Source organism: Gadus macrocephalus, chromosome 6, assembly GCF_031168955.1.
Source record: "Gadus macrocephalus chromosome 6, ASM3116895v1".
Lineage (NCBI taxonomy): Eukaryota > Metazoa > Chordata > Actinopteri > Gadiformes > Gadidae > Gadus > Gadus macrocephalus.
The window spans coordinates 22,042,379-22,100,897 of record NC_082387.1 but is presented as its reverse complement, the minus strand read 5'-3'; the positions used below and the strand labels follow the sequence as shown (position 1 = coordinate 22,100,897).

Sequence of the window (58,519 nt, the reverse complement as noted above, 5' to 3'; positions counted from 1 at the left end):
AACAGGCCAGAAGGTTTCACAAGGTGTTAGAAGAGGAGCCTCCTGTGAGATGATGCCTCATCCGCTCTGCCAATCGGCTCAGGGAAACTACTCTCATCCTTTGCCAAAGGTGGACGTAGTGCAGCTACTCATCTGGTCACACTGTTTTATTCATTGAGTACAGGAGCAGGATAAACTATCACACCATCTCCAGGGTGGACACATGTAGCTCTGAGTGTGTGTGTGTGTGTGTGTGTGTGTGTGTGTGTGTGTGTGTGTGTGTGTGTGTGCGTGGTGTGCGTGCGTGCGTGCGTGCGTGCGTGCGTGCGTGCGTGCGTGCGTGCGTGCGTGCGTGCGTGCGTGCGTGCGTGCGTGTGTACGTGTGTGTGTGTGTGTGTGTGTGTGTGAGGACCGATGGAGGAACCAAAGGATATCCACTTAGGAAAACAAAACTCTTCTAAAAAAGAGAAGAACCAAAATTAGCCTGGCTAGCAACGGCCAACAAAACACTCACAGGCGTCATCCACTACTTACCTAGTGTCTCTAGACACAGGTTTTCTACTTGTGTGAGGTGTACAACACACAGGGCAGGTAGCACACCGTCCAACAGAAACACATATGGGGAACAGCTACGGGAACAGCTAACTGTTACGAAGACCCCAGACCAACCTCCACTGTCCCCGAACCGTGTGGACCCCCAGTCCTGGAATGGGCTGTAACCAGACTTCAAAGAGGGTCATAGGTCGTCTTTAACCAATCCTGATGATTGCACAGCCTCAGCACAGAGGAGTTCCCTCCCTCACCGTCTCACAGCTTGTAGCAGGACTCCCCATCGCCATCATCAGCACAGCTCTGGTGTGTTTGCTCATCTTCTGAGGTCTCTCTGGCGGGGGATGGCGCGACGATGCACGAGCAGGGTTAACGGCGTGGCCGGCGACTGCAGGGGTGGGTGACTTAGAATGCAAACCCTCCCTACAGGAGACCTATGACCTCTTCACCTCTCTGAGAGGCGGGGAGGACATCAACCATCACTGTATGTCACACAGTACTGACCTGCTCATGAAAAGGGTCATGTATATGTTATTATTACTGAGAATTATATGTATTCAGCTACTCAACTATAACTATATTTAGTAATTAAAAATAGAAACGCTGAATGGATTAGTAATGCTATTTATCTATCCCAAAGCAGAGAGGATTGTGATTGAAGTTTTTTCACACAATCACTCATTATATCTCTCTCTCTCTCTCTCTCTCTCTCTCTCTCTCTCTCTCTCTCTCTCTCTCCTCTCTCTCTCTCTCTCTCTCTCTCTCTCTCTCTCTCTCTCTCTCTCTCTCTCCTCTCTCTCTCTCTCTCTCTCTCTCCTCTCTCTCTCTCTCTCCTCTCCTCTCTCCTCTCTCTCTCTCTCTCCAGTGTGCCCATATGTTTTCCACCAGGTATCCTCCATGCAGCATGGCGGTGCTACCACTAGTTAGCGTGTCTGTGGTGTGTGAGCCTTTGTTAACACAGCCTCTCCTCCTCTCTGTGGCGGCGGGCCTGTGATCAGGGATTCAGCTGGCCTCTGCGGTGGCTCCTGGAGGCTCTCAGATGGAACCAACAGCTTGCCAACACTGCCTCGGCCAAACAAAAGCTCTCTATAGTGGCTTACCGCACCTAGTGCTGCTTCAGCTTCAGAGTTGAAAATGTGTGTGTGCGTGTGTGCGTATGTGTATTGGTATGGTTGTATTGATATGTGTGTGTGTGTGTGTGTGTGTGTGTGTGTGTGTGTGTGTGTGTGTGTGTGTGTGTGTGTGTGTGTGTGCATGCGTGCCTGTGTGTCTGAATGTGTGTGTGTGTGTGTGTGTGTGTGTGTGTGCATGCGTGCCTGTGTGTCTGAATGTGTGTGTGTGTGTGTGTGTGTGTGGGGAGGCTTTCAAAGGCTGCACGAGCGATCGTTTAATTTGTGATGAAATTGAGAGCACCTGTGTGACATCTGGAGCGGCCCAAGCTGAGCGCCATATGTGGCGGCATCCCCCCCCCGACGCAACAATGGAGGCGGAACATCAGAACAATCACCTGCGGGGGTAATTAGCGGGAAGGTTAAAGGGTCACGGCTCATAACTCGGGCTCGGTGTGCGCTTTGTTTGCTTTGCCTCAACCTCTGTTTCCCTTGGCCGAGCTGAAGGGAAGCCCGCAACAATACAACACAGCCATGAGAACCCCGTGAAGGCTGTGGTTCTGGAGCCCACTGTTCACGCTAATGAGCGGGTTGCAGTGCAACGGAGGGCGGGATGAACAGCTGAGCGGCCTCAGGCGCCTAGCCTGGGGAACTCTGGTCGATAGCTCACTTTTAGTTGGTTTTGCAATCTCGGGCAGGGTGGTGGTGGTACTGCCGGGGTGGTGGAGGAGGTGGTGGAGGTGGTGGCTGGTGGGGGTGTCGTTGTTGGGTGGGGTGATGATGGTGGTGGGGGTGTTGGAGGTGGTGGTGCAGGGGGGATTGTTTCAAGATGGCCGTCGTGTGGTTGTGTACTGTATGTATCTGGCGGGGGAGAGCGGTGAGAACGGTTCCTGAGGGAGCGCTCACAGGAAACACCTTGTGCTTTATTATCTTTCCTGCTGCTATCGCCGGCAGCCGCTGTCGCTCTCTCTCTCTCCGTCTCCCCTCCACACTGACCTCCGTGGCCTGCTGCATGCACGCCATCCCAGCTAGGACCAGCTTTCCCAGGGGCTCCCACCCCCCGCCTCAACCCCCGCATGCTCCCCCAGTCATGATACTACGGCATTCAGTCATAGTCCCCCCCCCCCCCCCTTCCCCATCATGCATGTCTAACAGCCACTTCATTCCAAACCCCTCCTTAAAAAGATGAATTCAATTTAAAGTTGAATTTTACTTAACTTTAAGTTCATCATGAACTCAAACACTTATAAACCTAAAGTTTCGGTAACACTTTATAATAAGGTGCCATAATAAATAGCAAACTAGTCATTACCTAACCCTTTGTTAATATTGGTTAATTGTTACTAAAATATATATGGGGTACAAGTAATTTTTTTTTTTCACTGACTACAGAGTGTCGCTGGTTAGGGTTAGGGTTAGGGTCGTGTGTTAGGGTTAGGGCTGTGTGTTAAAGTTAGGGCTGTGTGTTAGGGTTAGGTTTAGGGTTAGGGTCGTGTGTAAGGGTTGGGTTAGGGTTATGCAAACAACTAATATTTGATTAATGATAGGGTTAGCTGAAAACTATAAACTTCTGCCAAATAGATATTTTAGTAACAATTAACAAATATTGAAAAAGGGTAAGGTAATGACTAGTTTGCCATTTATTATGGCACCTCATTATAAAGTGTTACCAAAGTTTCAGATGAACTTCACTCCCAGGCCCGATGGCACTTGGGCAGTACGCCAGACTTTGCTCGAGTCCCAGGGACAACAGTGCACAGGCAATCAGGACCATGTCAGCAGATTAATGAAGCCTCGGAGTCGTAGATGAGCAAAGGCTCATGAACACAACCTCGAGATCAAACTCCAGATGTGAGCCGATAACGTTGCATCGATGCAGCGGCCACAACTCAAGTCCAGCAGAGCAAAGGCGGTTTGTTCCTTTCTTAGGTGTAAGGGTCCCCATTTGGACAATCTTCACTCGTTCCTGAACCTTAACTTTCTCTGCCTGCCCGCCCTGTCACACTTGTGTTATCTTTGTTCAATATAATCTTTCATCCCTCAACGGGTCAGCCCCGTGCATGAATTGAGGATTAGGAGTTTAAAGGCGTCCTTGGACTGAACCCCTCTGCAGGGCTTTTAAACCCCCAGCGAGGCGGCGTCTGAGCGAGTAGGCATTACGGCACCTCATCAACAACCGTGAGGCCTGAGAGTGGTAATCCAACTTAAACCACAACTTTATGGACGCACATTCAGGGACAATCGTTCTTTCTACCAACGGGTCTACAAGTCTGGTGGGTAACTCTGTGTTACCCCACCCAACACACACACACACACACACACACACACACACACACACACACACACACACACACACACACACACACACACACACACACACACACACACACACACACACACACACGCCTGGGTCTTCCCGGTCCTGCAGACATAACAGCCTCTGTGGGGATATATGAGCTAGCAGCTTGGCTCTCACTGTACACTGCCAGTGAGACGCTGACTGGCTGCCACTCTGTCACCATGGGAAACTGGCTTTGCAGTGGTCAGGTTTTTCTCTCTCCCCCTCCCCGGCGTTCAAGGACGTCGCGGATGAAGAAGGAGGAGCAAAAGCATCGGCATTTTATATTTTTTTTTGCTTGTGGTCGATCTTTAGCGTCCTCTGGTAACCATGACGACGGCCTGGAGGTGAATCAACACATCCTCTGGTGCACTTCCTTATGCTCCCCCCTTGCCATAGATCCCATCCCTGCACTTAACGACACTATAGCAGTACATGGAATAGAATAGAATGCGTTATTTTCCCCCATAGCTTTAAATCTTCGTTGGCCAATCAATTGAGTTAATGAAATTGTGTGAAAAACAAACCATTTTACCTCAAAACAAGGCAAACCGTACCTTATAAAATAACAATTGTATTTTAAGAATAATTGTATATTAAACTTTTGAAGACAGAAAACATAGGCTGGATAGAGACTGTTGACTATGATTTAAACCTTCCTACCTACAGCTGAATCATTGAGAGCCATAGTTTTTCTGGTTGCGTTTTAGCTCCCTAATATACAAAAGTAAAACTCGGCCAACACTAGCCTCCAGCTGATTTGGGTTCGGAAACTGACATATATTGGGCCGGATGAACGCCTTTAAATCATTGTTATCGTGCTTTCATCATCTGCCACCGGAAATCAGTTTGCGTGTACAAAACCTACATTTCTCAAGGTGGGATAATTGCATGTAACCCTGGACTCTTGACATAACATTATCTGCAAATACTTCCCCAGTGGGGGGCTTCCACGGCAGTCCCCCCCCGATCGCTGGCGCAGCTCGACTGTTCATCCGTCAAACAGCATTTCTGTCTCTCCTCGGAGCCGGCCAGCATTAACGTTGAAATAAATCAGCTGCTGACTCCTCATCGGTGAAAATGAACTGTGCAGAACTATGGTTTGGTTTGCATTCACACGTTGCACATGAACAACATGCATTGCGTATACGCGTGTCATATAAAAGAGTGTTTTGGGGGCTTCAATGACAGCTCCTCACCCCACCCTGGGACCAGTGTGTGTGTGCAGTGCCTCACTCTGTGAGGAGAGCAACACATGAGTCCAGGGAGCAGTCGCTGACAGATGGGTCATCAAAGGTTCTTTACTGCCATCGTGTCTCACACACACACACGCACAGAAAAAACACTCACTAGTAAAACAATGGCAGGAAAGAGCTGCTGGTCTCCAGGAGATGAGCCACAGACGAACATCTTGAAGCAGGACTCATCAGCCTGGTGCTTGGGAGGGGGGGGGGGGGGGGGGGGGGGGGGAGGAGCTTCCTGTTTTGACCTCCCAGTGGCAAGTGGCTTCGCGTGCCAACATGGGATCAGGGTCCGAGACATCTTATGGGGACATGCTTTGTTCACGTCTTATTCCTAAAGTCGTGGGCAATCTGTTGATTTAAGTTTGGAGGCGTCCCATAATGAGCCGGTGGTGAATGGAGAACCCGAGCACAGAAGAAGGCCCTACTTTGGGACAAAATAGTTAGCGAGGAGGTTTCCAACGCGGACGACATCCTCCCCATATGGCCGGGGAGGGGGTGGTGCTGGTGACGGTGCTGGTGGAGGTGGAGGGGGGTCTGGCACCGATACTAATCTGCTGCTTGTGTTTATAAAATAAACAGGACCCAACACCAACCCCCCGCCAGCCTCCCGGGGTCTCTCCCGAATCCTCTCACCCCCTGTGTCTCCCATAATGCATCTGGTTGACCTAGGACCTGGACAGCTTGAACTCTGCCTCCTGCATGCTGCAACACGGATATGAAAGGCAGAATGCGCAGGTCACCCAACGTGTTTTCTGCCCAACAAGAGGAAGACAAAACTACAAACATATCCGAGTGGAGCCGACATGCAAGACAGACAGCGGACAGGGGAAGCCCCGAACCCAAGCCCCCGGGGACAGAGGTGGTAAACATTGGCTTGCACAGATAGACAAAACAAAAAGGAGGCGTCTGGCGGCGTGACAATGAGGCTGCAGCCGTGAAACACGTCTCCACTGATTGCGGAATTGGTGCCCTATGCCAATAAAGAGTGATGGTAGACACTGTGCTATCCATCCAAATTCAGTCCCACCACGAGTCAAACTGGACTTAACTCAGCCCTCCCCAACCCCCACCCTGACTCAGTGGGAGCACCCTGAGCCCCCCAGTCCCACTGATTGGGGGCCTGAGACGAGATAAGCCTGTGGTCTGCCTCCGTCAACACAACAGGCTGGCCAGGGCGAGTAGGGTTACAGACAGGCCCTCCCTCTGGGACCCGGGTGGGAGTGGGCCTGGGCTGGCCTGGGCCAGACACAGGCTGCTGCTAATCTGCCCCCGGCCCGCCTGTTGCTGCTGATGCCCACCATCTGTGTCTGTAACTCATCACCTACCAGCCAGGAGCTCTCCGTGATCACCACACACACGCACACGGACAAACACACGAAAGCACACACAAACAATATAACAAACTCCCCCACACACACACACACACACACACACACACACACACACACACACACACACAAACACACACAAACAATAGCACAAATAGACGCTTACACAAACAATAGCACCAACTCTCTCACACACACGCACACGCAAACACAGAAAATAGCTACACCTTTCACGTACACACACACACACACACACACACACACACACACACACACACACACACACACACACACACACACACACACACACACACACACACACACACACACACACACACACACACACACACAAAAACAAAAGCACAGACTCTCACACACACACACACAGGCAGGTAGACACCCCTGAGAGAGCCATTTAGCGGCTGGATCTCTACACAGGCCTTTTGGTTACTGATCATCAGCGGAACACACAGGCCTGAGCAGGGGAGGCCGCGGGATGGGATAAGCCCTTAAGAAGAGGGGCTCAGGAGGGTGGCAGGCCAGCTGTGAATCATTCGCAGTCGGTGATTTAGGGGAGTTACTGCCGTCGTCATTGGTCTTCTCTCTTGTTGTTGTAAGGGCAGTAAACGTCGAGGGGCTCCGACAGAACCGTGATTCAAGCCAACAGATGAGCTGACGGAACCCCGGCCTCGAGTTCACCTGCAGGGAGTGGAGAGCAGCGGTACACGAGGAGGAGGGTTGGGAATGCGGTGCGCGCCTCACGCTTCAGTCACCTAGACGAGACTCTGCGGCTACAATCGCGCTCAGCCTCCAGCAGCGCTCGACCGGAGAGATGTAGCGGGGTTCAGAGGTCAGGAAGAAGGGGAGGGACGGAGGATAGGGAGGGCACCCCCACCGTCAAAGATTTGCCGGGACAGCTTTAGCAAAGACAACAGTCTTGAAGAGGCCGCAGGTGTGCAGAGTAGCCCCCCCCCCACCCCCCCCACAACCTCTTCAGGGTGACAAGTCCAGTAGGCCTAGCCCCGAGCAGGTGACTGACTTCTATTATTTACAACCTCACACACTCTGGGCTTTTAACCTGCATGCCCAGATCTCACCTGATAGAAGAACCTGGAAAGTCTAGCTGCCGTTTCAGAGGACATCAACCGGCTGTTTCTAGAAGCCCGAAATTATTCAATGAAAATACTTTTTGGTTTTTCTCTTTAAGAACTGGATTTCCCTCCTTGGGGTCACTGGATGGAGATCTAAAAAGTTAAATGTACCTGGGAACTGTATTCCAGTGAACCATTGTTATTGATAGTTACATTTCCTCACTCACCAAGTATGGCCACTACAGGATACAAACTGAATAAAAGCCAAAGAAATGGTCCAACTCAGGCCTGAACACATTAGGAGCCCTAATGCAAGTCTGTTTGGAATAGAGTTGATGTAACCATCTATCAGAGTCCACTTACGAAACTTTGTTTAGCAAGACAGCGCTACCTTATTCTTCTCAAGAGCGACTTTAATGGGCCGGAGAATGGACCGTGACAAGGTGTTGAAATATAGATTAAATGCATAACATAGATGTATTAATTCTGCATTTAGGAAAGGAAACTATTCATCATGGCGCCAAGATAAGAGATAACAAAACATAGCGCATGATGGAGTTTTGTTAAACATTTGAAGAGGAGTGCTCCGTGTTTCAGAGAGAAACTCTGGGATAATTGTATTTTCCACGCTGGCTTTGGCCCAGGATCACGGAAACTCATGTCTTCACTCACAGCGGTGAATAACCCTTTCATCCCCTTGTCCTCCTCACTCACGCTCCGTCAGACCTTTGGAATTAGATACTCACTGGGATACCTTTATACCTTAACATGCTGTTACGGTATAACTGTGTGTCTGTTTGTGTGTGTGTATGTGTGTGTGTGTGTGTGTGTGTGTGCCTGCATGTGTACGCGCGCCTGCATGTGCGTACGTGCTAGTGTGTGTGTGCGCGCGCACACACACACACAAACACACTGATTTGCCCTGGCCGACACCAACGCACCACCACCATCCCTACAATCAGAACTACCAGCACCAGCACCATCACCATCCCTACAATCAGAACTACCAGCACCAGCACCACCACCATCCCTACCATTCAAACCACCACAACTGCCACCATCACCGCCACCTCAGCGAGGGCACCAGCCCGGGTTGCTGATCCCACGACGGGGATCACAAGTCACTCTTTGACATCCCTCGCCTGCCTGCTCCCCAGGGAGGTGGAGGAGAGGGAGGTGGAGGAGGCGCCGGTGGGGCTGGGGGGAGGACGACGTGCTCCTTTTCCTTTTTTAAAAGCTCCCATATTTCCGTTGATGGGCGAGATAAATCAGATCATTTCTGGGAGCCGGGACGAGAGCACAGAGGAGGCCTTCTTGGTCGTCCCCCTTTGAGATGTAAATGCCCGGTGGCCCTGAAAGGGGAGCAGGTGTCCGCTGGGCCGAGAGGGGAAAGCGTGACGGTGCATGAATTCCACAGGGAGTCGGTCAGTTAACTGTTGCGGGCCTGCATGCGGGCGTCCATTTAACCTGCATCACACTACCTATTTACCTACTGCTGTGGTCACAGTACCTCGAGGTAGGTAGTACTATGTAATGAGTGTATGTGGGCGACCATACCACCATCAGTACATCACACTACCTATTAAACTTCTGAGGTACTTCTGAACAAGGAAGAATGTCCACAAGCACATCTGTGTGTGTGATTGCATAATGAAAGTAAGTACACATATAATATTCCACATCAGTCATGCACCGCCTCCGATGTTGTAGCCTAAATAGATGGCCTATTCACTCGCATAAATTCTACATAAGGATAATCTAAATGACAAGTCAACAATTAAATGATCCTTATGGATGAAGAAGCTTCTCTGCGATCTCTTGATCTAAATCCCCCAATTGGTACTTTTACAATTGCGACCTATGCCTCGGGCTGGACTGACCCTGGACCCGGCCTACAGCTTTACGATCCAGAGGAGCTACTAGGCTTATTCACGTTCACACGGCTAGTAATTTCCCCGTCAAGGGGAAATTACGACGCCCGAGGCTCAATGTTGGTTCCAGTCCAATTATCTCAGAGCTAATGGTGGTGGGCGGTAGCATTTGACACCAAATTAAGAGGACCAAGGTAAACTGTTGTTAGTCCAGTTGGCTTCAGGGAGCTACACGTTACCTCCGGAGAGATGAGCTCATAGTGAGGAACGACCACTCTTTGTGAAGGAGAGGTCAAACATTAGTCTCGTAAAGGCCTGGTTTAAGTGATAGGAATGACCCTCTTTCGCCACCTGCTGAGGAAATATTGCTACTGCATAACAAAGTAAGACTCACTGAGCTCTGAAACAAATGTAGTCATTTTTAATAACAGTCTTATAACATTAGCTGTAACACAGGGATAGGCTGAAGTAAATAGAAAGAAACATCATATTTTAGACAAAACTTTAATTGTAAAATCCAAATAGTGAACAGCTTTTATTTATCATGTTAAGCCTACTGTTAGCTGCAAATGGCAAAGAAATAACCAATCTCCCAAGAGTACAAAAAAATGGCACTAAGTTAATACCAAAATGTCCCGATGTCCCAAAATAATTTCATTAAAATCACTTATAAATGCTTCCCTTGATGCGAGTGATGGTCAGAATATCATAATGGCAAAAAAACAAATCTTTAATATCTACACATAGACAATTAAATTAAACAAATATATTGGCGAAACAAAACAAAAGAAGCAGACAATGTGGAGGGCTAAATCTCTCTAGTCCTTCTGTTAAACATTCAGAACGTATTGCTTAATGTAGGTTACCTGGGGAGACAAAGAGTGGAATGACTCAGGATTACATCTGCAGCCACTCGGGTGCTTGTAAAAAATAATGACTTCATCTGAATCTTAACAAGGAGAGATCAGTAACTTTGTTCACCCAATTATTGATTGTGTCAACTGTCCATCTGGACCGTGATAATGGATCCTCCAATCAGAGACTGTCCCTCTCGACCATGATAAGGGATCCTCCAATCAGAGACTGTCCCTCTCGACCGTGATAATGGATCCTCCAATCAGAGGCTGTCCCTCTCAACCGTGATAAGGGATCCTCCAATCAGCGAGACCGTCCGTGATAATGGATCCTCCCATCAGAGACCGTCCATCATGGCTGTGATAATGGATCCTCCCATCAGAGAGACTGTCCATCATGACCTTGATAATGGATCCTCCCATCAAAGAGACTGTCCATCATGACCGTGATAATGGATCCTCCCAACTGGGCTCCTCGACTCCCAGACAAACGAGTGCAATTCTCTCCAACAAGAGCGGCAACGGTTCCCCTCCCCACTAAATAAAAACTAATAGTATTCCCTTTCCTCTGCTGCTCACAGGTACTGGTAGTGAATCATCTAAAAGTGACAGTGACTCCATTTGCTTTGGGATTTCTAGCGTTTAGTAAGAACGAACAAACATGACCCCCCCCCCCCACCGCAGAAGGACTCGGGTCCACCTGGAGGTGTGTGAAGGACCAGGAGGGGCAGTGGTGTTGGGGGGGCTGACCTGCCCAGACATTACAGGAATTACATGCACAGATATATATGGATACATAACGCAGATTTGCATTTGGAAAAAAAGTGATTAGCCCTCGGGAAGGCCGGAATGTGTGGAACAGTGAGGAATGTTTGATGGATCAGGTCTATCATGACATAGTGCTGGTGTGTAGTGTCTGCTAGTGCCTTGCTCAAGGTAAGATTCCTTGGCCGTTCTGCTCATCTGATGAAACCCGATAAGGATGGCCGAGACACTTCGCCCGTTTACAAACCTCCCAAAGCCCGGCCTGGAAGCCCAACGGATGTCTTAAGTTTACTTTTGTGTCAAATAAATATGGTTCAAAGTGAAACAACACACAACGCAATCCGGCAGGTTACAAAACACCTCAGAGTGAGCTTGTTGTTTGAGCTATAATAAAGGGCTAGCTTCATACCAATGTCCTGAAACCAAAGTATACATGTGATTTAATCGACAGTAACATTTTGTAACATTTGAAGAAAAATACTATTGGAACAAACGTTTGTTTTGAATTGTGTGCCCAGCATTGAAACAGTAAAACCCAAGACTGCCCTCTGGTGATTACAGGAGGAAATGTTCAACAAGCTTGTAACAGAAGAGGACATCGCCAGTGTCTGATTGAACTCGACAGCATGGATTGTCACCATAAATGTATAGCATAAAGATCAGACTGTATGGGGAGCTTTCATCGGCCTCCCCTGAAACTGAAATGCGCCGATGACGGCCTTGCATACAAATCGCTTAGAGTCGCACATTAAAAACAAAAAGGAAATGATTAGAGGTAACAGGACCAGATTGACCAGGGGAGCTATGACCACATGGACATCGATTCTTTGACACTATAGCATAAGCTGCTTAATGTAGGTATGAGACACAACATTGGGTACAAACAATGTGGTGTCGTCATCGAGCAAGCGTGATTAAAAAGAAAAATGATTACCTCCCATTCATCAACACGCGTCGTGGAGTCGGCTGCGGTAACGTTTGGCGACTGCGCTGTCGCCCCTGTGCTGGTGCGGGTGTTAGAAAAGGGAAGGATGCTGGTTCCCCGTCGGGGCCGTAGAGGGCGCTACAGGTAGGTGTCCTGCTCCGTGCTGCTCAGGCTGTGGGTGGACCTCTGGAGGAGGGATTCTTTGGCAGCGAGCGGGGGTTCTATTGGGGGTGTCTGCTGCGGCTGGGCAGGGTCAGGCCCCGGCGTGGGCAACGGTTCTGCTGTAGGGGGGAGCGGGGGCTCCGGCTGGGCTAGGGGGAGGGGCTGGGAGGGGAGGGGCAGAGTGGGGGGGGGCTGGGAGGGGAGGGGCAGAGTGGGGGGGGGCTGGGAGGGGAGGGGCAGAGTGGGGGGGGGCTGGGAGGGGAGGGGCTCAGTGAGGAGTGGCTGGGTGGGGAGGGGCTCAGTGAGGAGTGGCTGGGTGGGGAGTGGCAGAGTGGGGGGGGGCTGGGTGGGGAGGGGCTGGGTTGTGAGGGGCTCAGTGAGGAGGGGCTGGGTGGGGAGTGTCTGGGAGGGGAGGGGCTGGGAGGGGAGGGGCTCGGTGGGGAGTGGCTGGGAGGGGAGGGGCTCGGTGGGGAGTGGCTGGGAGGGGAGGGGCTCGGTGGGGAGTGGCTGGGAGGGGAGGGGCTCAGTGAGGAGTGGCTGGGAGGCTGGGTGTGTCTCGGTAAAGAGCAGAGGCGGGGCCTGGGGGGGGGGCTCCTCCATGATGGGGTACGGGTTGGGGATGGGCTCCGGGGTCTGGGAGGACTTGCGGCCGCTCTTCTTCTTCTTGATGCTGCTCCGCTCCTCCCGGCTTTTGGGGGCCTTCTTCATCTGGGGCGTGGGCGGGGGCACCGGCACCACGATGGTGGGGTTCTGCTGCAGGTCCTGGCGCCGCGGCGGCTCCGCCAACATGATGACGCGGGCGCCATGCATCCGGGGCGGGGACTTGAAGTTCAGCTCGCCGCGGTTCTTCTTCCAGCGCTTCAGCTGGGAGTGGTGCTCCCGCTCGATGTCCCGCGCCGACACGGGGACCTCCACGATCTGAGGGACACACACACGCACACACACTTTACTTACTCATTTAGCAGATACTTTAATCCACAGCGATTTTCACCCAATTGAGGCCAAGGTGGTTCGGAGCAGGGGGGGGTCAGGCCTCCATCTCTAGGCTGCCATTCCTGGTGGACACTACTAACCCCAAGACATCCAACACACCAACCAATCGAATTAGACTCACACTTGGGAAGGGGGGGGGGGGGCCTTCTAAGCTTGTGTGTCTCATCATTCACAGTTCTACTCCCGATCCCCAATGTAAGGAAATGCCAAAAGGCCCCGGGGGCAAATGTGAATGTGTGGCCAGCCGTGGTCTGGAAGAGGGAGGCAGCGATGAGAGAGGCCATTGTCTGCCTGGACACAGACCAGGAAGCAAGACGCCGGGCGGCCCACACTGGGAGCCTCTGGAGGACTTCAGCTCGTCTCTCGCTGACTCTTCCCTCCGCTGCCTCTCTGAGCGACCATTCTTCTCCCTCGCGAGCGCTCCATTAAATCGTTAGATATGAACCGCCGGGCCCCTGCCTACTGCCGAGTGCTGAGCTGCTCAGAGTACAGTGCACCAGCTTAATCTGTCCTCTGATTGGCCCATCCGCTTCACACACAGGTTCCCTGGAAGGTCTTTGAAGTTGTTTTTACCCATGGTTTAGATCCCTTAACCAGCGGTGGTGTGTGAAGGAGAGGGGTTGTGTTTGGGGGGGCCCTACCTCCCGGGCCAGGAAGCCCTCCTGCATGTAGCGGGGCTCCAGGGCTCGCAGCAGCTCCATGGTCTCGTACTGGCCCTGGCAGGCCTTCAGCTTCTCACGGCTTCCCAGCATGCACTTCAGCAGCACCAGGCCCACTCTGAATATGATCTTCACCCCTGGGACGGAGAGAGAGAAAGAAAGCTGTCTTCAAAGTTTGGATAGGTGGAAAGTACCACACTAAATACAAAGTTAGCTTGTTTCAGTAAATTATACTATTTAATTAGCAAGGAAAAAGTACTCTAGACCTAGCTAATGAACAGAACATTGCTGCAGATTAAAACTGCAGCTCTGTCTGTCTCAGACGCGCGCGCACGCGTGCACGCACGCACACGCACACACACACACACACACACACACACACACACACACACACGGCGTAGAGTGCTGCTGTAGTGTGTGTGTACCGTCACAGAGGAACATGTCCCAGACGCGCAGCACCGAGGCCCAGGGCAGCGTTCTGGAGAAGGCGCACATGAACCACTCCGTCATGTAGAGGATGGGGTCCATCTTGTGCTTCTCCAGGTGGCGGTAGGCCAGCGGACAGACGCGGCGCAGCAGGGCGTACAGGATCTCCCCGTCCAGCTGGATGGCTTCCTGTAGGCCCAGAACACCCGAATGATCAGCACGCAGCTCTAACACCTGAACTAAGAAACTTTATTACAAAGGGATTAACAAACACTATTCTGACAGCTGATCAGTTCTGTACAATATTGAACTAAAAATCATTATGGAAAAAGGATTAACAAACACTATTCTGACACGTGATCAGAAATTTAGAAATTTGAACTAAAATCGCTATGAGAAAAACAAGATTATCCAACACTATTCTTAAACAGTTTTTTATGGTTGTTCGTTTAACAGAACTTCCATGACGGCGGTGAAAGTTTTATGGCCGAGCTGGCAACCATCACGTACTAATAATATACCACGATTCAACTCTCATACAAAGCATTCACTGGGCTCAAACACAGCTGGCCTTACAGGCCAGCCTCGAGGATTAAATCTCCTTCTTCTTACTAAAATTTGGTCCTGAGTTTATCACATTTTGATAGATATTCCATACACACATCAACTCACACAAGTCAAACACACTCTGGATACCATTTAGAATACTCTGGTTTAAGCGTTCAGCGGCACACATTTCATTCCCGGCCTTACATTGAACGATGATATATTTAAACGCCTCATTATCTCAGTAACACATTGAGAGCATTGTGTTCAACATTTTGTTCCTTTGATGCATGTGCCATGCAGAGGAAGCGGGCCTGGGAAGCAGCGCTGTGGTCGGCCTCTACACCAGGCAGGAGCCAACTTGCAGAACTCATCTTACTGGTTAAGTCATCTCTGACGTGGCTCAACCACTGGGATAATGCTGCATTACACCCCGGGCTACGATAATAGTACTTAAGACTGCTCGTAGCCGGCGAGTTTCACCTCGTGAGTCAAAGCCACAGAATTCCTTCCGTACATTTTTACATCAAATCCCTGAACTCAAGGTACGAAAGCCCAGGGCGGGTTCGCTCGCACTTGGTGGCAAATAAGGAACTAATTAGTAGGATCTGAGATCTGAGAACACGGGATCCTGCCTCGTGAGTCCAGCAGCATGGGGCTCTGAGCTTACCAGGCCGGGGCTGTAGTAGCCAGGGAGATACTTCTCACAGATCTGGACCAGCACCCAGAAGGCGTCCTGTGGAAACAAATAGCCGTAATGTCAGGGAACGCACAGCTGCAGCATCGAGGCAGTGCTGAACACGGGAGGCTGTGAGTCTCACGTTAGATTACAATACACAAAATAATAGAGCACAGAAAAGAGTTGGAAAGGAAAACACTTAAAAATAGTACGTAGCATCGTTATCCTAGGTATCTTTGTTGTATACGGGATATGGGTTAACCTAGCAATTTTAAGTGCTTGGCACTTATAAAAGTCTGGATGTTCTTTGAACATTCTGGATGTACCGACAGCGATATCGTTCTCTTTCTTCTGACAAATGTACTTACTTATAGTAAGTCACTTTGGATAAAACCGTTGGCTGAATGCTCTGAATGTAATGGAAATGTAAAGAGGAAGAGAAACAGGAAATGAAAAAGGAACATACAGTTTAACCGTCTGCAGACATGACGGACCACTTCCAAGGTATTTGCGGTCGTTTAGAGTTTTTACAACTCGAAACTTTTTTACACATCTACATGTGAGTAACGCAAGCATTTACAGTGTATTTCTATGTATATTCCACCGTTATATCTTGGAATACTTGGTCTTTTTTATTCTTAATCAAAAGATATGTAGCTTTTTAAATCCCATTTTATCCTTAGTGTACTCTCTACAATTACACTAATTTCCCATCCGTGATTGATTAAGTTAGTCTTAACTGCATCCTACTGAATCCTCATCGGTCCAGAAACAAGGTCATCACAGCCCTCAAGCCCTCCCTGCTCACAACACCATTCCTCACTCGCTGCACGCCGTCACACTTTTGATGCTCCCCACGGAGTGCGTGAACTGTTTGTCGAAATCATGGATGTGAATGGAGGATTTACGATGTCACTCATGCGGTTCCTATTTCCCACCCTCCTGTGGTTGTTGTTGGGGTCGTGTGCGAGCTTGACGCCTGTACCAACACGTCCACGACCCTTCCGCAGAAGGCCAGGGTCGTAAAGCAGCAGCTCTGCGGCGGCCATGTTTGACAAGAACAACGCGGGCGCTTCGTGTCCAGCGCCGAACAAAGACTCTAAAATGTCCTCCCTCCAGACACGGCGCATCATGGCCTCTCTACCAAAGAGGCCTTAACCGAGGCCCTGCTGGAGTTGCGCTGTGGCCTGGGACAGTGTTTAGAACCTAGCCTAAGAATAGCCCAGGAGCCCATATGGGCGGTGTGTTTACACATATCACAGAGACAGGGCCTAATAAAGAGAGGCGCGGTGTTTGTGCAGTCATCCAGCTGCTCACCTCGGCAGGCATGTTCATGAGGAGCACAGCGGCGATGGGGGCCTGGGCCTGGCAGTAGCCCTCCTCCGGCCGGTACAGAGTGTAGGCCTTCAGGACACGGAACAGGTCCTGCTGCCTACACACACACACACACACACACACACACACACACACACACACACACACACACACACACACACACACACACACACACACACACACACACACACACACACACACACACACACACAGTAAGAAAGAGACGGGCGGTTGAAAGAGAGGATGACAGAGAGGGAGGTAAGAGGGGGGAGGGGGAGAGAGAGAAGGATTGTGAGAGAGGATGAAAGGGAGGGAGTGTGAGAAGGGTAAGAGAGCAAGCAAGGGATTGAGAAAGACAAAGACAAAGAGAGAGAGAGACGGAAAACGATAGGGAAAGAGAGCAAAGAAAGAAAGAGAGCGATCTAAGTCAGAAAGTGGAAATGTCCAGCAGGACATTTGCCATCCCTTCCATTGTGCGAGGACTCACCCGTGGCCTCCGCGCGACACAAACATCTCGTGGAAGGGAAACTGGCGGTGCAGGTCCTTCTCGATCACATCCAGCCACTTGGGGTCACCTGCCTCGCTATCCAGCTCCTGGACAGACACATCCCCAGCGTGTTCATCTCACACAATGGCTGCTATTTTTTTTTAAATATCTATATCTATATCTATATATATATATATATATTTATAGACCACGATCATTCATACATATCCATCTATCTATCTTTCAATATATGTATGATTCTGTGTGTCATACATATACATGGATAGAACATTTTCAACTAATTAAAACAACTAATTGTTGCAGCCCTAGATTCATAAAACAAACTAACACAATACGAACACAGCAGGTGGTGTGAGTGAGAGGGCCTACCTGGAACTTCCCCTGGTTCTGCTCCCTCTTCACCTTCCCCCCGGACAGGTAGAGCCAGGCGCGGCCCCTCAGGGCCGGGGGAATCCCCTTCTGGCAGCGCAGCCTCACCTGGAGACCAGGGCCATGACAGCGGTCACAACACAGCCCCACCACAGGGTGAGCATGCAGACCGCCCACCCTCCCACTCAGGGACAGGCTCAACGTTGATTATGTGGAGAATGAAAGCCATATGTAGAGTCATGTGTCGCTGGTTCTGAACAGAGAACAGAACCGCTTCTGCGGCTGCAGTCTGGATAGTCTTAAAGTGACTCTCCATCATAAGTGTCTCCATTGTCAGATTGACTTAGAGAAATATTGTAGAAAAATACTGATTGCAATACAACCGACAACATACTGTAGAAAAATACGTAAAAATCATCAGTATTTTTCTACAGTATGTTTTAGGTTGCATTCGGTAATAAAAGCCAAGGCTTCCTTTACACTGAAAGCCTAAATCTTCAATTTCAGTTTATTTGCTCAGATCCCATCTTTTGGTTGGGCTGCTTGTTTTGTGTGGCTGATATGAGATTCCAGTGTGAACTGGTCTGAAGTGACCCACATGGGAAGACCAATAACAAGGACGTCACACGCAGCACGCATGGCAGTAAATAGGGAGGCCACCGAGGTCAGCGTTAACGGTGTCATTTCTAGGTGGATGTGCAGCAGTATGGTGGACCAGTTGGGGACACTTTCACACTGGTTGATGATCTTCTTATGAACTGATAATTTTTTCTTTTTTCATTTCTTATGCCATTACATTTGTTCAAAACTAATTGTGTGAATTGAATAACCCTAAAAGCAAAACTACAATATCATGAATTACATAAGACGATGAGGTCGCACGTCAAAGATTCCGACCTGATGAAAAGAATTTGATTCCTTGTGATTGGGGACACCAATATAAAGTACATATTTGAGTGCTAACAGAAGAAACTGTATAATGAAACACAGGTGTCGGTATAGCAAGAAATTGCAGACTGAAAATTGGTTTTGGGCTAACATTAATACCAAAGAAATCTGGCCTGCACACAGCATGGATCTGCATGCGTAACACACACACACACACACACACACACACACACACACACACACACACACACACACACACACACACACACACACACACACACACACACACACACACACACACACACACACACACACACACACACACACACAGTTGGTCTTCAGACAAAGTTGTGTTATAAGATCTTCAGTTTTTGGCTGAACTTGAAAACACGACTAAGCTGGAGGAGCAATAAACTGCCAAAGAAATCGGAAGTGTGGGGTATTTTTGAACTGAACTGGAGGACATGAAACAGAGAAAGGCCGCCTGGACTGGATGCCAAGGAGGTGATGGGCTTCTTGGCACTCATGCGAGGCTGAACAAGGGTGCGTATTGAATACTTCTTGGCTGCCGTTTTCGCCACCATGACAGTGGGGACTATGCAGGCTGTAACCAGTACAGACACACACCGAGCTAGAGGTTCATTCAAATCATTCATTTATGGATCATGAAACCTGGCAGGAATGTCTGATACTACGGGCGGGGTTGACATGTTAGAGAGTTAGCAAATATAAACATACATTTTGTTTCTGGGCATGAGCAGCAACTCTATTACTTCGATTGACGGACAACCACAATATCACTTTGGAAAAAGTTATAGTTTTCTTCATCCCCAGAAAAGCCCTCCTGGGCTTCTATGTCACTAGATATATATTCTCACTCCTTTATGATGCCAGGATCTGAGCAAACCCTTATATGACATAGCCCCTGGTAGCTACTGAATCTTTCCGCAAAACCCATAGACTTCTGCATCTCTTCTCAAAGAGAAGAGATGCATCTCTTCTCAAAGAGAAGAGATGCATCTCTTCTCAAAGAGAAGAGATGCATCTCTTCTCAAAGAGAAGAGATGCAGGGTGCAGGGTTCGGTTCACTAGGGTACCGCAATAGGTACTTAGGGCTGCTGACCAATTTACATTGGTACTACAGAGTACATATTCCAAGTGAAATCAAACAATACCGTCAAATGACGGTACCAAAAAAAGACGTAGAGGGACATCGACGGTCCCCCCGCCCCCTCAACAACTCAGCGCAAGGCAGGCGCAAGGCAGGCGCAAGGCAGGCGCAAGGCAGGCGCAAGGCAGGCGCAAGGCAGGCGCAAGGCAGGCGCAAGGCAGGCGCAAGGCAGGCGCAAGGCAGGCGCAAGGCAGGCGCAAGGCAGGCACGGTCCCCCCCCCCCCCCTCAACAACTCAAAACTTGGGTGCACCATAAATACGTGCTGGTGCACCCAAATTAAAAATGTAGGTGCACCAGTGCACCCAAGGAAAAAGTTAGTCTGGAGCCCTGAAATGGCTGGGCCCGTGAAGAGATTTATTTTCTTTGTATTTGTACCACTTTGGTCATTTTAATGTTGATTTTAAATGCTCTTAGACACTTGATTACATTGCTACTTTATTACGGTCACCAATTTGTGAATCGTGTCTTGCTGTGCGTGCATGGTGGACATCGCCATCATTGTGTGAACATGTTTATGAATAAGTACGCATAAGTAAGTTGCTTTGGAAAAAAAAAGTCTGCTAAATGTCATAATGTGAACTCCGATCTGGGCCTGACAGTTAATGCGTCCTGGCGTGGTCGGTTGATTAAAGTCGCATTGAACTGACGAGTGTCACCAAGGCCTCCTTCTCTTCAATCAATTGAGTCGCACACGTCACGTGGTTTGCTCCACAGGGTGTGTTCGTATTGTGGACCCGTCTGCTCACACTTATAGATGACAGGGAAACCAGCCAATGAAACTTGATTGTTATATAGCGGTTTTAGGTGGGCTCTACGTCGAACACAACCAAGCCACACAATCAATGGAGGCATCCCTCCACAAGATAATTACTGCACAATGGGATCATACTGCGATGTCTGTATATATATATATATCGTCCATCCCTAATTCCACCTGTTCGGATTGAGTACAGATGTTCAGTTTACGCCTAAACATGACTTATTCTGCCTCCCTTCTGAGATATATCACTCATAAAATAGGCTCCAAAGGCAAGGAAAATAATACATGTATCTGTCAGTGTGCGACACTGTAAGCCCTACTTTTATACATTTCTTTGAAGATTACTTCTTACTTTTTGAAATTGTTTTGAATATATATGCTGAATATGTGCGTTTAGGCTGTGGATCTGTGTGGACTGCTTTGGGAATTTTTTCACTTATTTCTTCTATTGCAAATGAGAGGGTCATCCGAACAATAAGGGTTGAACCCCCTGTGGACACGCAGCGGGTCAGCCAATTAATTAGTGCAATCAATCAATTCCAAGAAGTAGTTTTTTGAAGGTTTTACAAGGAGGAGTACAAATTAGGAAAATATAAACGTTCTGTTTATTCTGTCCAGTTGTTCAAATATGCCGTTTAATCAAATTGATGCTTTGATTTTTCTCAGGCTCACCTAATAATAATATTAAGAGTTCGTCTAAATACCAATTTAAGATAATTCCTCAAAATAAGAATATCGCAAAAGGGTTTACAATGTGTGCGTAGACCGGCAAATCACACAGTAGGCTTCAAACCTGCATTTCCATTAGACAGCTGTTTGTCTTTTTGATAAAACACTCAACCCTCTGAGGAGAGCTGTACACACTGTACGTGTCTAGTAGCAATAAACCCAGAAACACAACCATCACTTCCACAAGTGTGTAGGCAGTTACCAAGTCAATCACTTCCATTCCAAACTCACTAATTCATGACTGTTTCCCTTTACACAGCATCAGCGTGTTCACTCGGGGGACTGCAGCGAGAGCAAATGACAACAAGCTGTGCCCACAGCGAGACAGGGAACTTCACAACAGTGTCTGTTATGCTTTGTCAGCTGTGCTCCACCCTGCATCTCAGACTGTCACTCTGTCACATGATCCGTGGGGTGACTGTAGAGAAAGGGATGGATCGTGTTCCGGCCTGCTGCTGACTCATGGAAATGGGCAGGAGTTGCATACTTGCGGAGCCATTATTGAGAACCAGCTAGGCGAGTGAGTAGGCCAAGTGGTATGATACAACAGAGGCCTCCTATTTGAGTAATTGAATATTGACACATGGCTGCCACTGTGTTTGATAGCTTTCCTAGCAAATACTCAAGGCTACCGTATTAAAAATAAAACACTCATAAAAATGTATTGTGCTACTAGCGTGCGTACAGAAAGCCACTTTAACAAATACATAATTGCCGAAATACATTAGCAATTCAATATTTGTACCAACGCGCTACAGGCTAAATGGAGGACAGAAGTGTGCCCATCTCCTTGCTCTGACCTTGTCGTGACGCTTGACCATCCATTTGTCCCAATGGCCGAGCATGTCCAGCCATTTCACCTCTCTCTGCCTGAGCACTTCTGGAGGCACGTCCTGGGCCCTGCAGAGGGGAGCGGTAGGGAGCAGAGATAAGTTATAGTGTGAGTCATTCGTTAAACTAATTCAATAGCCCAGACTTAAAATATGCAGAGAGCAGGGATACATTTAAAGAAAACAAATGAATGAAATAGGCTAAATGCCATCTAGTAGTATCAGGAACTAAGAAACAAGTTGGTCAAGTTTACATATAAATATGTCATATGACAACAATCAAAATAAATTAAATAGTTTTGCATCAAAGAGCACGTGGTTGAGCCTGTTCCATGATGTAATTAATGATTGTACCACTCAGCTCCAAGAAGAAGCCATGAAGATCAGACATTTTCAAACAGAAAAAATAAATATAGCCATGGATAGGCTGCATCCTGATGTGTGCCTGATGTGAAGCTCAACCATGTCATTAACTGATCAACACAGGCCTGTAATTGTAGGGTATGGAAAGTCTTCAAAGAGAGGTCTACTATAAATCTTGGGCAGCGCAATTTATTTAAAAGGGGAGGTAGCCAGACACTGTCCAAGAACATTGGAAGCCTTGAGACTATAAATCTGGAAATGGTAGATTGCACCAGCCCAATGTCGTAACAGTCCAATAAAACACCATGTCAGTGAAAACCTACACAACCCTTTTAGCCAGAAACGGGTCTTTAGTAATGGGGCACCAGGGTTGTGGCACAGGGCAATGCCACAAACTCCAGTAAACCTTACGTCAAGCAGTACGTCTCAGGCCAGGAAGCCCTTTGCTGAACTCTGATTCCCTTAATTCTCAGGACTGTTTCGTAGCCATAAGGTCCAACAAAAAGGAGTGAAAATATCACTGAAATGTGCTTGTGCATGTTTAGTTTAAAAGCACAGAAAATAGCTTACAATAGCTTGAACAAATAAAATGACATTGACATGATTTTTAAGTCGTGTTATTGTAGTATAACGCGACGTATTGAGGACAGCACAATATTCGCCACGTTGGATTGTGTCGCAGACTAATCCAATGTAAAGCGATGACATTTATTAATCTCATCATGCATCCCTCACTTAACTTGTCCCCTTGGGAGACCACACGCAAAAGACATATACAGCCAGGGAATACATTCCTTTGGATAACTGATTAGTCCAGGCCGTATCAAGCCAATAACCACAATACAGCTCAACCTCAGCGAGGGGACGTTTGTTGACAGCTGGGACAGAAAAAACGAGTGGTTTGAAAAGTTGAACACATTCAATCTATGATCTATCTCCTTAGTTATCCCACAAAAATCTCCTTAGTTATCCCATGTGCACGCGTTGCGTGCACATAAAAATACATACGGACACCAACTTAAAAACAATGTCTACAAAGTTCAATAAGTTCACTACTTACGACTCCTCGGAGTACTTCTGTGCCCCGCCGATGAAGCCGTACTTGTCGGTGTGCCGCTCGCTGACGAAGCCGTTGAGCTCCGAGTCGGAGCCGAAGGAGCTCTCGTCGTCGATGTGCGTGTGGCTGCTGCTGATCGTTCTGATGCTCCTCGTATCGATCGACTGACGACCGTTCTCTATCCTGGCCATGGTAGCCGCTCGGCTAACTAGCTCCGCTAAGTAGCTTAGCTACGTCAACAAGCTTGACAGCTCAAACTTTCAGCTCTTTTTCGGGAAGCATGTCGGGTCGAGAAGCCGCCCTAGCATGTCCTGTTCGCGGCCACAGCTTATCGTTAGCTCGGTAAAATAAGAAATGCCGTGTTAGGCGAACACCGACATGGCAGTCGGCAGACTGTACCAGAGAGGTGAGCTTTACTTTTGCCACTGGCTGAGCTGGCTTGCTAGCTACCACTTGCTAACGTTGATGCTAACGTCAGCAAACATTAGCTAGTAGGAAGCTTTAGTGTGGATACAACAAATATCACCGGGAATGTACTCGTTTAGTTCAATCCTATAGTCAAACCGTTTTACTTTTGATCGCCCAACATGTTACCAGAGCGCACGTGTCCATCTTCAAGATAGTTTACTTATCTAACGCTATTCTGCTTCGTTGTCACCCACTCCTAGACTCCTAGACATTTTGTGCTCCTCCGGTCTCTCGACCCTCCTCAGTCTCCTCCGGTCTGTCAACACTGGAGCAGAGCGCCCCGCTGCTCCCTCTGGTGGTCCACGGAGGACTTGCAATTTTTTTCTTTGAGCGCACAATTAATACTTTGACCATTCTGCGATCCGTATCAAAATTTGGAGCAAAAAATATGGAGGACATAATTAATAAACACAGATACATGTATTGTCCTTTATTGAGGAGTTCAAGAGCATTACACTCTAAACTAACTGACCACTTCACAACACATTTATCAAGACAACCGAATAGATGTGACTAATAACGAAGGGAACAAGACAGAATCAATGTTAAAATATTGTTGGCATTATTTTTGTCTGTTGATGTTATAAACAAATCAAGTCAACTGAAGCCAGGTGACTTAAAACAAAGGGAACAAGACAGAATCAATGTTAAAATATTGTGGGATTTCTTTTTGTCTGTTGATGTTATAAACCAAAACCCAAATACAATCGTGGGGGGCAATATTGCAGGGCACGAATAAAAGAAAAATCAGGTTAAACATTGTGAATACATTTCCCTGGATGCCTGCTTCACTTCTTCCTGCCTCCTCTCTCTTTCAGGGCCAAGTGAATGATTGCACCATTGTTCATGTTGTAGTAAGCCAAGGAGTTTGAATCTTTGATGAAAATACCCTAGAAATTACAAAAGACAACACAATTAATCAATTGCAACCTTAGAGATGAGACTGTAGATATTCAAAGAATAAAAAAATGAATTACCTCGTACTGTAACTTCTGTTTTCCTGCAGCCATGCCTGTGGCCTCGTGGATTTTGACTTTGATAACAGATACCTAGGGAATACATTATTCACGTTACACCTATGTACTCTAGCTTTAGAGACAGAGTATGAACCGTTAAAAGTAAACATAATACCTGGTCCGTTAGTGGAACGGTGAAGTTGAGCACTTGCCCACTTAGCTTCCATTCGGTCTTGTCCTGCATGTTAGGAACCTGGACTTTAACCGCCACAGGGCCCTGGAGTCGAGACAAATGTATTATAAATCAGGTTCAAGGATATCATGGAATGGGATGCCAGGGCTTTAAACACGGTGCCAAAACACAGAACATGGAATAGTCTAACCGACCTTGTTCCTGCGCAGAAACTCCTCTTCGGGCATGAGGTTGTCCTCAGTCTTCATCTTCTTGTTCATGGGTTCATCGTCACGAGGAGGGGGTGGGTGGGACGGGGGTGCGGGGGCCGGTGGCTGGGGCACTGGTGGGGCGGGGACGAAGGCTGGCGGGGCAGAAGCAAGATGAGCATCAGCAATCAGGTATTGGCCATTGCACGTCATCCACCGACAGATATTGAACCTAATGCGTGTCCCCTATGCCAATATGGAGTCAACTGTGGCACAGCAATGCTCAGCTAGGATGTGATCCTCCTCATCAACTGATGAACTAACCCTCACAAAGAGCTATGGGAAATTCAAAATGCTATTTTAGAAAATATGTCATTGATCGCCAACTACCCAATTTCAGAACACACCTACACAACGAGAAGGGTTGAGTTGAACAAGATTCATGGCTGATGTACATAACATAATGACAATGTCAACAATTAACCTTTGATCTTATCCAACTGGCCAAATAAAAACCTTTAAAAGTTAGGCTTTGATTTCAAACTGATTTGCTTTATCTAATTCTAATCATTAGCATGCCCATTTAACTCAACTGCTTCACTTTTAATCATCTATACATCTTCTCTAATACATAATTCATAGATTCGATTTGCATTGCATAATATCCAATTTGGTACATAATATCTATCCTATATTAATCCAATATCGGCATCTGCCCTGAAAAAAACGATAATCGAAAGTTCCCGTATTTCTATTCACTTCAGAACACAGCAATAACAACGTCTTTCTTACCAGAAGGGACCACCATAGGAGGCGGCCTGGGAGCCATGATGTGGGGGTTGGAAGGAGGCATGGGCACCACGTTGATGCGGGGATTGTGCATCATTTGCGGCATGGGGGTTAGGACCTGCCCGGAGGCCAGGCGCACCACGGGGGCCATGGGCGGCCGCGGGAGAACCGGCACGGCAGAGAGCAGGGTGGTACGCACTGGAGGCAGCATCTGGACATGAACATTTAGCGTTGATGTTTGTTACACTACAATCTCATCCAGTAGGTCTTAGGTAAAGCATCATTTACGGTAGCGCTGACGCAACATTTATGGAGTGCACGGACTGTCCTAGCATGGCTACGGCATGTCTATATTAGCCATAACGTTGCTATGGACGAGCCCATAGAGCCCATAGAGACTCTGGTACTTCACATGCTTCGCTGCGTGGTCTGCATCAAAACGCTGCATGAGCCAAGAGCGTCATTTTGGATAAACACTGGCTCATGTCGTTACGCAAGGCGACTATAAATACGGTTTTACCAAACAAAGATTTGTCCAGACGGTGTGAACTTACGGAAGATTGTGGCCGAGGCACCTGCATCGGGAGATTGGGTCTGGGTAGGATGGGAGAGGAGATGGGAGGCTGGTGACGGAGTTCGTGGGGCTTGCTGGGGCCAATCTTCTCTTTGCCGTCATCCTCTCCCACCAGGCCCTTGGCCTTGTGGATGGCCTCGATCTGCTCCTGCAGGGTGATATTGGCCTGGGCGGCCTGCTGTGTACGCGCCATGCTACCAGAATGACCGTCCCAAGTGACCTACGAATGGGACGAGACGGACACACACACACTAAGTACGAAGTCACAGATTCAAAACAAAATGGAGATCATCGGCAGAGTTGCAATCTTTTGAGAACAGTGTGCTCTGGAAGCTCACCTTTTCCTCTGGCTTCTGGATCTCTTCCTCTCCGATCTTCTTACCGATGGCCGTTTCTTCCACACCAAAGATATCGGTACGCCTCTCGGCCAGCTGCTTCAGGCTGCTCTGGATGTCCTGTCCCGGGGCGTACACCTCGTCCTCGATCTGCCTCTCGCGGATGCTGCGGTCCCTCTGCTCCAGCCAGCGGGGGTCCAGCAGGCCGATACGCATGTGCTCCTGCATCTTGCTTGCCTGGATCTTCTCTCCGGTGATGGGCGAGATGAGGTACTCATCCGGGGTTGTGGCCACGGGCGCAGGCTTGGAGGCTGAAACAAGGGAAAGTATTATCCATCATACACCTCCTGGGTCAACCCACCCCCCCGGCAGGTACTACTTGGTGCACCGGTGAGCTTTTTCCATGGTCAAATCAAACTACTATCTTTCTGTGTAGACCATGTCAGTGTATGAACAGGAAACACAGACAATAACACTACAAACAAGTGAAGCGAGATGTTAAAAAGGGGTGATTTTATACCACCAGGTGTGAGTGTGATTAGCCATTACAAGCCTTATCAAAAATCTGCCCTTTTCTGTGTTTTTCACAAGTGGGAGTGTCCACCTACATGAATGGATAAGCAACCTTTGTAACAGGCCACTGAGAAGGCTGGTAGAATGGATTAAGACTAGACTTTTTAAACAGAGGCTGATTAACCAGAAAGGTCATTTTCAAGGGGTTATGTCTTAAGTTTAGTCTGGGATACCTTTGGGGTCGTAATCCTTGCGGATGATGACCTGATCTGGCGTAGGAGGCAGCGGAGGGGGCATGGGGTTGTCTGGGGGAAGAGGAGCCTTCATTCCGTCCTCCTCATCATCAGATCCCTGGAGAGATCAAGGAAGGCATTACACACTGGCAAATCAAGTGTTCATATTTTCCTGTATTCATAAAGGGTGCCTTCTTCTTCCAACCTCGTCCATGTCCTGCACTTGGGTGTCCTGGTCCGGCTGCGCAGGCTGGCCATTATTGCGATCCTCGCGCCCGTCTTCGTCGTCATCACTCTCCACCTCCATCTCAACCTCCTCACTCTCCCCAAACTTGTCGTAGCGTTCCTGGATGAGGATGCGAGCGCCGAGCTCTTCGGGTGTGGTGGGTGGAGGGAAGTGACCTGAGGATTCAAAATTAAACAAATACATTAGAAAAAAATATGACGTTAATTTCATGCCTATAATTTTTTCCTACACAATAGCTTGGTCTCAAAGCCCGGCCAGCCGCCGTCTTAGGGGACTATTCTGCTTCGTAAAAATAAGCTTTCATGTGTAACCGGGAAGGACAGAAGGCTACAGTTTTGTTTCTCATTTACAATATTCTTAGGGGGCTCTTAATGACTGAAACTCATGACGGCACGTCGTGTCGAATCCTTTTTGAGTCACTTGATTGGCCCCTGCAATCGGAAAATTTCAAGTTCATCGGGAGACCACTGATCACAATTTTAGGGCGTATATCGGCTGATCATGCTTGGTGTCCGATCAATTGGTGCACCACTAACAGAGGCACCTTCATATGTCAGTGCTATGAAGGCTGCAGCCAGGGCTTTGAGACAGAGCTAACATGTCCAATGAGTTACATCAGAACCTTTGCTGAACAGTATCGGCTTCCACCTACCCTGCTCGTTGGGCTGGAAATCCACAGTCTCCACCACAACAAAGTCGTGCCAGTCGATTTGTGCATAGGCCACCCTCTCCTTCTCCCTCTCCTCCTCTTCCTTCTTCCTCTCGCGCTCCTGGAACTTGGCCCACTCCACACGGTACTTCACCTAGAAATAGGCAGAGTTACAGTCCCTGGTGATACAGTCCCTGTATCCCAACAGGAGAACATGTTCATACATTCAAAGTGGATGTAGTTAATCAACCATAAACTACTGTCTACTGTGTCCAACAGGGTCTAACGGCTTTGCAAACGAGTCATCAGGGTTTTACTCAGTGTTCTATATGTTCCGGACAGAATTCTGTGGCACTAAATGAACCATCATGAAGGAGTTGATCATGGTCAGTGACTGCTTTTGTATTACTATTGGACTATTATTGCATCATTACGGTGAAAGTTCATGTGCCAACATGTAGGTGCAACAACAATGTACTACATTTGCTTAGAATGCAGCATGTGCGGTAATTAATCCGAAGGATTTTACAACCATAAAGGTTTTATTTACATGATTACATGGCATCCACCTCACCGGTTGCATTTTATAATATGTAGCCTACCGTTATATTTATCTATCAAGATGGGTGAAAGTGTCACAATTCAAAAGGTAGCCGACCGTCTAATTGCATATTTCATGTAAAGAGTGTCGGACCGGGACAAGAAGGCTAACATTGGTGATTGATTATCAGGCGGTGATTGATTCTATACATCCCGCCCGAATGAGGTCCATTTACAGATTTTTCTTTTCTTTCTGTGTGTACCTTTAGATGGACACTGGATCTAAAACAAACAGCAATGTGTTTGGGAGGGCAGATGGAGATAGGGAGGGGCTTTATTTTGTGTGGTTTTTAAAGGTTCTAAATAAATAATTGTTGAAATTGAGAAGTTATGACTTCTTCTTTACAACTGAAAACGCTAGTGACCGCGGCCTGAAGGCAGCAGATGTTAGTGGTCATCACGCTGCAACAATTTGAATGAGTGAAGCTCCTGGAAGCAGGCTTACCTGGTCCATCACCTCTCTTGGATTCTCCGCTTCCCGTTTCATCTTTTGCAAGAGGCCTTTGGGTGGGATGAGGATCTACAGCATGGGGAGACGTGGAAAAGTGGTCAATCCAACACATTCGCCGGGAGAATGACGTCAAAAAGTTTTGTAGCTTTTGATCTGCTTAGGCCTAAAAAAAAAGAAAAAAGTTTGGTTCCTGTTGGTTGTCAGTTGAGGTCATGGGTAGGTAGGGAATTTTTTTATTTTTATTTTTATTTTTTTTTTTTCAGCGGCAGCGAATGATGGGTAGGTTGTTTTCATTTAAAAACGAGAAAATTCGCTCATCCTTGTACAGAATGAAGAGGTGCTGTACCAAAACTTGATTATAGTTTGCATTTTTTATTATTATTTTTTTTTTTATAAAGCTCATAAAATAATTTGGGTCGCACATAAATTGACAGGGTCGGTCGGAAACCGGAACCAAACAAAAAAATGTTTTAGGCCTTACCTTTGTATACTGCTCAACCAGCTTGGTGAAGTAGTTGAACAGGCTGTGCTGGGGCCGTAGGAAGTCAAACTGGTAGTTCCTTTGCTCTTTCTGCATGAGCTGGGTAAGAAACTGACGGCCGTTACGGGCAACAAACTGGGCGGTGAGCTTGACGACGTCGAGGTCAAACGCAGAGATGGACGGAGGATCGGCGATGAACTCAAACTCAGGGGGCGGTTCTTTGGGGATCACTGCCTCATGAATCACCTGGGACTGCAAAAAATGAGTTTGACAGTTACATTTCAATACTGGATATTGAATTTCACATAAGTATATTTATTGGAATAGATACAGCCCTAACGATAACGCCTTCTACTTTCAGGCCCTGGGCAATGATAACATAATAAAAAATTTACTAAACTTGTCATTTTAAGGATACTAAAATTATTAATATTGATGCATACGTGTGTCTGTACCTTTTGAGGTTGCTGCTGTGACTGTTGCAGGGCCTGCTGTTGCATGACCTTAGGCACCGCTGCAGATGGCTCCTGTCCCTTGCCCTCCTTGAACTCTGTGACTTTGTGGCGGTAGTAGGCATGGTAAGGGTCGTTGGGGTTGAGGAAATTAAACTTGGGATTGTTGATCTCATTCTGCCGAATCCTAGCTTCAAACTCAGGTCCGTTTCTGAGAAATGGCAGCAGTCGTTAGTTTATCATCAAATTACACATTTAAAATATATGACTGCACAACATTATCGGGAGTATCAAACCTGGCAACAAAGCTGGCTGTCTTATCGACGATGTTTCGGACCTCTGGGGGCGGGTAAATAATACCAACTATAGGTTTAGTAGCTGGTGTTTCCTCCACAGGTTCATCATTCTGGTAAGAGACAATATAAGTTATGAGATACACACCAAACAGGAAAACGACCAATTCTTTACTAAGAAACAATTTGACGCCCAAGGCAATACAACACAGCGTATTACTAAGGAGGCAGACAAAATAATGACCAAAACTTTTTTCACATCGTCACAAATGATTGATTTTTGATGCATTACAAAATGCAGTGCACTTTAACCATTAATTTCAGTCTCGTTAACCTATGAAGGGTAACAATAGCTCATTACAACGGAAACTGCTCCATCTTGGGATGGAATTAAAACCAAATAGCATATTTCACACTGTTTCTCTCGCTGAATGGTCAGCGACGTTAGCCAGCCTGCTAGCCTTACCGGGATGTTGGGTTCAGGCTGAACGATCGCTACAGGCCCGGGCGGCATGGCTGCTTCTTTGTGTGGGGCAGAAGATTACCTGCGAAAAAATAAGCACCCACCGTTTTCAGACGCGATGGAAACGTTTACAGAACATGGATAAAGAACATTTATAAGAACGTTATATAAACATTTGCTTCAGCCACACTAAAGAACTTACCGCGTTGTGTGTTCGTCAGCCCACTCTCAATGAAGGTCAACTACTTCCGGGATCACAACGCTAAGAATGATGGGACTTGGAGTTCTTTGTGGAAGTCGCTATGGAGATGCAGCGTCAACAATCTACCAGCGAGGAAGCGTTACTTCACTGGGCCTACCCTCTATGGATGGGTTAGGAAGATTAATCTCAGTCTTCGAAAATGAGTCCTTTTCTAGGGAGTCGAGATAGTGTTGAAAGTCTCAGAAAAGACCTCATCGACCTCCAGGGGGCCATTCTGGAAGTGTTCTCCAGGACGGGACCTGTACGCTGTTCCTCCTGGAAGTTCCCTGACAAGCTGTCATGCAACCTCGACCTGGTCTCGCTGCTGGAGCAGTATGACCACATTGAAGGGGATGATGAATTCAACCAGTACTCCTACATTGTATTGCTGGAGCTGGTGATTGACAGGTAAATGTCGCAACAGCTCATCAAATTATGAAATAAACGTACAAGGCCATAATTAATAGTGTCTCTCCCTCTTGAGCAAGGCTATTGCTGCTGCTGCAAAGTTTCAGTCTTTATACGGTGCAGCTGAGGAGCGGACCAAGCAGTGAGCACAGTCAGAAGCAGGGATGTGTGTCAGTCGGTCTGATTGTCAGGCATTATTGGAGTAATTTAATTGAACTTGCTAACCTAAAGGTACACCAAGCATTTTTTAACCTACCGTATTCATAAACAAAACATATGCATTTGGTTGTTCAACATTCTTGAATTGGATGTTTTTTTCCTTTAACAGGATGCATTTAAAGAAAGCCAGGGAGCAACTAAAATAAATCCAAAGGACTGTGAAGAAAAAAAACACTCACTGTCTCTTTACTCCGGGAGTCAATCTTCACGTGCATCTTTATTGTCTTCTTCAAGTTCCCTCCACTCCTTTGCAAATAATGAAGTCAACGCTGTCCCCACCCATCCTAATTTCCGTCCCTCACCTACGGTTCTCTGCACCCCCACCCGCAAGGTCAGCTGCCAGACGGTGGAGTCGTCTCTCGTCCCCTGTGACGCCTGCGATCAGGTGCAGTGTGTGTTGAGGCAGACCGGGGACTGCCTGGTGGAGCTGTGTCAGAGCGAGGGCCTGCCCTCCTCCCTGCAGCCCCTCCTGGTCGCTGTGGAGGACACGGTGGAGCTTGGACACCTGAGCGCAGGTGACCTCGCCCAGTGGGCGCGGGAGCAGCGGAGGGATATGGGTCGGCTGGGGAAACACCTCAGGGAGGTGCGGGGGACAGTGCAGCCTCTCACCGATAGGCTCACCGCCGCAGAGAAAGAGGGGGAAAAAGCCAAGGATCGGTTGGAGAGAGCACAGGAGGGTGCGAAGAAGGAAAGGGAAAAGTACCTCGCCAGCAAACGCCAGATGGAGCTTTTACTGCGGGAAGCGCAAAGGTCCGTGACAGAGAAAGAGAGGAGGCTGCAAGAGGAACAACAACGCCTGCTGAGGAGTACAGTGACATCCCCTTATGTTGTAGAGAGAACCTATATGCTTGTTGGTTGGTTATATGTTTCATGTTTAATGGATGGTTTGTTGCAGGTAATTCCATTTTTGAAGACCAGATATCTAAATTGAAAGAGGAATTAGCTGCACAACTGGAAAGTTTGAATACGCTGGGTAAGTTGTTACATTTTTTTGTTAGGTTTGTGTTTGTTATGTTTCATTCTGTGTAAATGTAAAACACTATTTTGGACCATCATATTCCCTGGTAGAGAGGGAGAAAGGCGGTCTGGTGAAGATGGTGAAGGCCTTGCGGACAGCAGAAGAGGCCCACCTCAAGCTGCAGGGAAGGACCCAGCTATTGGAAAGTCAGATGGCTGACATGCAGCTCAGCCTCAACAAAGAGCGTTCCAAGTATCAGAGCGCTTGCCATCAACAAGTGGTGAGTGGTCCAATCCCACCGGCTTTTAGATCATCCTAAAAACTTTCTTGATTACATTGAAGCAGTTGAGCGTATTCAGTCAGTATTCAGATTTATCAATCAAGCGTTTGATTATCAGACTATTGAAAATACAGTCAAACCTAGAAAACCTCTCCATGGTGACTAGATCAACACGTTGTGTTGAGGTTTCATCCTGGTACCCAATGCTCCTTCCAGTCCATGCAGGCCCAGGAGAAGTCCTTGGTGGAGAGGATGGAGACTCTAAACCAGGAGCGGGAGGAGCTGCAGAGCCAGCTGGAGAAGAGCGAGGCGCGGCAGAGCCAGCTCCAGGATCAACTGAACCACGTGACAGAGGAGAAGAAGACACTGCTGGATCAGTCCGCCCCCCAGCAGGTGCCATTCCAATCGCTATCTTTGTGTGTAGACAATATCAGTTCATTCAACAGGAAACACAGACATTATACACAATAAACACAACAAACCATTGCAGTTAAAAAAAGTTGTAAACCAGATATACACCATCTATGCAAGGCTAAGCTTGTAGGAAATTAAATACAGTTTGAGGCGCCAGGCTATGTAAAGAGTAAAGAGTAGTTGGATGGGGGTATGAACAAAGCTTGATATGGCAGGCCTGGTCGTCAGTAGATGTGCCCATATCTGCTGCCTTAGGTGAACCATTAACCTTTGCCTGTCTTCTGTGGATGCTGGTCAAAGACTCAACGACCGGTATCATACAAGTACATCTCTCCCTCTCCTTTCCCAGGTCTTGTGCACTGAGCTCCAGGGGGAGAAGGATCTGCTGGAGGCTCAGGTGGAAGAGCTGAAAAGCATCGTGGGGCGTCTGGACGGAGAAGTGAAGGATCTCAGCCACAGGGAGAGACTGCTGGTGGCCTTTCCAGAACTCGCCACCATGCACCTGACACAGCCTCAGAGTAAGGCCTTGTTGTTTATTAGTGTAAATGCTGTAGCATTCACACTCTAGATATTGAAATCTTTATTTTTATTCTTCTTCCGCCCGTTTTTTGGTCGACATGATCGCTATCTATCAGCGTTTTTCAACTCTTTCAACTTTTAAACTATTCAGCTTTTTCCACTTTCTTTTAACGTGGGAGTCAACCATTTCCTATGGTGCTTCAACTGTTTAAGACGTAACTAAATCAATTTTCAACCGTTTACCTTTGTTCTAACCATTTAACAAATTTACACCCTTGTATCTTCCATACTATCCAAACGGAATTTCGATATCATTTAAACTTTCTTCAGAATCAGTCGAGGTCAATTTAGTTTCAAACCGTCATATTCATTTTCTACATTTGGTCCCATTGAAGCCGTCTGCCCATTCTGAAACTTCAATTACTTAAGACATCGTGACTCAGTAAATTTTCTGCCGTTTACCATTCAAATGAAATTTCGACAGCATTCATACTTTTTTCAGAATCACAGTTTTAGTTTCAAACCGGCATAGTTTTCAGTGGCTCTCATTGATTTCCGTTGACGCCAGAATATGAGGACGTTTATTTTTCAGTTGCATCACAACAATAATCTGTGTTTATTTGTTCATCATTTGTCTTTGTAAGTGACTAGTTTCTAAAGGCCTCAACCATAAGCAAGTGTTGCTTATGGTTCTACTAAATGTAAACAACTTTACAGCCTAGTTTGTATGAACTACAAAATACACTTACAATATCGTTTTTTTGTTGTGTTTTATCTTCCGAAGGCTCAGGGAATGTGCTTTTCGACATGGAGCAGCAATTAGAGGCCAACCACATCCGAATCGAGCTCCTGGAAAAAGAAAATACAACTTTGCGCAACAGCCTTGTGACACTAAATGAAAGATATATTTCTACTATGGTAAGGTATTACTTACCATGGTAATGCCATGTCATAATATGTTATGTATACCAATTTTTCCCCCTTCTGACACGCTGTTATCACGTGACCTGTTGATGACTGAAAGTGACGCTATCACCTAATAATAGCATAATATCACTAATACTCACAATTAATTGTAGGGCTCCTCACCTGAAGAACCTAAGTACAAATCACCACAAACACCACCTTCGGGGGACCATCGAGTAGAAACCAAACAGACACAGGGTTTCAGTTCGCCGTAAGTCCTTACTTGCTCGCATACAGACTCTCTTGCTGTAATGATGTGATCACATCAATGCTTGTGATGATCATGGGGTGTATCGCTGCTGTGAAAAGCTCACTGTGTGCTGACCTTTCCTTTTTCATCACAGGCAGGGCGGCAGCAGAAGAGCAGCGCAGCTGAAACCCGACCCGCGAAGGGGGGCAGGTGGAGGAGAAGGTGGCCCAGATTATATTGTCTGGGGGGACGATTTCTCATCTATCGCCACCACTCGAGCCAGCCCCACCGCCTCCCGCTCCTCCCCTTCCTCCGCCCTGCTGCTGCTGAACGGGCACATCCTCCAGAGCAAAACAGGAAGAGGACGAGGTTCCGGGAGATTCAAAACATTAGGTCAAACACGCCACGCCTACCTGGCGGACCGTGCTGCAGCAAACCGAGGGAATAGGTGAAACCTGTCTGTGTGTAAATATTTAATGTTACACCTCACTGCTACATTAACAGAGCATAACCATTTTCATGTCATTGGGTTATTATACATCAATTCTATTATCAATTATATCAAATTTTATCATTTTTAATAAGTGTCTCATTTTATTTGGTGTCTTTAGGTTTTTCGAAAATGGTTTGACTTCTCGTAGCGTGTAAATGTTATGGTGTTGCATGTGGATACCTCTAGTGACGCCACAGTGCACATGTTGCAAAGAGCCCTATCAGGTAGCAGTGTGCAGTGGTGCATTAAAAGGACTGGCTTCAGTGAATGACTTACATTAGAACTAAAGAACTAGCTCCGAAAGCCTTGGATGTCACAAACAATGCCACACAGGTGGGCGGGCAGATTGGTTATCAGGCTCTTCTGCTGTGAAATGACGTTCCCATGGCAACCTAAGCGCATGACATTCGTTTTGACATTCGTGCAGTCTTTTTCGTTAACTTTTTGGAGTCGTCTTTCAACAGTGTTTCAAGAGAAAACACGAGAGGGTACACACACACACACACACACACACACACACACACACACATTTTCCTGAAAGTTATATGTTGCTGTGTATATTTTGAGTTTCACTTTGCAGATGAATGATATTTGCAAATGGAAATGTGAGCTGCTGATTAGTAACCCGAGTAACGTGTGTTACCTGACCGTATGACAAGCTTCTAATCAAATGTATGAGAGTAACTTTTCAGTGCAAAACAAATCTCCAAGTACTCATGTCTGGCAATAAATTTGAGTTATGATCAATTTATTCAACTAAACATATAAACTTTTGAATGACTGATCCCCTGATTTAGTTTAACACATTCTCAAGAGGTTAATCCTTAAAACAGTTAAGCTGCAACATCAAGCATGTAATTTGTCTTGGCATGTGTCGTTAATAATTATAAAACAAAACTTATTTTGTGGATTTTGATTTTGAAATCTTAATTAGCTCACTTAGCAGACATTGAGATAAAACATGTATAATTATGGCATTGAGCATATATATACATACATATTGTGTGTGTATATTGTAGGATTCTGCAGTTTGCCAGAAGACTGCGCCATGATCTTGAATGATGCTTTAAAACATTTATTTAGCAATACAGTTGTAACGTTATACAACAGAAAGTTGAGATTTCAATGTGTGATTACAGAGTACTATTAATAAGTAAGAACATTTTAAGAACTTGCTTTTAACTGTGCTTGCTGGCACAAATGATGAACAGCGTTTTAAATAGGTGACAAAATACATACAGACAAGAAGCACAGCAGTGCCAATGCCGAGCTAACAATCAGTTACATTGTGCAATATTGTTAAAACATGGTCCTTTGAAACTGACTGTTTTACTTTACAGAACAATGCCCTAATACATTGTTTTTTGTTTAATCATCTATGTTGTGGTACAGTTAGTACATGCTTATTTCATTTGTTTGTCATTTAAAACACTGAAATGATACCATGTGAACTGGTCTAGTAAATACGGAACAAATGAAACCGCAATCTCGTATGCTTTGGAAGTCTCGCGCACCCAAACATTGTTAAGGCCATTGGTTTTGTGTATCACAACAAAAATATCCATCACATATATGGATCATCTAGAAAGAGTGATGTTATAAACGGGGCCCATCTGGGTGCCAGAGGGCCTTGTCAGGGCCATGGAGGAATATACAACTAGACAAAAACAGCTGTTGAAGATAAAACAAAACAAAAACCACAACAAAGTTAAGTTCCCTAAAGCGTGTTGTTTGTTATACTGTTATTTCAACGTTTTGTCAAGTAGCGTCACACATGCACATGTTGATAATCTAGGTCAAACTGCCTAGCAGCAGACAGGACTGCCGCAAATCTGTCGGATTACAAATGCCGCAAAGGGGGATGAGAGAGGAACCACTTACAAAACAACATAAGCCACTGTCTGCTATTATTTGAACTGTATGGACATTCTAAGCAATAGATTTGTGCCCATATATATAGAAGGGTGGGCTGCCATTTTAATGATATTTGGGAAAACTCAGTGGAAGAAAAAAAGTCTTCAACATTAAGTTCTCAAAGGGGTCATGGGATGAGAGTTAAGGGATTAAAACAGGGATTGAATTCCCAATCACTAGTCTAATTAACACAGAACACGTGATGGTATGGATGTATGTGCTGTAAAATGACCTTATTGAAGCATCTGTGAAATTACAATAGAAAAAAAGATATAGTATAAAAATAGTATAGCGTTTATCATATTTGATTAACTTAACTTTGGTGGGAGAAACACAGGGACGGACTACACATTTCAACCAAGAGAAAGACACATGATTGTTTCTTAGGATCAATGTGAGTGCAAAACATTCAAATAAGGAAAATCAAGTTCTATAATTTCAACAAAACATGCTAGAAATATAATAATGAATAATATAAAATATAAGAAAGTCAAACTTTAAATCTCCTGTCCAGCATAGTGTCCTTTTGGTCATTTTAAGATCAGCATCCACTGAGTATACTTGACAGCACAGAGTGCAGTTTGTCACAAATAAAGCACCATATAACTTGCAAACACACTGAGACTTTGACAAAAGTTATGCTGAGAACGGGTTACATGACAGGCAAGGGAAACAGGAAACCCTAGAACGAAGGAGCTGGTTCAAGAGGACGGTTTTCCACACCTGAAGAGATACAGAGAGATATAATAACGTTATAAAAGCTCTCTAGGTTCCAATATAACACTAAATGTTATATATTAATAATATTCTAAATGTGCTTCATGGGGACGCAGCGGTGTGCATCGCCCCGTTCTCCTCAGTGTGGGACGTTGGTATATGCAGAGCAGACAGAGAGAGAACAGTGGCAGTACGGGGTTCCAGGGATAGGCACACAATAGAAAACAGGCTCATCGAGGGAGCGGCTAGATGCGGCGGTACAGAGAACGGGGGACACGGATAACATTGGCCCGCTGTGACGGATGACGTGGCACGGATCACGTCCTTCCCGGTTGCTCGGCAGCTGTGGTGGTGGGGGTTGTGGAGTTGTTGGCATGGTGGGCCGAGGGGTCCACCTGTCCGTCTGGCTGGACAGACTGCACCGTCTCCACCAGGCTCCCGCTGGGCAGAACCACATACCTGGCTGCCATGTCTTTGGGCTGGAGCTCCCGCATGCCCTCTTTGCTGTGCCAGATGCCGTAGCCGAAATACACACACAGACCTAGAGAGGGAAGGAGAAGAAAACTATGAGCAAAACACAAATCTCACTAATGCAGGCATCGATCAGCGAGCCGAACCTAATTCTAATTCAAAGACTTTGAAGGACCTGTGTCATTGGTGATTGCCTTGGTGGCTGGTGACACCGTGGTGTTAGCCAGTCGAGGTGTAAAAGCCATCCTAATGCTAAAGCAGTTTATGGGAAATGTTGCTTTCTCAAGGGACGTGATTACTCAGGCTAATCCAAATGCTCTGCCTAGTTAAACGCTCAGGATATATGCAAGTTTGAAACTTGCTGGGGTCAGACAGGCGTGTTTAAATGGTTTACTGGTGCAGAGAAGAGCTAGGCTAATAAGAGTTAATCGTGATCTCCCACTTATCCTATATTAAACAGCCTTATAATCATATATGTGAGCAAGCGTCTGTGACCGTTGACTAATTAGAGGTAATTTCACTCATCTCCACAGGGCACAGCAAAGCTTCATTTGATATTTAATTATTAATGAGGCAAACATGTTTTTTTTGCTTGAACCTTCAATAAACTAAATAATTATATTCCTACTCAATAGATTCCATTCATGAATACTGTTGTGGGACCTTAAAAAGGTGTACATTTGCATAATCTTAAACTCGAAAGAAATAATGTTACAATGTGGACAAGCATTGGAACACAGAAGATGAAACTTTTCGCTTCAAAACTGAAACCTCAACCACAAATCTGATCATGGGGTGGCCGAGAATGGGGTAATGTGGTATTTCAAGTAAGAGAGCGATCATGAATTCATACGATTGTGTTGAGTTATACCGCAGATTCTGTTACCTATAGCGATCCATATGGCAAAGCGAACCCAAGTGAGGGCGCTGAGTTTCAGCATCAGGAAAACATTCATGAGGATGCTGAGACCGGGTACCAGCGGGACCAGGGGAACCTGGAGGAAAGAAAACATGCTTTAAAGCGGCGATCTACAAGGATCTCAAAAGATCTCTATTTGAATAAACATCAGCTGAATCACTATCACCCATGAGGCAACACCATGGTGATTGAGCCTATGAATGGCAGCATAATGAATGGTAGAAACTGAGGTGGCAGGTGACTCTCCTTCCATGCATTCAGATCCCAAATGGCACAGTTATTGATGTGTTTTCCATCACCTAGCAGTGGCTATTCCCCCAAAGAGGGCATGGCCGATTCCCTAAAGAGAACTAAACAGAGTCCTCGAGGCCTGCCACTTTAAGGAGGGGATGTGAGATCTGTGCTCCTGCAAAACTTGTATCGTAAGGTTGACCCAAAAATGGAGTCTGCCAGATCTGTGTCTGGCCGTCTTGTAATACTTTAGTACTTCAGTGTCTTCGCCTATGGTTGATTCACATAACCTTTGTTCTGTGCTTTATGACCGTTTCATATTTAAACAATGGGAGTCACGGACAGTCCTGTAGACCCCAAACTTTACACACATAGGTTACGGCACAGAAAATATAAAATTCAGAAAGAAAATCATACTATAATATTGCAAGATTTCCTGCCGATTCCCATCATTAGCTTTACGAAGAAGGGTATATTCACTGTCTAATATAAACTGCCGGCCATTGCAATTTGGTGAGCAGAATGATTTAATTTAGCAGGATGATCAGGTTCATGTTTGCTATTGTCCAGAGTATTTGCTATGAATCACCATAACGTGTTATGGTGATTCAACAGAAACTAACCTGGAAGGTTTTCTGGTTTCTCTGTGGCTCGTGGGCCCAGATCAACAAGAGGCTTCCCAGGAAGGCCACACTGAAGATCCCCAGCAGCGTGACGAAGCTCCACAGCGGCAACTGCAGCTGGCTCCTCCCAAACTCCACCACGGCGCAGAGGGACACGGCGCTCACCATCATGGCCAGCACGGAGAAGGCCACCACCTCGCCCGGCTCAAAGTCCCCCACCACCCTGCCCAGGTAGAGCTCCCAGCGGGCCCTCAGCTGCCCCACGCCCCGCCGCTCCTGGCTCTCCGACCTCTCCACCAACTGGAGCTTATCCGAGAACGACTCGTACTCCTTCATCTCCCCCGCGCCGTCGGTGATGGTCTGGGTCTCAAGGGCCACCGGGGAGGGCGCGGCGGCCGGGTTGAGAGAGGTGGAGGACGTACCCTTGGCACTGGTCTTCTCTGGCTGGAAGCGGAGCACAATCACGCTGGCCGCTACGAAGGTGTAGGCGAGGAGGGTGCCGATGGAGAGGAACTGGACCAGGGCCTCCAGGTCGAATATCAGCGCCATGGTGGCCATCAGGGTCCCAAACACCAGGATGGCGTTGACGGGGACCTTGGTGATGGGGTTGACCCGGGCGAAAAAGGAGAAGAACAGCCCATCTTCCGACATGGCGTAGACGATTCGAGGGAGGGAGAAGAGGTTGCAGAGGAGCACGGTGTTCATGGCTGGAAACCAGGAGGACAGAGTATTATTATCGTATCATGGGTCAGACAGAGTACTCAGGGAATATATGTACTTGAATCAGATCATGCCGTTGTCGGTCAATTGGACAAATAAAGGAACACTTACCACAGATTGAGCCAACCGCCACAATAATTCCAGCCCAACTGTAACCCCTGCGGAAGAAAGCGTCCGCGAGAGCTGAGTTGGGGTCCAGTGAATGCCAGGGTACCATGAGCGTGAGCACCATGGAGACCAGGATGTAGGCTGTGGTAGCTATGGCGAGGGAAATGGCTGTAGCGATAGGGATCGCTTTCTGCGGATTCTTGGCCTCTTCACTGGAGGAGGCGATGACATCAAAACCCACAAAGGCATAGAAGCAAGTGGCTGAGCCTGATAGTATTCCAGACAGCCCGAAGGGGGCAAAGCCTCCCTCTTTCTGGCTCCAGTTGATTGGGTCGGCCAGCATGAAGCCAAACACCAGGATGAACGCTATGACCGCCATGCTAATGACGGAGAAGATGTGGTTTAGGTAAGAGGACACCTGCACCCCGAAGGAGATGAAGAAGGAGGCCACCACCAGGATTCCCGCCGCCAGGAGGTCTGGGTAATGGGCGAGGAAGGGGACGTCCCACTGCATGATGTGCGTCTGCGTGAAGTTCTGTATGGAGTGGTTAAAGATGGAGTCCAGGTAGCCGCTCCACGCCCGCGCTACCGCCGCACCGCCAATCATGTTCTCCAGGATCACGTTCCAGCCAATGAGGAAGGCCCAGATCTCACCCACGGAGACATATGTAAACATGTAGGCGGAGCCCACCTTGGGGATGCGCGCACCGAACTCTGCGTAGCAAAAGGCGGCCAGCAAGGAGGCGATCCCGGCGAAGAGGAAGGAGATGACCACGGCCGGGCCCACCATGTCTTTGGCCACGGTGCCTGTGAGGACGTAGAGGCCGGAGCCCACCATGCCGCCCACACCCAGCAGGGTCAGGTCCAGGGTGGACAGGCAGCGCTTCAGCGACGTGGCCATCATGTCGTCGTCCAGCGTCTTCAGGCGGTTCAGCCTCTGGCAGAGGCGCACCGCCGGTGCACAGCCGGTCGCACACGTTGCCATAGCTACGGAGTTGAATGGACAGTGACCGGGCGGGGGGTTGTGTTCACACGATCACCTCGTGCCCATGCCCCCTGAGGAACGCAATCCTGAAAGAAACAAGGCACAACGAAGTTAGAAGGATGTGCTTCTGGGGGAGCCCCGGTGGCTCACTGTGTAGAGCGCGTCCATATGGGCTCAGTCACGACTGCAGCAACCCGGGTTCGAATCCTGCCCCTGGTCTATTTCTGCATGTCCTCTCCTCTATCTTACCTTCCTCTCTATCTACCAGTAAGGCATAAAAATGCAAAAATGTATCTTAAAAAAGCAAAAAGAAAAGGATGTGCCGTTTTTTTCCAACTGGACATTATTTTATTGTAAAACTGTTGGTGACCATAACAATGGTTTTGTATAAGGAGTACAACTACTGTCAATGGGATACTTTCTGTTTTCAGTATCTATGTTAACAGAAATATTGAATGCTCAATTGCGTAATGCAAAAAGGAATCTTATCCAAATCGACACAATTGTTTAAAAGACAGCAGTCATACAAACCTCCTGAAATACCAGTCTTTTGACAGACACACACACGCACACACATATATACACATATAAATAAACACACACACTGAAACACACACACACACATTGGGGAAAGTGTGGTAAAATGAGCCACTGGGTAAGTTGACCAACCCCCTGTATTTAGGCAACTGTACACATTTACAACTTTAGAACAACCTCATCCTCAACACCTCAAAGACCAAAGAGCTGATCATTGATTATAGGAGGAATAAGCCGGACATTCAGCCCATCTATATGAACGGGGAGAGTGTGGAGAGTCTCGGACTTCAGGTTCCTGGGCATGCACATTCAGCAGGACCTGACCTGGACAATAAACACCAAGGCGCTTCTGAAAAAGGCCCAACAGAGATTCTATTTCCTAAGGATCCTCAGGAAGAACAATCTTCAGGAGAAAATGCTGATGAGCTTTTATCGCTGCACCATCGAGACTGTCCTAAGCTACGGCATCTCGCTGTGGTTTGCCAGTTGCACTGCAGCTGAGAGGAAAGCGCTCCAGAGGGTCATAAAAACGGCACAGAAAGTCATTGGATGTCCTCTTCTCTCTCTTGAGGATGTGTACAATAGACACTGCCTCAGGAGAGCTCATAGTATCCTGAGAGACTCATCCCACCCAGGCCATAACCTGTTTGAACTGTTGCCCTCTGGGAGGCGCTACAGGGCAATCAAGTCAAGAACAAATAGGCTTAAAAACAGTTTCTACCCCAGAGCTGTTATTTCTCTAAATAATGCAGGATTATAAATGACTGCATTATCATACCAATCTGAGTTCAACATTCTAAATTTATTTTCAAAAAATACACTATTTTTCTCATTTAGTTTTTGTTTTAAAAGCACTTATTTTGAGAGCCTCTACCCCAATTTCGTTGCACTTTGTGTAATGACAATAAAGAGATTCTGATTCTGATTCTGATTTGTTGTAATTTGACCATCAATTCAGGAAGCAACAATAATTTGTGTGTGGCTGTTATGGCACATGGAAAAGTTGAAAGTATGTTTTCCCTCAAGGAACTGTTTTTGCTTCAGTTTTTAACATATCAGGTATGATATGGAAGTAAAAATATATGTCATACATGTTGGTGATTTGCCAAGGTATAACACAAAGGGAAAACTTTAGCTGAAGATTAGCCTCAGATAAAGTCTCTAAAGTATAAATTTGAATTTCAATGTAGTATTACAAAACCAATGTTTTTTTTCGAACATTGTAGAAAGGCTATCATTCCAAGAAAGAGAGAGAAAGGAGATGAAGAGAGCAGTAACGAATGTCAAGGATGAAAATCCTTCAGAGAAGTGGCAAAATACAGAAACATTGACAGGTTTTATATTGTTTTAAGTTATCTTAAGCAAATATATAAGACTACTTGGAATAGGAAAATGCAATCAACTTGGAAAAGTTAGTCTATTTGCCCCCAGATGGCTCAATTTACCCCTAGGCGGGGGCAAGTTGAGCCACAATACCACTTTTTTGAGAAGTCATATTTTCACAGACCTACTGTATGTCATAGATGCATTCCTATCATTTTGATTGACATGGTACATCTTGAAATAAAGGTATATGTTTTAATTTTACTTATTTTTTCTTACGTCTTATTTTTCCTTGCCTATAACATGAGTAAAAATTGGCTCATATTACCCCACTCTCTGTATATATATATATATATATATATATAATATACACACACACACACACACACACACACACACACACAAACACACTTACATACATAGGCCTACATGGGACATTGGTTCTTTGTAGACTGTAACCAAAAGTCGATAGTTTGGCTACGGACGGGCCTTCTAAAAGAGGCGGACGATAAGCCGCTCATCCTCTTCCCTGTAGAGATGCAACATCCGATGACGGCACTCTAATGACATGGCGACTCACCTACGAGATCCTTTCTGATATATCATTACGCAATATTTTATTCTACAGTGTGGTAACGCCACTATCGCATACGAATGCAGCGCAAAATGAATTATGTTGTCACAATGTTCAACACAATTCCTATTATTGTTGTAATAGTAGGGTAGGAAAACGAATTGCGTATGGACCGATCCGTATGGACCGGACCATCGACCCGACCTACGACGACTCGATGCGCTTTCATCATTCACGGTTATATTTGTTATAGTATCCTTCTTATAGTATCCTTTCTTCAAATTCTAACAGTTCCAAATTTTGCCGGTCATATTTTAGGCCTTTTCTGATAAAGCCTATACAAAACAAACACAATCTAAAAATTTAATAAAAACACAAGTCAGCGAAGGTACATATAGATATATATATCTTGTTACCTCTATGGGCTGAGTAGGATAGTTGGTCTCGCGGGTTGGAGGGGCTGTGGTGCGGGCCTCTACATGAATGAACCTCTACAGGAGGATCATCCTAGTCCGGGAAGGTGCGAGTGCGACCGAACGACGTCTACCCTGAACGCTGCGTCTGAGCAGGTTCTTAAAGGAACAGTAACACCGTATCATCCGAGAGGAGAACCTGCCCTGGCTTCCCACTAGCGGGGAGCTCCCGTTGCATGATGGGAGCACGCCAATCGAAACCCTTCTAATTAATAGTAAATGGGAGTACCCTGCCCTGCTTATATAATTATTATGGAGTGTCTATTGTCTACCTATTTAACCCTTTTGGCCATTACATACATACATACATACATACAAAATAACTTCAATTCCTTCAGTTTACTAGTATTTATTTTTAAAAAATAAGACCTTTGATTCAATGGTTAACTTATATTGCCAGGAAAAATGCCAGAGAAAGCTGGTTGCAAAAAAAAAACATTTATACACAAATACTTTTAAACAGGAACTCAAATCCATCTGGCAAGGCGTTTCCATTCGCCATTCACTGCCCAATGGCCTGGTTGTGTACTTTCTTATCTTGTGGTCGGGTTGACTTCCCTACGCTTGTACAACGCAACGAGGAACCAATAGAAAGTTTAATTCCACCGGGACTCCGCTCTGAATCACCAGCTGAACCGTTCCACTGAGCGTTGAGGTGAGCTGCACCACCGTGTTCAGGTGAGCTGCAGATCACCGTGTTCAGGTGAACTGCACCACCGTGTTCAGGTGAGCAGCAGACCATCATGTTCAGCTGAACTGCACCACGTGTTCAGGTGAGCTGCAGAACACTGTGTTCAGGTGAGCTGCACCACCGTGCTCCGGTGCATCTTGTTACTGATGGGGACGCGGTGATGTTAAATTCAAGACCGAATACAACCACCATGCAGTACGTGTGGCTGCCCAGGGAGGAGATCAGGGCTAGGTGGCTCCATTGGGCGTTCAGCTCAATAGCAGAAGCCTCCCGACTGGGACTCCTTCTGCTGAAGCTTGAGAATCAACTCCAGGAGGTTCATCTGCATCGTTAACTCCTGAAAGGACAGAAGAACATAAAACCGTCAGAGCCAGATTGGTTAGCCGATGAACTAGCGCCATCTGCTGGACTCATGCGACAAGTCTGTTGAACTTCCAATTAAACCAATTTCACACGGATTAAGAATTAAACATATTTCCAACGGTTTGAGATTTAAACACGAGGACGGAGGAGAAACCTGGGGATTAGTTGTGATGAAGAATCCGGCAACTCCAGCCGCCTCAAGGGTGTTCTGCTGGTCGATCACCTTCTGATCCATCTCAGCCACTATCTTCTTGTCCATCATCTTCTGCTCCTCTTTCAAACGTACCTCCAAAGCCTTCAAATTAAAATTCAACCAGCACTATGTCACCTTTGTCAGAAATCAACAACTTCCCCGTTCTACACAAGCCAACCAGATTTAGAGAATGAAGAAAATGCTTAGTTTTTGGTTTATTCTGTAAAACTCATAGTTCCAAACCCTATTATAATAAATAACCTCTAATACATTAAGGTTAAACAGAAGATCACAGTCATCCCATATTTCCATGTGGCTGTGCCCTCACCTCGAACTCTGCTTGTTGAGTTGGTTTCAGTAGGGCCAGGTTGTGCGGTTTGCAAACCTGCAAGGCAGCTTTGTGCTTCTTCGTCAACTCTTGCTTGAGTGCTAGTTACAGAACAAAAGCACAAAATAGGTTAAACCACGCGAAAACATACACCGTAGCAGTTCCTCTCTTTCGTTGAAACGGGGGCCAACCTTGATGCTCACAGTGCAGCTTCTGCCTCTGATTATACAGGTTCCTCTCGGTGAGATGCTGGATGTCTAGCAGCCTCTGCACAATCTCATACACGGTGCCGTCGATGAGCGCCAGGGCCAGGTCACTCAGCGTTGTGTAGGACAGACGCTGTTGAAACGAGCTGTCAATCAAGGAGAAACAAGTCAGCAACGTGATTGCGATGAAGGATTATCGTACATCCATGTAGCCTTCATTAAAATACGATAGTTTTACCCATTTCTAAATTTATTTAATTTCTCTGGAGGTTGTAAGTCACCTGGGTAGGTCTTTGACGAGGGTCTGCAGCTCAGATAACAGGTAGTAGTGGCGCTCTTGTTGTTTGGTGGAGTCGCCCTGGCCGAAAGGAGATCCTGACTGAACATCCATTCCCCGGGTCTGGAAACACACCGCTAAGTTAGTCACTGGCCGACCAAAATATACATATAACATAAACTTTTGATTAGCACAAAATAGCTACCTTATTTTGGCCACTGACTATTGTACAGTGTCCTGCATATTTCCGTATTCTGCCAGAATTGAGAGAAGTTACAAGAACATTTCTCAGACGCAAAAGCACAACAGCAAGAGGACCCCGCTCAGCAGTGGGCAGTCCCCTTTGCGCCTTCTTCTTCTTCCTTTAATTTCCGGCGGACTGTATGCCTTTGCGGCACATTGCTGCCATCCACAGGACAAAAACAAAACAAAAAATAAAACAAAAAAAAAATCCAAACCGCAATCAGTCCATTTTTATCTGTCGAGTGGCCGCCATAAATTCCAGCACAGCTTTTACAATCCCACGCTGGTCCTCGATGGGACCCAGAAGGCTCCTCAGAGTAACGGGTGTTGTGCCCACCGCTGCATACAGCCGTTCCCTCTCCAGTGCGAGTCCTGCACACTCCATCAGGACATGTTCCACTGTTTGGTTTTTGCCACACTCCCCACACAGTCCATCCTCATGTTTCCCAATTTTGTGTAAGTCCCATGCTAGTCCACAATGCCCCAACCTCAGTCTGGTCATCATGACTGTATGCCTCCTTTCTTTTCCCAGAAAACACTGGCTCCTTGTGACTGACTTCTGCAAGCTGTAATAATGCCTCCCCTTCTTTTCCCGATCCCACTCCTCCTGCCACACAGCCATGATGTTCCTCTTTATGATTGACCTACACTCAGTTAACCCTTACACTCAGTCGCTTATACCTGCTCACATCCAAATCTGGGATGCAAAAAGCAAACCCAGACTTCCCAGTTCTTGGGTCTTGGGCCCCATCCGTGTAAATTTGAATGTACTGCCCCCAAGTGTTATTTAACCTTTCCCTTACAATGCCCCCAAATGTTGCAGTTCTCTCATACGCCAAAACACTCAGATCTATCTCTGGCACCGGTAGAATCCATGGTGGTATTGCCGACCAGTGAACTATAGGGGCCACCCCCTCCTCCCCAAACTCCATCCTCCCCATCTCCTCATTAACTTTAAAAATGAAACACTCCCTTTTCACTCTTCCCCTTTGCGCCTTTTTGGAATGAATCATTAAATATGTTTTTATTTTCTTATTGTTATTTTTAAATATTTCAAAGACCCAGGTTTTATTTTTCGTTGGCTTTTCTTTTTTCGACGTTTATTGTGTTGTTGTCTGATAGTAGACGTCACCGACACGCCACCGCTAAAACCCTTTCCGGATGATGGACACAACGAGCTGCAGTATTCAACTCCCCGCAGGGTGGCGCATGATGTCATGAAAAAACGTCTCATCACCTTACATATTTACCACTTATGGATTAGAACAATTAATAGGCGACGTTCATTTCTGCATTGGATAGGCAATTTATTCACAAGATCCCAAGGTATCCAACATGTTGAACCGACATTTGAGATAATTTGTTTTAATTTCTTTGTTTCTTTGTTTAAATTCTCCTGAAATATGCATTTCTGATTATCTTACACTACTACTACTTCGTCAACCACCAACATGTCAATGGAAAAGATTTGCGCTTCTTCTGCAAGCAGTTGAACTTTCCTTCCCTCCACCCTGGCCCATTGGACCAGCGCCGCCTCCGCCGCGTGCTGCGCACCGCCTGGCGCGCCGCGCGCCGTCACGCGCGGGAGGCGCGGTGAGATGAAGCTCAGGTGCGGAGACTGAGGGACCGCACTGTTGTCCGCACGGATGGGCGCACGAGAAGAACCTTTTGATAATTAACCATTCTGATTAAAATGGCCAAAAATACGTCTCTTTATTTTCGAATTGTCGAGGGCAGGAGTCTCCCAGCCAAAGACGTGTAAGTTACATTTCACCGGGGTTTTCATCGTTTCTTTGTATTAACGTTGATATATCAAATAGCAGTTCATTAACGTTGTGTAAGACTTTGGAGAAAGTATATTTTTAATCGCAGCGGGAATTGGCATTGAATCGTCGGGATGATGCATCGTAATATTTACGTACATATGCTACTAGGATATTAAGACCTAAATCCAAATCTCAGGGGGGAGCGTATTTGATGTATGGATGAGTTGGCTGCTACTCTTATGATCGCGTTCTTTCACGCATGCTAACACGTCCTTCCCGACATCCCAGGTCCGGGACCAGTGATCCCTACTGCATCGTAAAAGTTGACAATGAAGTGGTGGCGAGGTGAGTGGTGTCCGGCGGTTGATCACTTCAACACTGCGCGTGTTAGCAATTGTGCCAGCCACACAATCTTAATTATGGGAACGGCGATTAGAACAAATAGTATTACTAAACAATGATATCGCCTGCTGATTATAGGCTATCAACGTCTGGCTTTAGGTAGCAGGTGTTAGTTCTGTATGTCTCTGTCCCCCCACTGGTCTCCCTAAGGCAGGGTTCCCTGCATGGAGTCGTGCCGTGGTTCGTTCCCAGAAGGTAATAATGCCTAGTGCACAGAAAACCTGATACTTGACTGGCCTTTAAGACAACCTTGGGTAACCATGGAGAGGATGCATTAATTATGGCAGGGAGTCCCCGTTATGGGGAGAAGGATGGGAGTCAAGGCTGGCGATTTATAGATCACTTCCCAGCCGGAATAGTCACCATGTCCCAAAGACTATATAAAAAGTGCATTTTCGGACACCGTGAATGTTATTTTTAGGCATTTGTATGCACACAAACAATGCCCCGGGGTGGTTGTTATGCTAGCAGTTGGTGCCTCGCCGGCTTCTTGATTGTGCTATGCAGCCGGTCCGAGCATGATCCTGGTGGACATCTCACCAAGAAGCATGTTAACTGCATTCATTATTGGTTTGTTACATGTCTAAATAAAATGCCAACGTTTCTGTTGTTCAACAGAAGACAGATGCTCCTCACACTACTCTGTGCCCATGAACTGAATCAGATGCACAACAGTCTGTATATAGCCTAGGTCTATGTATGAACAGTCGATTAACATCTAATATGCATGATATCAGTTTGGGACGCTGGCAATCTTTACACAGAATAATGTTCCCTAATCCAACCAACTGCTGTCTTTCCTCCACAGGATCAGAACATTAGAAAAAATAAAATGGGGATGAATTGGATTGCAGAGAGGAAGAAATTAGTGTAAACTATCAATGCAAAATATAGATAAAAAGAAAATACGTAGTGTGCAGCGGAATGTTTTTAGTTACTCCTATTTAAAGAAGTGTAAGGAACTCTCAGTAGAAAAGCATGATGGCAACATATAATGTAATTTTCTATTTTAGGACGGCCACGATCTGGAAGAACCTGAATCCGTTCTGGGGGGAGGAGTACACGCTCCACCTGCCCATGGGGTTCCACTCGCTGTCCTTCTACGTCATGGACGAAGACACCATCGGGTAACGTCCTGAGTACCTCCTGCTCCTGAGTGACGGGGCCTAACGAGTGATAATGGGGGTGTTAGTTAGGACAGGGTTTGGCTCACGTGGTCCGGCGGGTAAGTTATTTACCCTTGATGGATACCCCAAGGTTAAAGCACTTTGTACAGTCTGATAGATAGAGAAAACCAAACATATATCAACAAACATTTCCATTTGAGTTGATAGAATAGGGGTTCTTTAACTCTCTTTTATTTAATGAACGTTAAGCCTAATTCTTCAGTTGTTATTCTCACTCTGTCCAATGCAAGGATTCATTTTTGGCCGATCTCTAATGTACCTTATCTTTCGCTTCAGCCATGATGACGTCATTGGGAAGATATCTCTCAGCAAAGAGGCCGTCGGTTCCCAAGCCAAAGGTAATTGTGGACTGGCTCCATGGGTCTGTGTGTACAAGGCAAGCCACATGACCCTGCCGCCCGAGCTCCGAGGTCAAAACAGATTGATTCCCATGACTGAGATGAATTAAGTCTCTGTGATTGAGTAGGACAGATTTTTTTTTTCTTTAAAGCTGACCTTCTGGGAAAGTTACTGAATAATCTGTCACACATCCAATACCTATTTATTTATTTTCTCAGGCTCATGCTCATTTCTGATTTCCTTGTGGCTAAAAAGGTTCTTGTCTGCAGGAACTAATTTTCACAGTCGTGTAGCTATTGATCCTCCCCCTTCTGGCCACCATTGTACACTGTAATGTATTGTATTGTATTGTATTGTGTTGTATTGTATTGTACGATAGCACTTAACTGTGTAGCAACTGCAGTAGCTGCTATCATGGCTGTAACACAGGGAATTGTGTGTTTGTTGTACTTGCACTTGGTTCTATGAACATCCATTCTGTACCGACAGCGATATATTGATGCACTTCTTATGACAAATGTACTTATTGTAAGTCGCTTTGGATAAAAGCGTCTGCTAAATGCCCTAAATGTAAATGTATTGAAATGTATTTTGAATCTATGTAAATTAATGCATTTTCGAATGACCATCTTTTCTGGCTGCATTGCTTGCCAATCCATGATTATGTGATGTTATGGATCATAGTCATAAAGGGGAGAAAGCAGGACCAGCTGGCTTTTTCCATGCATAGAGTCTACATGCTTCATACCATCCATGCAAAATATGCAGTTTATCCTAAATTAACTGCCCTGTTTCTGCCATATGCCATGGTAGCTATGTGTGTTTGAAATGGGTGGCCTTCGGTTTTAGACACATTTATAGTCAAAGGATTCCAACTTTCCCACCATTTCCATAAATTCCCTTCACTTGTGATGTATGTTAGAGCGTCTGCATGTGTTGTGATGTGTCCCAGGGCTGGACAGCTGGGTAAACCTGACCAGAGTGAACCCAGATGAGGAGGTCCAGGGGGAGATACACCTGGGTCTGGAGCTGCACAGAGACACAGAGAAGGTCTGCCTGCGCTGTCACGTCATCGAGGCCAGGTAAGACTCTGGCTGTCGGTCCTGTGGCTCTTCAGGTAAACAAGTCAATTCAGTTATGAATACGTACTCAATAGTTATTGTGGATGTTGCATAGTGTAGGCCAACCTTTGGACTGTGTCAAATAAATAACATCTGTTTTCATAATTTCACCAATCAATGAATGGTTTGGTTAAATGTTTATAGTGATAATGTTAATCTCTTTTACACATTTCATACATTTGACTTGGCATTTAAAGTGTGATGACCGAGGAGATGTACACACACATATCGCTAAGGTCACATTATCCATACATTAGTGCTGCGTTTTGCTAGGAAGATGCATATCTTCATGTATGAGATGAAGTGCTTTCCCTTTTTCAGATATTTAGACATACACATTTAGCTTAGAGGGATTATATGCATGCACATGAGCAGGTACGGTATGGCCTGTTGTTTAAGGATGCACTTTTGAATTTTGGTTTGAACCAACACCCTTTAGGTGGGATGATTGAGCTAACTAAACGATCATCCCACTCGTGGTGAGCCATCCATCCAGCAATGCAGCCATTCAGCCAGCCAGCCAGCCAGCCAGCCAGCCAGCCTGTGGCCGGGCTGCTCACACTGGGGAAGAGTCTGCTTGGTGTTTATCTCCGCTCTCACTTTGTCACCGTCATCCTGCCCTCCTCCTCCTCCTCCTCCTCCTCCTCCTCCTCCTCCTCCTCCTCCTCCTCCTCCTCACTCAGTGCTCTCTGTTAGCCCCTGAGTCATGTGACCACAGGCCTCTCCACTCAGAGCTCCATCTGGGAGCCCCCTGCTGGCCCCGCCCCCCCCCCCATTGGGTTGGCTGGGTGCTAGCGAGCCTGTCAGCCATGGCTTGGCTCTCTGTGTGGGGGCTGTGATTACATTGAACTCATTTTAAGAAATGCGGTGAGTGGTTTCAGTTACACCCCCCACCACCTCCACCATCCCCATCCCCACCACGTCTCTTACTCCTTCACTGCTCTTGGCTCATCAGAGTTGGTGATGTCGAAGTAGTGTTGAGTGTTCCTATCCTTTTCCCATCATGCACCAGGGACTTGGCTCCCAGAGACATCTCGGGAACCTCGGACCCGTTCGCCAGAGTCATCGTCAACCGCCACAGCGCAGACACCTCGGTGAGCGCTGCATGGCAGCTCGGTTGGAAACCACGCCGACGGAATCGACAGCGCTTGTTTCAAATTTAGTGTTCTCTCCCTCCCTCCTTTTTGTTCTCCCTTTTCCTAATCTCTCTTTGTCTCTGTCTCATCCCTTCTCTGCATTTCTCTCTCTCTATCTCTCTCAATATATATATACACACAGTATATCTATTTTTTTTGCATTAATAAATATTCACATGAATGTTGTCTTTTTGGGGAGCATGGAGGTCTTTATGAATTGATTTTACATGCCTTGACTTCTCAAGATTATCAAGAAGACTCGTTTTCCACATTGGGGAGAAAACCTGGAGCTGGATCTGGAGCTGGAAGAGCTGAGCGACGAGGCCATGGTCACGCTGGAGGTCTGGGATTGGGACATGGTGGGCAAGAATGACTTCCTGGGAAAGGTGACCAGCATCCTGATGATAATCCATCCATGGGTTGTCATGCCCTGTCCGGTCTTCCTTCATCGATTGCTCTAGACTGATGGGTCTTGGTCTTTCCTGTTTGCGTTTATCATCACACAGGTTGAAATCCCCTTCGCTTGCTTGCACAAGACACCTCTACTGCAGGGCTGGTTCCGTTTGCTCCCTCTGGGAAACAATGAAGATGATGTAGGGTAAGGATTATGGATATGTTTGTCAGTGCAGTATGTTGACGCTGCATGTGTATGTGTGTGTGCGCCAGACTTTATCAAGAGTGATTTGGCTATGTTGTTTGAAAAACTCATACATAAGAAAATCCTGACCATCTGAAAATCTCAAAGAAAACTGAGCTTGGTCTGGTAGGGAACGAGAAACGCTGTACTCTTAATCCATACAACGGGCAGAAATGTAATCCTTTAGGGCAATAGAGCCTGTCATTGTATGTCCTCTAAAAGAGGTTGTATTTGCCAGGGCTCAGATTATATCATATCATTCTGTAAAGGATCCCTTGTTTCTATACCTTTCTCTTGATCCGGGCCGTTTGCTGTTGTGGGTGAGAGCTGGAGAGTGGAGCGTTTGTTGTGTTGGATAACGGGAAGCCTAGTTTAGTGTTATCTTGAAGATTAGCGGGACCGAGGGATGAGATTGAAATGACAATAGGGAAATATCCGACAACATCAAGGTATCAGAGAGAAATTTCTCCTTGAGCAGGGCTAGGTTGGACACAGTAACAAACGGACCGTGATCAAGCTAAACAAGTTATTAATTAATAATAATGAAAAACACGAAAAAGTTAGAGGACGTACATAGACAGGCGTTAATTGGCCCAAAATATTACATTGCAGCCGTTTCGCTGATTACGTCTGCATAGTTCTCGCTCAATACTGGACCAATCTCAAAAATCGTTGTCCACATTAGTCCCACATTGGACCCAAAACGGTCGTAAAATAGGCTCCAGGTCGAAGATCCCAAAGCTTTCTTTTAACTGGAGACTTGCACTGAAAGCACAGTGGAAACATAGCCACCATTATGCATTTCTAAACATGCCTATTCCTGTCAATATCCTGGTTATTGATCTTATTGTAAAACGAAAGTCTCAGCATGTCTACTGGCATGCAGGTGGGCTCCAAAGGATCACCCACAGACACACTGTATCAGGGTTTTTCTCGATGAGCAGCTGAAGCAGCTCTGATCTTTTTTACCATCTATTCACCATTAACCTAAGAAATTGTGATTCGTGTCTCGCCCTTAAGGTCCAAGGTATTCAAGAGCTCCGATTTTATTCTGGACAATAAAATCGGTGTTTATTTTTTTAATGACCATTAGGACCGCTAGTCATTTCCATAAAAAAAATAATCCACATCCGTTAACAGCACAATGCATACATTTTCAGTTTATGGGAAGCCCACAGGCCATCCCTTGGCAGTGACAACACAACATTTCAGTGTTGTGTTGTAACTCCACTGAACTGTGATGGTTAACTGTAGTGGGGAATATGTGTGCTTTTTCAGATCACAAAGGCTGGTTTGCATGTTAATATATGCACCTTTTACTGCTTCCTGAAAACAAAAAAGATGAGAAATGATGCAGATGTTGGAATGCTCAGAATTGTTTAGGACAATCGGGGTTTCATAACCTCTCATAACTTCAAGGTTCAACATGTAAAATAATACTTGAAACCTAAAACTAGGCTTTCTCTTTCAGCTCATCAGTGTCGGGTGCTGATAGACCACAGTCTTTCTGCGTGTTAATCCTGCGTGCTCTCCCATTCTTCTTCCCCCATAAGTCTCCCATGATTCATCACAAAACAAAGTATATCACAGCACATGACTAAGGCCGGGCTCTCAGTTACCAAAGATCATTAACTGTCATTTTACAAAAAGGTGTCACCCTGATTCCTATTGGGTTACTGTTATTCAAATCAAGCCAATCACAGACCACCTACTCCCTCACTAGGCTAAAGATATGGTGGGGTCGTGTGATACCTGGGTAGGATGGGCCCCCGACATATTGGTCTGAGGGGGATCTGTCGCTAGGCTGTGAGACGAGGGAGGGGCTGCTTGGTGCTGATACCAACCCCTCAGCTGCTCAGAGGATCAATGGCCCTAAGAACAAAAGGGGGTTAGAGACAGAGGGAGCAGGGAGGAGGATGAGAACAGCATGAAGGGGAATGCACATACATTGTTTGATCGACTCCTCCACATTGGTCCGGGGGATAGAGACAGAGGGTTGGCAGAAAGGGGGACTAATAACAGGATGAAGTTGAAACATATTTATCAACTAAAACTTGGGGTCAGAGCGAAGGATCAGGCAGAGAGGGGTGTGAGAGCAGGGAAAAGGTGTCATCAACTTACAGTGGGGGTCAGCCACAGGGCAGGGAGGGGGAAAACAGCATGAGGCGAAACCCTATCTAGCTGTTTAAAGATTAATACATTCCTCACCAGTAGCCATATTGATGGTCCTGTAAAGAAGCTTAAACATTAACCTGACCAGGTGCTTCACCAGCTGGAGCTCAGATCTTCTCTAGATAGGACACTGCTATGGGGGATAACCTAGGGTCATGCGATGGGAATCACAGCCTTGAGTCCCATATGTGGAAGTTGTGTTATTGATTAAAACGGGGACATCTGATGTAGTATGTAAGTCAAATAACAGACCCTGCATATCTGCTGATGATGGAAGTTGTATCATTACTTCCACGCCACTCTTTACCAGAGTGAGCTGGCATTCACTAGGACTTTATTTAAAAGGCCATTCTGTGACAGCTCCCTCATTACTTCTGCAACCTTTTTAGACCCCATAGGCTGTTCACAGTCTAAGGGCACTTGCAGACTAGGGTATAATGATTGCATTGTTTTAACAGTGCAATCAGGTCAGGAAAGTTTGCCAAGAAAGCCACCCAGTTTTCAGGCCTGCAGCGTGGAATGAGCTATAAAACAGGGTTAGACTGAGAGAGCCTGCCGCTCCGACAGAATTTAAGTCAATCACCAAAGCTGTGATTGACAGTAGGCTGGACAATGTAACACTTTTGCCTTGTAGTTCTTGCTTCTATGGCAGATGCAATTATTTAATGTGTAAAATAATGTGCTGATGTTGTTGAGTTAATTCTTTCTTCTCATTGCTTCTATGCTGCTGCTGTCTTGGCCAGATCTAAAAAATAAATGGACCCGGTTAAATAATATAATTCTGGCACCAGATTATTAAGAAATGTGCTTGAAAATCAATTCCATGTCTTTACTTGAGTTTGGCATTGAGTAAACCTACGGAATTACTTAAAATGATTTCACAATAAATTCACAAAAAACACTTTCATTCCACTAGTCCTTGGTGCATAAACACCAGCTGCCGAAGACACATTTAGTGACTGATTCACATATGTCTCACCTTCTGTGTGTGTATTTGTGTGTGTGTGTGTGGGTGTGTGATCTTTTGCATGTGTGTGTGTGTGTCTCCCTGTCTCCCTGCACAGCGGTAAACTGGGGGCGCTGCGTCTGAAGGTGCGCTTGGTAGAAGATCGCATCCTCCCTTCCATGTACTACCAGCCCCTCATGGACCTGCTGGTGGAGTCGGTCATCTCTCCCACAGAGGTCCGCCTCACCTTCACCCCCGTCTCCATCTCCATCCGGCCTCTTATTTACTCTGCCATCCAAGCATCACGCCTCCAGTTTCCTCTCTCTCTGACTCTATCTCTCTGTCTCCCTGTCTCCCTGTCTCTCTGTCTCTCTGACTGTCTGTCTCTCTGACTCTCTCTCTCTCTCTCTCTCTCTCTCTCTCTCTCTCTCTCTCTCTCTCTCTCTCTCTCACCCTCACCCTCACCCTCACCCTCACCCTCCCTCTCCCTCTCCCTCTCCCACTTTCTCTCACTCCCTCTCTCTCTCCCTCTCCCTCTCCCTCTCTCTCTCTCTCTCTCTCTCACCCTCTTCTCTCTCTCTCTCTCTCTCTCTCTCTCTCTCTCTCTCTCTCTCTCTCTCACCCTCACCCTCTCTCTCCCTCTCCCTCTCCCTCTTTCTCTCACTCCCTCTCTCTCTCCCTCTCCCTCTCTCTCTCTCTCTCTCTCTCTCTCTCTCTCTCACCCTCTTTTCTCTCTCTCTCTCTCTCTCTCTCTCTCTCTCTCGCTCTCTCTCTCTCTCTCTCTCTCTCTCTCTCTCTCTCTCTCTCTCTCTCTC

General features: G+C 46.5%; 6 protein-coding genes across 10 annotated transcripts in view; 2 read left to right on the top strand and 4 right to left on the bottom strand.

Moving 5' to 3' along the window:
- Window positions 1-9,908: 9,908 nt before the first annotated feature.
- Window positions 9,909-24,268, bottom strand: tbc1d10aa (TBC1 domain family, member 10Aa). The gene is made up of 9 exons (XM_060055046.1): window positions 23,533-24,268; window positions 22,080-22,179; window positions 17,731-17,838; window positions 17,341-17,447; window positions 16,836-16,950; window positions 15,510-15,575; window positions 14,293-14,482; window positions 13,850-14,004; window positions 9,909-13,133 (listed from the first exon to the last, which is right to left on the bottom strand). Exons 1-9 carry the CDS (start codon window positions 23,718-23,720, stop codon window positions 12,192-12,194), a joined length of 1,971 nt encoding a protein of 656 aa, XP_059911029.1. The 5' UTR covers window positions 23,721-24,268; the 3' UTR covers window positions 9,909-12,191.
- Window positions 24,269-24,412: 144 nt separating this feature from the next.
- On the bottom strand, window positions 24,413-31,715 carry sf3a1 (splicing factor 3a, subunit 1). Its single transcript, XM_060055041.1, has 16 exons — window positions 31,617-31,715; window positions 31,418-31,496; window positions 30,955-31,064; window positions 30,662-30,869; window positions 30,207-30,458; window positions 29,720-29,794; window positions 28,678-28,828; window positions 27,984-28,180; window positions 27,779-27,896; window positions 27,036-27,343; window positions 26,678-26,917; window positions 26,127-26,334; window positions 25,341-25,489; window positions 25,129-25,230; window positions 24,975-25,046; window positions 24,413-24,887 (listed from the first exon to the last, which is right to left on the bottom strand). Exons 2-16 carry the CDS (start codon window positions 31,463-31,465, stop codon window positions 24,786-24,788), a joined length of 2,340 nt encoding a protein of 779 aa, XP_059911024.1. The 5' UTR covers window positions 31,466-31,496; window positions 31,617-31,715; the 3' UTR covers window positions 24,413-24,785.
- Window positions 31,716-31,815: 100 nt separating this feature from the next.
- Window positions 31,816-36,179, top strand: ccdc157 (coiled-coil domain containing 157). Of its 3 annotated transcripts, XM_060055043.1 has the most exons (10): window positions 31,816-32,063; window positions 32,144-32,294; window positions 32,392-33,088; window positions 33,178-33,255; window positions 33,351-33,520; window positions 33,737-33,913; window positions 34,284-34,452; window positions 35,238-35,371; window positions 35,533-35,630; window positions 35,764-36,179. In XM_060055043.1, the coding sequence occupies exons 1-10, from the start codon at window positions 31,816-31,818 to the stop codon at window positions 36,059-36,061; spliced, it is 2,220 nt and encodes a 739-aa protein (XP_059911026.1). In that variant the 3' UTR covers window positions 36,062-36,179. The 3 variants fall into 3 exon arrangements, 2 of the variants coding, with proteins under 2 accessions (XP_059911026.1, XP_059911027.1); XM_060055044.1 differs by lacking the exon at window positions 35,533-35,630; XR_009526333.1 differs by lacking the exons at window positions 32,144-32,294; window positions 33,178-33,255; window positions 33,351-33,520; ... (3 more) ...; window positions 35,533-35,630; window positions 35,764-36,179 and having other exon boundaries at window positions 31,934-32,063; window positions 32,392-32,529.
- Window positions 36,180-37,161: 982 nt separating this feature from the next.
- slc7a4 (solute carrier family 7 member 4) lies at window positions 37,162-45,892 on the bottom strand. Its single transcript, XM_060055045.1, has 5 exons — window positions 45,641-45,892; window positions 41,809-42,876; window positions 40,978-41,684; window positions 40,091-40,199; window positions 37,162-39,274 (listed from the first exon to the last, which is right to left on the bottom strand). Exons 2-5 carry the CDS (start codon window positions 42,788-42,790, stop codon window positions 39,051-39,053), a joined length of 2,022 nt encoding a protein of 673 aa, XP_059911028.1. The 5' UTR covers window positions 42,791-42,876; window positions 45,641-45,892; the 3' UTR covers window positions 37,162-39,050.
- Window positions 45,893-46,030: 138 nt separating this feature from the next.
- dgcr6 (DiGeorge syndrome critical region gene 6) lies at window positions 46,031-48,108 on the bottom strand. Of its 2 annotated transcripts, XM_060055048.1 has the most exons (6): window positions 47,961-48,108; window positions 47,760-47,878; window positions 47,464-47,624; window positions 47,273-47,373; window positions 46,906-47,046; window positions 46,031-46,725 (listed from the first exon to the last, which is right to left on the bottom strand). In XM_060055048.1, exons 2-6 carry the CDS (start codon window positions 47,867-47,869, stop codon window positions 46,642-46,644), a joined length of 597 nt encoding a protein of 198 aa, XP_059911031.1. In that variant the 5' UTR covers window positions 47,870-47,878; window positions 47,961-48,108; the 3' UTR covers window positions 46,031-46,641. The 2 variants fall into 2 exon arrangements, with proteins under 2 accessions (XP_059911031.1, XP_059911030.1); XM_060055047.1 differs by lacking the exon at window positions 47,961-48,108 and having other exon boundaries at window positions 47,760-47,954.
- Window positions 48,109-49,559: 1,451 nt separating this feature from the next.
- Window positions 49,560-58,519, top strand: part of LOC132460037 (rasGAP-activating-like protein 1) — a 21,537-nt gene continuing 12,577 nt past the window's right edge. The window contains exons 1-9 of one of the 2 annotated variants that reach the window (XM_060055040.1): window positions 49,560-49,756; window positions 50,053-50,109; window positions 51,180-51,293; window positions 51,630-51,691; window positions 52,645-52,774; window positions 53,826-53,907; window positions 54,195-54,335; window positions 54,456-54,547; window positions 57,823-57,940. In XM_060055040.1, the coding sequence (XP_059911023.1) occupies window positions 49,692-49,756; window positions 50,053-50,109; window positions 51,180-51,293; window positions 51,630-51,691; window positions 52,645-52,774; window positions 53,826-53,907; window positions 54,195-54,335; window positions 54,456-54,547; window positions 57,823-57,940 (861 nt within the window). In that variant the 5' untranslated portion in view covers window positions 49,560-49,691. The remainder of the gene's footprint in view (window positions 49,757-50,052; window positions 50,110-51,179; window positions 51,294-51,629; window positions 51,692-52,644; window positions 52,775-53,825; window positions 53,908-54,194; window positions 54,336-54,455; window positions 54,548-57,822; window positions 57,941-58,519) is intronic. The other variant, XM_060055039.1, reaches the window with a different exon arrangement.

Coding starts and splice junctions, on each gene's coding strand:
- ccdc157 (XM_060055043.1), top strand. CDS start 31,816: ATGAGTCCTTTTCTAGGGAGTCGAGATAGTGTTGAAAGTCTCAGAAAA. Junction 32,295..32,391: donor TTGAACTTGCTAACCTAAAG/GTACACCAAGCA, acceptor TTCCTTTAACAG/GATGCATTTAAAGAAAGCCA. Junction 33,914..34,283: donor ATCAGTCCGCCCCCCAGCAG/GTGCCATTCCAA, acceptor CTCCTTTCCCAG/GTCTTGTGCACTGAGCTCCA.
- dgcr6 (XM_060055047.1), bottom strand. CDS start 47,932: ATGTTATATGTATATTTTGGTCGGCCAGTGACTAACTTAGCGGTGTGT. Junction 47,625..47,759: donor CTCGTCAAAGACCTACCCAG/GTGACTTACAAC, acceptor CTTGATTGACAG/CTCGTTTCAACAGCGTCTGT. Junction 46,726..46,905: donor TCATCACAACTAATCCCCAG/GTTTCTCCTCCG, acceptor CTGTCCTTTCAG/GAGTTAACGATGCAGATGAA.
- slc7a4 (XM_060055045.1), bottom strand. CDS start 42,790: ATGGCAACGTGTGCGACCGGCTGTGCACCGGCGGTGCGCCTCTGCCAG. Junction 40,200..40,977: donor GAAACCAGAAAACCTTCCAG/GTTAGTTTCTGT, acceptor TCTTTCCTCCAG/GTTCCCCTGGTCCCGCTGGT. Junction 39,275..40,090: donor TGCCATATGGATCGCTATAG/GTAACAGAATCT, acceptor TTCCCTCTCTAG/GTCTGTGTGTGTATTTCGGC.
- tbc1d10aa (XM_060055046.1), bottom strand. CDS start 23,720: ATGGCCAGGATAGAGAACGGTCGTCAGTCGATCGATACGAGGAGCATC. Junction 22,180..23,532: donor CAGAAGTACTCCGAGGAGTC/GTAAGTAGTGAA, acceptor TCCCCTCTGCAG/GGCCCAGGACGTGCCTCCAG. Junction 14,005..14,292: donor GGACATGTTCCTCTGTGACG/GTACACACACAC, acceptor TCTCCGTCCCAG/GGGTGAAGATCATATTCAGA.
- sf3a1 (XM_060055041.1), bottom strand. CDS start 31,465: ATGCCGCCCGGGCCTGTAGCGATCGTTCAGCCTGAACCCAACATCCCG. Junction 26,335..26,677: donor TGCCTCGGCCACAATCTTCC/GTAAGTTCACAC, acceptor GTTCATGTCCAG/ATGCTGCCTCCAGTGCGTAC. Junction 25,231..25,340: donor AGTTTCTGCGCAGGAACAAG/GTCGGTTAGACT, acceptor TCTCGACTCCAG/GGCCCTGTGGCGGTTAAAGT.